Source organism: Apium graveolens, chromosome 10 (assembly GCF_009905375.1).
Source record: "Apium graveolens cultivar Ventura chromosome 10, ASM990537v1, whole genome shotgun sequence".
Lineage (NCBI taxonomy): Eukaryota > Viridiplantae > Streptophyta > Magnoliopsida > Apiales > Apiaceae > Apium > Apium graveolens.
The window spans coordinates 66,235,643-66,307,731 of record NC_133656.1 but is presented as its reverse complement, the minus strand read 5'-3'; the positions used below and the strand labels follow the sequence as shown (position 1 = coordinate 66,307,731).

The following is a 72,089-nucleotide window of genomic DNA, read 5'->3' as shown; positions in this document are numbered from 1 at the left end:
ATGGTGTAGCTTTACTTAGAAATAAGTCTAGTGTTGTAGCATATTTCAGTCTCTGTATTTAAGATGTAATTCTTAGAAGTTGAGAGAAACTATGAGTCATGTTGACTACTAGAAGATATGCAGATAGGAAGGCCAATTGTAAATATTTCATGCCTTGTAATTTTGTATAAATGAAGTGGTATCAACGGATGACTTAAAGACCTTCAACGGATGAGAAGCTAAGCTTCAACGGATGTCTCTAAAGCTTCAACGGATAACATCCTTCAACGGATGAGTGCATCAACGGATGAAAGCTTCAACGGATGTTCTGTTGATTAACCGTTGATAAGTGGTAGTTGTACCTACAAATAGAGGCACGTGGGTGAACAGAGATAACTGAAATGTGGCAGCCTAATTTCAGGAACATCAGAAAAAGCAGCCGTTCTACTCTAGTATAAAGAGACATTAAGTCAACAAAGTACTGGAGTGAACTGGAGAAGAAACAAGTGGAGATCTTACTTTATTATTTTATATATCCTTGTCTTCACTTGTAAACTTGGTAATATATAAACCAAGTAGTAGCTAGTAATTAGATAAGAATTTTTCCAGAGCTGTTTAGAAAAATCTTGAGAGAAAAATTATCTAGTTTGTACTAGGATGCAGCTGTGATCAAATTCTTAGATCACAGAATTTCTGAAATACCATCTCTGGTGGAACAACAAATCCACCAGAAAAGTTTTTAAAGGTTTATTGTGTTCTTTACATTTGTGTTTGAATATATATCTGTCTGTATCAGCTTAAAGCAATTCACACACTTGTTCATCTTGAACACACAGTCTTTATAAACTGCTCAAAACTTGAAAAAGTTTTGAGATTTACATTCAACCCCCCTTCTGTAAATCTCATTGTTAGTTCTCTAGAAATAACAATTGGTATCAGAGCAGGCTCTTGACAAACAAAGAGTTTAAAGATCTTGGAATCTAACAAAGATGAGTAAGAAGGATATTGGAGTAAAAATCCCAGTTCTTGACAGAGACAGTTATCACCACTGGAAGGTGAAAATGCACCTTCATCTACTCTCCCAAGATGAAGGTTATGTAAACTGTATTGAGAATGGTCCTCACATTCCCCACAAAGTAGCCACAGTTGCTACGGCCACAATTGCTGTTGGTCAATCCATTCCAAAACCTAGAGCAGAATGGACAATGGAAGACACAGAAGAAGTCCACAAGGATAAGAAGGCTATGAACATTTTGTTTAATGGTCTTGACAAGGATATGTTTGATAATGTGATAAATTGCTCAACTGCCAAAGAGGTTTGGGACACAGTTTAGCTGCTGTGTGAAGGTACAGAACAAGTAAAAGAGAACAAGATGCAGCTTCTCATTCAACAGTATGAGTATTTTCATTTTGAAGAAAATGAATCTTTAAATGACACATTTAACAGATTCCAAAAGCTGTTGAATGGATTGAAGCTGTATGGTAGAGTGTACCAGGTGAAGGATTCAAATCTTAAATTCTTAAGATCCTTGCCAAAGGAATGGAAACCCATGACTGTCTCCTTAAGAAACTCTCAGGATTATAAGGACTTCACTCTTGAAAGATTATATGGAATCTTGAAGACTTATGAACTAGAGTTGGAACAGGATGAGGTATTGGAGAAGGGGAGAAAGAAAGGAAGTTCAGTTGCATTGGTAGCTGAAAATGAGAGGGAATGCAAACAAGAAACTGTGAGATCTACATCAAACTCCAAAGATGGTACAAGATATCAGGAATCAAGCAAAGAAAAAGAGCAAGTTGCTGAGAATGAAGACAACTCCAGTCAAGATGACTCTGATAGTGTTGATGAGCATCTTGCATTTCTGTCCAGGAGATTTGCAAAGATGAAGTTTAAGAAAAACACTAGAGCCACTAAACCTCATAAGAACATGGTGGACAAATCAAAGTTCAAGTGTTTCAATTGTGGTATAAGTGGACACTTTGCAAGTGAGTGCAGAAAGCCAACTTCTGAAAAGAAGAAATTTGACCAAGTAGATTACAAGAAGAAATATTTTGATCTGCTCAAGCAAAAGGAAAGGGCTTTCATTACTCAAGAAAAAGATTGGGCAGCTGATGGAGAGGAAGAGAATGAAGATGTGGAGTATGTCAACTTAGCTCTCATGGCTGATTCTGAGGAAAATGAAGTTAGTTCATCAAGCAATCAGGTAACAACTCAGGTAATCACTACTGATGTAACACAACTTACTAAAGAAGAGTGCAATGATGCTTTTAATGACATGTCTACTGAATTGTATCATTTGCGTGTGTCTCTTAAATCTATTGCTAAAGAAAATAGTAGGATTAAAGAGAACAATCTGTTTTTAAGTAATAGAAATGCTATGTTAGAAGATAAGTTGATTGACCTAGAGAAAACCAAGCTGCATTGTATATCTGTTGAGAATGAACTAGCTGAATCTATTAAGAAAGTAGAAATACTTTCTAATCAATTAAAGAGAGAGCAAGAGGTGATTAAAGCCTGGAAAACATCTAGGGATGTTAGTGCTCAAATTGCCAAGGTCCAAGGAATTGAATCATTCTGTGAAACTGCCTGGGATAAAAACAAAAAGAAACTGGAATTAATTGATGGGCTGTCAACGGATGTGGAATCAACGGATGATGAAGGTTATCCGTTGAAGGAAGAAAATGAGCATCCGTTGAAGGTTCTTCAATTAAAACAGGCAGATGTTTCTAATAGTGAAAATCTAAAGAAACTCAACAAAAAGTTTGGTTCAACTTCCAAGAACTTTATTAAAGAAGAAGCAAGCACATCCAAAGATGTCAGTAAGGTGAATATAGGGCACATGACCTTAGAACAGTTAAATAATAGGCTCAAGATGGTTGAGGATAAAAAGGAAACTAAAAGAAAATCTAACAGAAATGGGAAGGTAGGTGTTAACAAACATAACAATTACACACCTGATAGGTATGCTCCTAGAAAAAGCTGTGTGCATTGTAGTAGTGTTAATCATCTATCTGCTAATTGCAAATCTATTAAGAAAACCCCCATAACTGTACCCTCTTCCATGCCTAACATGTCTGCATCATCTCTACATGCTATGCCTACTATGTCTCAACAGAATCCTTATGCACATTTTGCAAACATGCCATATTTTAACAATCCTTATCTTGCTGCATTTAGTATGCCTCAAATGCCATACAATATGCCTATGTGGAATAACATGTATGCACAATCCATGCCTTATCATATTCCAAATGTGCTAAATGATTCTGTGACTAACCCTACACCTCAACCAACTACATCCAAGACCAAGGTTGACTCAAAGTTACCTAAGTCTGGAGATGCAGGAGGAATGAAGTCTAGGAGAAAGGCTAACAAGAATGGACCCAAGGAAACTTGGGTACCAAAATCAAATTGATTGATTTTATGGTGTGCAGGGAAATAGAAGAAATCTATGGTACTTGGACAGTGGCTGTTCAAGATACATGACAGGAGATTTCTCCCTGCTCACAGAGTTTAAGGAAAGAGCTGGCCCTAGCATAACCTTTGGAGATGATAGCAAAGGGTTTACTATGGGATATGGCTTGATTTCAACAAGGAATGTCATCATTGATGAAGTTGCATTAGTTGATGGTCTCAAACATAACTTACTGAGCATCAGTCAACTATGTGATAAAGGGAATACAGTTTCCTTCAATTCTGAAGCCTGTGTTGTCACTAGTAAGAAAGACAACAAAGTGGTTCTAACTGGAGTTAGAAAAGGAAATGTGTACTTAGCTGACTTCAACTCTGTAAATGCAGAATCTATTACTTGTCTCTTCAGCAAAGCAAGTTCAGTTGAGAGTTGGCTATGGCACAAGAAGCTATCCCATTTGAATTTCAAGACAATGAATGATCTAGTCAAAAAGGACCTAGTAAGAGGAATTCCTCTTGTTGAATTCTCAAGGGATGGTTTGTGTGATGCTTGTCAGAAAGGCAAACAAAGGAAAGCATCATTCAAAAAGAAGCTTGAAATAACAATTGATGAACCATTACAGCTGCTACATATGGATTTGTTTGGACCAGTCAATGTATTGTCAATTGCAAGAAAAAGATATTACTTAGTGATTGTAGATGATTTCTCAAAGTTTTCATGGGTCTATTTTCTTGGATCAAAGAATGAAGCAAGTGAAATCATTATCAATCACATCAGGCAAGTCAATAATCATCCTGACCTGAAGGTTAGGAATATCAGGAGTGACAATGGAACTGAGTTCAAGAATTTATCAATGAGGCTGTTCTGTGAAGAAAATGGAATCATGCATGAGTTCTCAGCTCCAAGAACACCTCAGCAAAATGGGGTAGTTGAAAGAAAGAACAGATCTTTAATTGAGGCTGCCAGAACAATGCTTGAAGAATCAAAGTTACCAACATATTTCTGGGCTGAAGCTGTTAATTGTGCCTGTTTCACTCAAAATATCTCTTTGATCAATCAAGCTAAAGGCATGACTCCTTATCAGTTGTTCAAGAGAAGAAAACCAACTCTAAACTTTCTTCATGTCTTTGGATGTAAATGCTTTATACTAAGGAATCAATCTGACCATAAAGGGAAGTTTGATGCAAAGGCTGATGAAGGGATATTTGTTGGTTATTCAGCTGGAAAATCTTATAGGGTCTACAATCTAAGAACCAACATTGTTATGGAATCTGTGCATGTTGTGTTTGATGATAAAAAGATTGATGGACTAACAGATGAGGGACAATATGAGAGACTCAAATTTGACAACATTAAGATATATTGTGATGATAGTGAAGAGGAGACTGATGGAGATAACACTTCAAAAGGGATTCAAAACATGCCCTTGGATAATGCACAAAATTCTGCATCCGTTGATAGAGGCAATGCAGTATCCGTTGAAAGACATGGTGTATCATCCGTTGAAGTACTAAATGAAGCATCCGTTGATCATAGTTTATCAACGGATAATCGATTTACATCATCAGTTGATAGAACTCCAAGTTCCCTGCAAAGGACCAACAACTCAGGGGGAGTTTCAACTAGTCAACACTCTGTCTCACATCATGACAATACTGAGGCCACCTCATCTAGAGCACATCTTCCACTTCAAAGGAAATGGACCAAGAATCATCCCTTTGAACTGATCATTGGTGATGCATCATCTAAAGTGCAAACAAGAAGAGCTACTCAAGATGAATGTCTGTATAGTAGTTTTCTATCTCAGGAGGAACCTAAGAAAGTGGAAGAAGCCTTATTGGATCCAGATTGGATATTAGCTATGCAGGAAGAGCTAAACCAATTTGAGAGAAACCAAGTTTGGAAGCTGGTACCCAAACCAAAGAACAAGAGTCCTATTGACACAAAATGGGTATTCAGAAACAAGATGGATGAAAATGGCATTATCATAAGGAATAAAGCCAGATTGGTTGCTAAAGGCTATTCTCAGTAAGAGGGAATAGATTTTGATGAGACATATGCTCCTGTTGCAAGACTTGAAGCCATCAGAATTTTTCTAGCCTATGCAGCTCATGCCAATTTCAAAGTCTATCAAATGGATGTCAAGAGTGCATTTCTAAATGGGAAATTAGAGGAAGAAGTCTATGTAAGTCAACCTCCAGGATTTGAAGATCCAAATTTTCCAGACTATGTATATTATCTGTTGAAAGCACTCTATGGACTGAAGCAAGCACCTAGAGCCTGGTATGAAACCTTATCAAAATTTCTTTTGGAGAATCACTTCACTAGAGGTACTGTTGATAAAACTCTCTTCTTTAGGAATGTTAATGGCTCTAGTATACTTGTTCAAATTTATGTAGACGACATAATATTTGGTTCTAAAGATGATAAACTTTGTAAAAAGTTTGCTAAGCTAATGCAAAGTAATTATGAAATGAGCCTTATGGGAGAACTAACCTATTTTCTTGGTTTACAAATTAAACAAGTTAGTAATGGAATTTTCATTAGTCAAACTAAATATATTCATGATCTTTTAAAGAAGTTTGACTTAATGGAATGTTCATCTGCAAAAACTCCCATGGCCACTGCCACCAAACTTGAATTAAATAAGACTGAAAGGTCTGTGGACATTACAAGTTATAGAGGCATGGTTGGTTCACTTTTATATTTAACTGCTAGCAGACCAGATATAATGTTTGCTACATGTCTGTGTGCTAGATTTCAAGCTGATCCTAGGGAGTCTCACTTAATAGCTATCAAAAGGATTTTCAGATATCTCAAGGGTACACCAAATTTAGGTATTTGGTATCCTAGAGAATCTGGCTTTGATCTAATTGGTTATTCAGATGCAGACTATGCAGGTTGCAAAATAGACAGGAAAAGTACAACAGGCTCCTGCCAATTCCTGGGAAACAAGCTTGTATCATGGTTTAGCAAAAAGCAAAATTCAGTCTCTACTTCTACAGCTGAGGCTGAATACATTGCTGCTGGAAGTTGCTGCTCTCAAGTGTTATGGATGAGAAATCAACTCCTTGACTATGGACTTCATGTTGATAGAATTCCTATCTTTTGTGACAACACAAGTGCCATAGCCATAACAGAGAATCCTGTACAGCACTCAAGAACCAAGCACATTGATATCAAGTACCACTTCATTAGGGAGCATGTCATGAATGGTACAGTGGAACTACATTTTGTTCCAAGTGAACAACAAATTGCAGACATATTTACCAAGCCACTTGATGAATCAACATTCACAAGATTAGTAAGTGAGCTAGGTATGCTTAATTACTCTTAAAATTCATGTCCTTATTGCAATTTGAATTGAAGCCTGAAATATATTAGTTGCTAGAACAAATTTGACTTTTAACAAAGTTTATACCATCAACGGATGTTTCCTATCCGTTAAAAGTCAAAATTGCTCTATCAACGGATATTCATTATCCGTTGAAAGACAAATACATTTCTGGAATTTTTATCCGTCAACGGATAAAATTGAAGTACCTTTCAACGGATGACAATTTGCCTTATCCGTTGAAATGTCACATCAGTCGATTCAGGTGTTTCACAGCCGTTGATTCTATTTTCTTAACCGTTGATACTCATACATACATCTGTATGTATTGGTTTTAAAGGTAGTTGTTAGAATACTTACAGTTTATTCTTAAACGGCTGAAATTCACTAACATATACTTATTGATTAATCTTTTACTAATTTTTTTTTTGAAAGCATATAAGCCCTTCTGATTTTTCATTTTTACTTTACGCTTTCTTAAAATTTCAAGCATTTACCATTTTCTCTCTGCAAAACCTTCAAGTTATTCTCTGCAATTTCTACTCACAACAATGGCACCAGTCGTGAAAATTATGTCTCAATCTGGGTTCATCTATGAGAAGAACAATTTCATTGCTTTGGTAGAAAAGAATGAAGCCCATTCAGACTATCACAAAATGATGGACTTCATCAAAAACTGTAAACTTAGCTATGCAATGCTGGAAGCCCCAACGATTTACTGTGAAGTAGTTGAGGAGATTTGGACAACTGCTGAGTTCAACTCCATAGATATGACTATCTCCTTCACTCTCAAAGGTAAAAATCACTGTATTAACTGTGATGATTTACAAGCATGTTTTAAATTACCTGAGAACAATGCCATGACACCACACACTGATAATGATGTATCCAGCATGTTAGATTCCATAGGTTATTCTCTTAACTCTGCTAGTTTAGGGAGTATTAGAAGAAAAGGCCTTAGGAAAGAATGGAGTTTTCTTGGGGATGCCTTTATAAAGGTTTTCTCTGGGAAAATTAGTAATTTTGATGCCTTAACTTCATCTCTTGTTAATATGCTCTATATGCTTGTTTCTGATAGGTATTTTAACCTTAGCAACTATGTGATGCTAGAATTGGGTACTAGATTAGGTAACAAAGCTAATAGACCTAATAACATCTATTATGCTAGATTCTTTATGTTATTGGCTAACCATGTTGCTGAAGGTTTGGTCATAATCAATGAGAATAATAAACTCAAGTGCTGGGCACAAGAGAAAAGAGTTCTTGCAGATTTATTGAGAATGGATCTCAACAGCAGTGTGCCATTGGTATATTTACCAATCATGAATGCACCTCAGGTAGGTGAGGTAATTGCTTCTACAACTCCTACTTCTTCCAACCCCTCTATTTCTTTATCTTCTAGTGTGGCCATGAAATCTGTGACAATGCCCCAACAGATTTCTACCAAGGTCACCAAAACTAAACTTTCAAAATCAAAGACAAAGAAAACCACCTCTGTTGTTTCTCAAAAGACAACAGTTGTAACACCAACCATTAACCCTGAGGGGAGTGAACAGGGTGTGAGTGGTGAGGGGAGGGGTGAACATCAAAGAAACCCCCAGGATAAGGAAGGAGAGTTAAGTGCTTCCCAAGCTAGCCAAGCCACAGTTTCTCAAAAAGCTGTGGTGGTTGAAAAGGTATCTAGCACATCCTTAGTTGCATCCTCCCAAAAGGATGTTACTATTGAAAATAGTTCCCAACCAGGAACACAGAACAAACGAGGGAGGGACACTGAAGCCAAACACTCACCAACAAAAGCTTTTATTAGAAGAAAGAAGGCTAGAACCCAATCTTCTACACAGGGTGCACACACTGCACAGATACATCCATCTGTATCTATGCCTTCTCAAACTCAGTTTGATGTGGCTCCAATAAATGTGGAGTCACAGCCCCATTCTCTCACAATAATCACACATCAATCACCAAACACTTCATTACCATCTCTGGATGTGGATATGTTATTCCCATCAATTCCTGATTCTCCCTCTTTACAACTCAGGGAGGAGCCCCACTCAAATACAGGTGATCATCATCTCTTAGATGATTTGTTGGATCACCCGCAAATTCTTTCAGATATAATTGAAGGATCTGTGTCACCACATCTCAAATCAATCTACACAGATTCAACAGTTATATCACTTTCAATTTCAACTTCTTTTCCTTCTTCAACGGATATCACTCATCCGTTGACAAGTGGTTGCTCTTCAACGGATAAGCTTAACAGCAGTTATCCGTTGATAACATCAGTTTCACCTTCAACGGATATTCCACATCCGTTGATAGTCTCTCCACACATAACTGAATCAATTCCAAGTGTAGAAGACATGAATACTGTGCAATCACTCTTAGGATTGAGGGAAGGGAGTGAAAATTTGAGTGAGAGGCTGGGTTGCTCCCAGGCAAAAGGAGAGATTGAGAGCTCAAAAATGCATGCTATTTCATCCAGCATGGCAAAAGTAAGTGAGAGGAGTACCACCTTAGTAGGTGAAGGTGAGGGAGTGAGTTGTGTGAGCCAGGGGGAGCCCCTGATGCAAGAAAATAGAGAAAAAGAGAGAAAGGCAGGTACAGTAGATATAAGGGTGGAACCAGCCATTGCTAGTGAGTCAATGATTGTGGATGATGCTGAAAAGGAAAGACAATTTCAGCAACATTACAAAGCTGTAATTGATAACATTTCCTTGGATGCTGACACTTTTACTCATCCTGTGTCAGCCTATCAAATGTTGGCTGCTCAGGGCAATGAGGAGGCAGAAAAGACACTACATCTAGTACACACAACAGAATCTCTTCAAAGGGATAAAGCTGCTATTAACAAGATGCCTTCTACAGCTGGTGAGCCATCTGAGGAATTTGGAGTAAATTCTGATGATGATGACTCTGTTTCTTTTGATGGAAGCATGAACTTAGGGGGAGATGAAGGCCCTAGTTCAATTCCAAATCTACCTGAATGAGCTTTGACAAAGGAGTATAGATCAGGGGAATTCAATGTCTCCTTAGTCAAACAAATCAACACTATTCAACAGGCCATTCAGAACACTTCACATGCAAGTATCAAGGCTATCCTTCAAGCTCACCTGGACTCACTGCATCTCATGAAGTTGCAGCAAGTAAAGCAGAATCTGAGTATGGATGATCTCAGGAAGGATATTGCTGACTTGAAATCCTACAGTTCTGAAAAATTGGATTCAGTCATGCCCTATGGTACATTGCAGGACTTGGTTTTGAGATTGAAAAAGGAATCAGTTACTGAGAAAAGGCTGGCCAAGTTGGAAGACAGAGTTCAAGTTATTGAAGATTCTATGGCCACCATTCTTCACAACCAACAATCTCAAACCAGTCTCCTAATGCAGCTGGCAAAAGCACAAGGCTTGACCCCTCTCCTTGATGATAACAAAAAGGGGGAGAGTAAAAGGGAAGGGGAAGGAGAGCCATCTACAAAAATCAAAATATCTAAAGTGCTAGTTCCTGCCATCACTACTTCTCCAATCATTCAAATCAAAGGAAAGCCTGATGGAATTGATTTGATTCAGCTAGCAGCAGCTGAAATTCAAGTGAAAGAGCAAAGGAGGAGAATTGATGAAAGGTTGCAACTGTTGTTTGGCTCTACACAAGATAAATCAACATCTGTGAAATATAGCACAAAGATTGAACCAATCAACATGGAGTTCAAGCCAGTAGGGAGACATAAGGATGGAGAAGCTTCTTCCAAAGAACTACAAGCTATAATTCTCAAGCCCAATAAAAGATCCAATAAGGACTCTACAAAGAATCCTTTAAAAGAAGTGGACTTTCCTCCTCCAAAAGCTGATGAGAACAAGCTTTTAGGTAGGAGTATTGCTTATCTCAAAGAGACCATGGATGAGGCTGTAAGGAGAAATAGGGCTATTATCTCTAGAGAGGGAAAGAGCATATGTGTGATGCAAGGACATCCCAAATTCTCAATAGCCAAGAAGGAAGAAGTCAAGCAACTAAAGGCTGACAAAAGAGCACAAGCAAAGCTTGAACAACAGCTAAAGTCAAGTCAAGTTGAAGAAGAGAAAGGAATTGAAGTCAGGGGTGAAGACAAGATTGCAAACCTAGATGAGGTTTTTGGGAGTATATTTGGTGAGAGTATGGAAGAAAGGAAGGAATGGCAGAAGGGAAACAGAAGAAAGGCCAAGGCACATAGAAGGAGTGAAGATAATACTGAAGTAACCAAATCTATATCTAAACCACTACCTTCCATACCTGAACCTCTTGTTGCTAATCCCACTATAAACATCCATGGTGAACCAATCATTCCAAAAGAGGAACCTATTGATTGGGACACCATCAAATTGCCTACCTTTCTAACCACTCTTCCACTACCAAAGAAACAGAAAAGAAAACCCAAATCTACACCTCCCATAACCTCTAAGAAATTCACTCAAAAACAAAAGCCTAAGCCTAAGCCATCCATTTCTAAAGATGATTATGTTCACATCTGTGACATAAAAGAAATTTCAGACATTGAACTCTATCTGGATGAGCTGGAGGATGTAAGAGGAATAGCTGCTTACAGACAGCTACCAGAGAGATTAGTGTTCAGATACAAAGGAGCTGGGGAAAGAACATGGCCTCTCCACAGGATTCTGAATGAAGGCTACTCTACCTTGATTAGAGTCTTTTCAGCTATACAAAAGGATTCTGGCTTTACCAGAACTGCCAAGACTGAAATTCTCAACAAGATTGCCAATATAAGGAAAACTTGGAGGGAGCCCAATGCTTTACCCAGGACTTTACTCATTCAAGAAAGGGGAATTACAATTCACAAATCACCTCATTGGTTGATGGAATTTAGAGATGATAAAGGAGTCAGAAGATTTTTCAGACTTGAAGACCAACTCAAGATTGCCAGCAATGAAACTCTCAAGGAAATGCAATCTAAGTTGGATATCAGTGTTGAAGATGAAGCTGAATTCTTCAGACAACTCCAACTCCAAATTGAGGAAAATGACAAAGGGCTAGGAAAGAAAACCAGGGAACAAAGAAGAAAAAGATGATTTGCTCAGGCTAAAGGAGTATCCTTGGAAATACTGTAAATCTTCAATTTCCTCCTAGTACATACATTTTTGCAGCATTTTCAAATTTCTACTTAGTTTCAATTCATATATCTGTTAAGTGTTTTGTTATCATCAAGTTAACCCTGAATTTATGCCTACAATTCTTATAGACATAAATAGGGGGAGATTGTTAGGAATATATGTGCATTAGTTTGATGATATGTTTAACAAAACACTTAAGTAGAAATTCAGTGTCTGTAGCCTCAACGGATAAGACCACTTTGGCTATCCGTTGATGGTATAGCTTTACTTAGAAATAAGTCTAGTGTTGTAGCATATTTCAGTCTCTGTATTTAAGATGTAATTCTTAGAAGTTGAGAGAAACTATGAGTCATGTTGACTACTAGAAGATATGCAGATAGGAAGGCCAATTGTAAATATTTCATGCCTTGTAATTTTGTATAAATGAAGTGGTATCAACGGATGACTTAAAGACCTTCAACGGATGAAAAGCTAAGCTTCAACGGATGTCTCTAAAGCTTCAACGGATAACATCCTTCAACGGATGAGTGCATCAACGGATGAAAGCTTCAACGGATGTTCTGTTGATTAACCGTTGATAAGTGGTAGTTGTACCTACAAACAGAGGCACGTGGGTGAACAGAGATAACTGAAATGTGGCAGCCTAATTTCAGGAACATCAGAAAAAGCAGTCGTTCTACTCTAGTATAAAGAGACATTAAGTCAACAAAGTACTGGAGTGAACTGGAGAAGAAACAAGTGGAGATCTTACTTTATTATTTTATATATCCTTGTCTTCACTTGTAAACTTGGTAATATATAAACCAAGTAGTAGCTAGTAATTAGATAAGAATTTTTCCAGAGCTGTTTAGAAAAATCTTGAGAGAAAAATTATCTAGTTTGTACTAGGATGCAGCTGTGATCAAATTCTTAGATCACAGAATTTCTGAAATACCATCTCTGGTGGAACAACAAATCCACCAGAAAAGTTTTTAAAGGTTTATTGTGTTCTTTACATTTGTGTTTGAATATATATATGTCTGTATCAGCTTAAAGCAATTCACACACTTGTTCATCTTGAACACACAGTCTTTATAAACTGCTCAAAACTTGAAAAAGTTTTGAGATTTACATTCAACCCCCCTTCTGTAAATCTCATTGTTAGTTCTCTAGAAATAACAAATGTAACATCGGGTTTTTGGCTAAGGTAACATAAAAAATATAATGTTACATTAGAGCATCAATAGCATAGCTAAGGTAACATATTCGGGTAACATTTCTTGAGAGGGGGTTGCGATAGGTCATATATGGTGTAGTGCCACTGAGACCAACTCATCATTATTCTCCAAAAAAAGCAACTTTCGGTGGAAGAGGAATCATACTCAAAATCCTGTGAAGAAAGTAGTCTCCCACTCAGGAAAGCAGCCCCTCCACTAAGAAAAAGATGACCTCCCACTCAAGTCAAGTTGTCCACTCAGGAAAGCAAAACTCCACTACAAGAAAAAGAATGATGTTGTTTCAAGAAAGTAGACTTCTCATCCTTCTATAAATAAGAAGAAGAAGAAGAGAGTAATAAACACACTTGAAATTAGAGAGTAGATAATATACACATCCTGTACCAGTTATAGCAGTTCATATTTCCGAAGTTTATTCTCAAGTTTTCTCAAACTGTACACAAAGACTAGTAGATTGCTTTCAGTTATATAATCAAAAGCGTTTCCTAGTAATTTCAAATCCTATTCTTGTTCATATCATGTTTTAATATTTTGCGTTAATTCTTATATTTTACCATGACTTAGTTATATATAATATGCATACCATGTCTTAGTCTTACTATATTACTCTCCCTACTGTTTGTATTAATATTTGTTGGTCCTATAACGTCCTTTTGGTATCAGAGCCATAAGGGAGTTGTAATATTGTTGCCTACTGTTTCTCTGTTCTTAGTTCTTAACTTTTGTAGCTAAGCCCTTGCTGAGTCGTTTTGCCTAGTTTATCGGTTATAAGTCCATAGGAGGCAGTAAACCCGTTTTCTCTAGGATTGTAAGCAAAAGCTTAGCCTACGTCTTTTTTGAACCTAAAACATGGATTCTGTATTCTGCAGAACTACATCTCTTTCAAACTCAAGAAATATTACACATAGTGAGGAAACCAACGTCGAAAACCTCCAAAAAGCAATAGAGCGTTGGGACATCCCAAAAATCCCAAAAAGCCAAGTTTATGATACAAAATAGTATATTTCAAGTTCTTCTATCAAAATCGAAGAAAGGGATATACACCTATCAAAATCATTCGAAACAATTCACCTTCTCACCAAAAGTTTCCTAGAAAAACTAGCAAAATTATACAATTACATCCTTATAGGTCTAGTCCAAGTAGGAATTAAGCCCTTAACCAAAGAAGGATTAGACACCTCAATATTAGCGATTTTAAGAGATGCTATATTCCTTGAGTTCAATGACTCTCTGTTAAGTTCCATAGAATCAAGTCTATGTAACAGACCCATCTCTTTTAGTCGCTATCCAAATTTTTTTCCGTAGGTTGTTTGGTGTTGTACCGCAGGTAGTCCGAATAAGCTGGATTGGTTTTCAGTTATTTTTAGTTCGGCTTATTTATAAGTATGACTTATGTAAGGTAATAAACAAGAAATGTATATTTGGCCGACGGACTAGCCTTACTTAAAGGTTACTCCCCGGTAAGACTTAATTACTTTTGGGTTGTAATAATTATCACTTTATGTTTCGGTTTACTCTAGTTATGAATGGTTCATTTCCAAGACAATAACCTATAAGTGTGTGTGTGTATGATAAGTGTGGGGTCGTAAAGTGTGAGTATTTTATATTATGGTGTGAGGTATGTGGTTTGTAGTGGTTTAGATGGTGTGGCCTCCGAGATTCCTGACCCCGGATTTTGGGGCACCACAACCTTAGATCTACATTGTTAGCTTAAATCATGGTCAATTGTTGTTTGAACACTTGAGACAATGATAAGAGCAGGAAAGAGTACAGCCGGGAGACCCTCTGCGAGCACCCAGGTCCAGGACCAGGACCACTCACAGGCACAGGTCCCGGGAGCCAACCGAGACACCCTCCATGAGCAACCATCAACCTATACCCCGGTCATGGAGAGGGTAGTACCACCCCGGGATGCTAGAAATTTAATCAAGCTAAACCAGTACAAGTACACCAATGTTCCAGTGGCGGTGGAGTATATGGCCAACCTAACTAGTGATGACTTTGCTGAAATAATCTGGTTCTACAGGGAAGAGCGGGCCCGGGATCTGTAAGAAGCTGAACAAGATGACAATCCGGAAGAGTCTGATGACTCTCAACAATCCTGACCCTCTATTTTGACCGAATCGGGGCCAAATTGAAGAAGAATAAAAAAGCCCAAAGTAATAAAAAAGAGACAGAAGGAACCAGGTAGAAGAGGTTGGAAGAAGTGAGAGAGTAGATCAGAAGAGAGGAGGCAAAGCTTGAGCTCAAGATTGGAAAAAGAATGTAGTTAGAAGAAGAGAAACTAATGTCCAAGTCCAGGACCAAGAGAACCCGGAGGGAACCCACCTCCGAGGTCATTTTTGATGATGATGAGGAGGGACAGAAGGACCTTAAAGATATGATTTATGAACTTCAAAAAAAGATGGAGAAGGACTTCGGAATGGAGTTTTGGGAAACTCTAACACCCTTCATCCATTCCTTAGAGGATTCCCCGAAAAAGAGGCCTCGAGCATTATAACTTTGATTCATTTGACGGACTGGGAGATCTGGAAGAACACTTAAATTATTTTGAGCAAATTTCTCAGATATACTATTATAATGACTTGGCCAAGTCCATATTTTTCGCATCAACTCTCAGGGGGGGTCAGAGGTGGTTCATCCAGATCTTCTCCCGAATCATCCACATCTGGAAAGACTTCCATGGAGCCTTCCTCCGAAGGTTCCGAGCCAACAAGACATATGAGATGCACATATGCCATCTGGAAACTATCTGCCAATATGACAATAAATCTTTCTCAACCTACATGAGGCGTTTCCAAGAAGCAATAAATAAGATCTCCAACTTGGATGAGCGGGAAGTCCTAAGCATTTCCGGAGGAACTTGGACCCGGAACATAACAAAAGGTACATTGTAGAATGACACTCCAAGTTAAAACTCACAACTATAAAATGTTAGAAGGATTAATTCCGGTTGCTTTAATCTTTCGAATTCATTACAAAGCAATAATGTCCATTGGTGATGATGGGCATAAAAATGCTTTCGTCAAAGGAGAAACCGTCCTTCTTCAAACTGACCTTTCAAGGTCTAACACGGTTATTCCTCGATCCATAAAATGGCATGACATTTACCTTCCCACTGAATAGGTTTTAGAAGGGGTAGCTCACCTTAGATTACAGGAAAGATTAGAACCAAACACACAAATACACCAAGTTCACCAAGATGACAATGGAAGAGTCACTCTTGCTTTTGATCGATCATCCCGAGCCCCTTTTATTAGTTCTCGATATTCTGATGCTTCCTCAAGAACCTTAAATTTAGGAAGGATTTCTCAAATCCCTTCTGTTATTAACACTTCCTCAAGACCAAGATACTCTACATCAGATATACCCAATACCTCCTGGCTGTGGTTCTCATGGTAGACATCTTGATTTACTGTTGTGTTGTGTCAATTTAAGAAAACAAGTGTGAGCTATAATGCCCAGCATAATAATGTACAGTATGAAAATGACTGTATGATAAACTCACGTAAAACATCATATATGATAATTATGCTTTATTTGAAAATAGTTTTCCTTGGTGATACACACCTTCTTATGAAAATAATCCTTTAGTGGATTTTATTATCCTGCGAATACCTTAATAGTAAACCCAGCACCTAGGCTTGGGTTACGGTATTGCATCATAATTCCAATTGGAAGAATAGGACATTCATTGGAGCCACCGCATTCGATGATCAGTCATAATACGATAATAGTAACCTTTTCAATCAGTAGAAGGACGACACCTTCGTATCCCGGTTATCACCCTTGCCGCATTCGGGCTACGTGTCCCATTTTTGGGTATACACTTACTTCACAAGTTCCTGAGTACACAGAGTACCTTTGCCTGCGGTACCTTTGGTAGTCCATCTAACATACATAGTACAAGAGTCTACCCCTCCCTTGTCCTTTTAAAAGAATTCTATCATATCTCGAGAATTCGAACCACATCGAAGTTCCTCAAGCATTTTGCTTGTTGATAGAAACAGCTTATCTTACTAGGATATATATATATACGTACTTCCGAAATTTTCGGAGGAAGTACTAAGGATGTGAGTTGACCGTTGTCAACAGATAATTAAATAAGGGGGGAAAGTTTCTCCTTGAAACTATATTCAAAATATTAAAATAAGTCAGGATAATATTCTCCAACGATCTGAAATGATTCGAATGATTTTCGAAAATCAGAAAGTATTTTAAATCTGGTTCTATAATTTTTAAATCATAAATAAACCCTTTAATAAATAATAAATAATTAAATGATAATCGATAAATAATTAAACCTTGAAGGAGTTTACTTTTAAAAGAATAAAAATAATATTCCTCAACTAATTTATGTTTAATAATTTAATGAATTTTAATATTTAATCGAGACTGAAGTAAATATTTACTGGAGAATACTTCTCCCTGATAAATGAATAGTAAGTAAATATTTCTTGTCCAAACGATAAAGTATAGTTGAGGGAATACGATCTTTGGAAATCGTTTTAATAAAAGTTCGAGGTGTTTAATATTTTGTACGTGGACGTTGAGTCCCTTTAAAACATACTACTATGGACTTGTAATCATCCTATGATATCACCGGAATGATTCTCGGGTTTTAATCTTGAAATCCCGACCGACTCTCGGTCTTATTATAATACGTCACGCTTATAGTGGAATTAAACATTTCACGATATATACTTATCGTACAACATCGCTACATTATGCGAAAAATTTAATTATTGCGTATTATGGCATGTGACGGCCTCAACCCCGTGGTCAAGAGTTAACGTCATCAACAATCACCATAACAAACATAATATAATTAATTCCAGGATAGAATATAAATACGACCCCTTTTTCCAAGATCTTTTCCAGGTTTAAGTATGATTTAAGTTACGACTGTTACAACACCAACTTACACAAGTCATTCTGACACAACTATCTTAATAGAGCAACTCAATAGACCATCTTTGGTCCAACACAACTACCTCAGAGGAGCCTGACGTGAAAGAAACTGGAACTCTGCCCTGACTACCGCGGAAGAATCTCCTAGGCATCTGCAATACATATATAAAACATTCTGCAAGGGTGAGCAATCATTTGCTCAGCAGTACCACTATATGAATAACAAGTAAAATAATTTAAAGTAAAGCAGTTATAGGAACAGAATTCATAACTCGTTAGAAAACAAGTAACCATTCATAAACTGGATATTCAAAACTAGCATGCTCTGTAAAATAAAATCAACTGTCGTGTGCTGCGCATAAACACCAGATATCAATTTTAGCATGCTATTTTCATTTTCAAACCTTCCGTTCCATTACAGGAACCATAAAACCATTTGTCCCGTTATGGGGACCCAAAACCATTTGTTCCGTTACTGGAACCACAAAATCACAATCAGATATGTATTGGATGTTATCTAGGGACGGCTGATCAGGCCTCCACATAAATTATCTAGGATAGTTGGCCGGGCAATCTCACAAAATGTCTAGGAAAGCTGATCGGGCTTTCACACAAAATCACCGGATCCGCAGAGACTAGCTAGGTCTCTAATTAACTATGTTGGACTAATCGGTTATGTAATGCGTGCAACCGAATTAGCCACTTACGCAATGTTATCCAATATCTGATTCGTTTTATCCAGTTTTAAAATCACTTTTACCTATCTCTTGTTAAAAATCAACTCTGTCACAGCACACTATTCCAAACCTCTTTTTTATTTTTAATCATATTTTAGAGATAGGTACTTTCAGAAGTTACTTCTCCCCAAAACATATATTTAACAACATTCCCGAACACAGGGCATACATAAATTAAAACATTTATGCTCATGTTCAAAAATAAAATATTTAGCTATTCATACGTACTGAACCATAAAAGAATGGTCAGGGGTACTTTCCTTGCAGAGCTTTACCACTATTACCGATTGACCTTGGACTAACTTGGACAGTCGGTTTTATCGCCTTACTATCAGACTATCCTGGATCCGACTTCAATGTTCAGGTCCTTCCCTTGGAACCTCGCTACGCTTATCGACTGATCACTAGGCTCTCCTTAGTTTGACTTCACTTCTGGAGTCCTTCAACTAGAACCTACAGAGCTAAAATACCCTACGTTAGACGTCTAGGTATGCTTGACATATCCTCAATAACACATATACCCATTCGATATCAAATCCTGACTCGTACATATACATTTATAATAACACACACAATAATTAGAGTTCACGTTCTCACAAATCAGTTCGGTGTTCATTTTCATAAAATACGCATACTCGTCCTTTTACAAAATTAGGGTTATTGGGTTTTGGAAAAATATTCACCACAACATACAATCAAGTTCCGCACAAAATATATGTATATACATAATTATACTCGTTCGACGTTCCGACCATCATAGGGTATGTCCTGAATTTCCGAATTTAATTTCCAAAAATTCGGGCCACCTCCTTTGCTTATCGGCCTACCCGTCGAACAACTTGACGTCAAATCACAACAAGAAACCCACAATTAATCTAAATACAATTCCCAACCTCCGATTCAACCCAATCATAACAATCAAAATTCCACACATTCCCAAGTTTCAACTTAATTACGATTATTAATTATTATTCGTATTTTATATTTATTTATTTTAAAATATTAGGACTCAGAATAAATCATCACAGTCCATCGTCCGCTCGTCAAAATTCATCGCGGACGGAGGTAAAATTTATTGGTGCCCAAAAATATTCGGGTATCCAAATAAATTCTGCCGATTATTAAAACTATTTTCCGAGAAAAATGAATTTAATATCATGAAATATTAATCAATAATCCTACATGAAATCAAAAAAAATAGTTAAATAGTATAAAGAAACCCAAAAGCAATTGCGTGCAATCACGCGCACCAACACCACAGTACAAACGGAAGCACAGGGACGATCGGAGAACAACACAGCCATACAGACTGAATACAGACACAAGAACTAAACACACACACACACACAACACATATGCATACGCATAACACACACATCCACGCGGATCGCACGCGCAACAGCAACCCCTCGCTGGAAAGCCAGGGATGGCGGCGACCGGAAACGCAAGAGAACAGGCGTCACAGGCTTATCAGAAACACAAGGGCACAAGAAGAATGGAATAAGGAGAAGCACAGACACAGAGAGAAAAACCGAGGGGGTGAAGGGAATAAAGAGAGAGACGAGAGAGATGAGAGAGAGAGGACTCTTTTATATTTTGTTTTGCTGCGAAATCTCCAACTCAGGCCACGTGTAAAACTGATCGCGGAGAAACGAAGACGTAGCAACAAAATCCCTGAAACTCAGACACGTATAAGAGAATTGTTAAGAACTTCCCCTATAGCTTGGTTTCTGGTTCGAAATTTCATTTTTAACGAACCAAAACGCAGATAAAAATAATCCTAAAAAATTTTAAATTAATTTTAAATTTTATAAAAATCCCGAAATTAATAAAATAAAATTTTCAAAATTTTTAAAGCATTTTTGAAACGCAACTCGTACCCGTGTTTCACAATTACCGAACCGTGCTGCACTTAATATAATTTCAGAAAATTATAAAATTAGTCTTAAAATGTTATAAATATCCCGAAGTTTATAAAAACATAAATTTCGTAATTTTACAATAATTTCCGAAACACAATTTATACCCGCTTTTATTAATAAAATGAACCAACGCGCGGATGATATTAATCTCAAAAATCCCCAAAATAATTTTAAAATTCACAGAATATTCCCAACTCAATAAAATATGAATTTCATAATTTTGAAGAATTCTAGAATTAAATACAGATTTTACAAATAAATACAATCAGAAAATCATACAGGGCTAAATAATTGATGAAATATTGATTTAAAACTTTATAAAATCCCAAAAATAATTATTGTAATTATAAAATCATAAGAACAATTTTATAGACATTCCAAATATTTATGCAAATAAATTTGCACTAAATTCACTTTTAAAAGTGAGAATGATTTAGTACAACTCAATAATTAGTTACACGAACAACCCAGTACACCCTAAATCACACATAAACAATAATAGAGCAACACATAGCAGTCAAAACCAATACACATATTTATTTAATTAAATATTTAATAATAACACCTTTAAACAATAATATAAAAGTATACGAGTCATTACATTCTTCCCCTCTTAAAAAGATTCTGTCCTCAGAATCTGATCTAACTATACATGAGGATATTTGTCATGCATATCTGACTCTAACTCTCAAGTAAACTCTTCGACTCAAGAATTTATTCAGAGCATACTCAACATGGATATAAACTCTTTCCTAAGGACTCATTCTTAACGATCCAGGATTTGGATCGATTATTCCACGCAGAACAAATTTGGATGAGAGCCCATTGGCTCCTAATCAATGACTTGGTTCGAATCAGGTACATATCGCCTTAACATTGACACGTATAACATATTATTTATATATATATACTGCAACTGTGGCGGTAACACCGACTCATAGACAACTTTACTTATATTTCTTCATACCTCGAAAGGTTCAATACATTCAGGACTCTACTTGTTCCTTCTATTCAAACTTAATCAATCTCTTTCAAGGTAAAACTTTTGCCTATACCACGATCCTCATTCTATATATTCATATTCTTTCGATGCAAATCCGCTTTCTCTCTTTGTCTATCCAGGGTTGTTTCAACTCTTTTCCGAGTCAACACCACCACACTCCTGATGTACTGAATTAATACAAGGCTTCAACACTTCACAAAGTAGTATTCTCTTACTAACAGGGTAACTATTATCATAGAAAACTCAATCCATGGTAGGTGATTAACGCAGTTCACTTTTTAAACCCATCATATATATACTCTCCACATATCTTATATTGTCCGAATCATCTTCTCACTTTGACCCTCTGTCTAAGGATGATAGGTAATACTGATTTTCAATTTAATTTCCAACATCTGATCGCTTCTTACTCATTTCCATCAGTTAAGGCTGGGAAATAATCTTATATACTAACTTCTCATCACCTTCAGATACTCAACTTCAATTCCCACAGTTCCCAATTCCTTTACTGATTCCTTAACAATCTTAACCACATTTAATCATTTTTCTCTACACGAGACATAAACTACTACACTGGCTTTGCTTAGATGGTTGTTAGTGAAATACTCAAAATCTTTTGTTATTTTCAACCAAAATTTATACTTCAAAACTTAGCGTAACTAATTATTTCGTTCCACTGGCCTCCAGAGACTCCAGGGCATTTATTTATTACCCAAAATTCCTCCAGCTTTAGTATTCTCTTCTTCGTATCTTTACAGATGGTGGATCTACCTTATGTCCTTAACTTATTACTTCTTTTCTCGCATGATTGGAAGAATTCCTTATATTACTTCTGCATCCAGAAACTTACCTTACTATTGGCTTCTATACACTTTATACTTCACTTCTTCTAAAACCACTCCTTGCCATAACACAGGACAACCAACTCAATCCTAAAATCACATCAAACCCCTCTAACTCGGAGGGTGTCAGATCAGGTGCAACTACGTCCAAATTCTAAATGCTCGATCTCTTGGTCCTTTTAGAAGTTCTGCCTCTAGCTGTGCTGGATGTTGGCCTTTGGGATGTAGTATCTTAAGTAACCGTTCTACAACTTCTTGCAATATGCCCAACTTTTCCACAATTATAACACGTAACTCCTGGATTTTCTAGATTACATTCTGATGCATAATGACCCTTATGTCCACACTTAAAACATTGCACATTCTTTTTGCATGAACCACTGTGACTCCTGTCACAGGACTTACAATTCACTGCTGACTTAACTGACTGGGCTGGAGTGTAAGCAATTGAAGTAGCACTAGACCTAGCCTGAAATAAACTCTGTCTCCGGAATACCTTACTCCTGTTTCGGGCAAACCGATTCTCAAATTTCTGACTGGATTCTCCTTGGTCTACCTTGTCCATAACACCTTCCGACTTCCTTTTCTTATCACTTTCTTCCTTAACAACCAACTTCTGGTCACTCTTCATTACCAGGGCGGCCTGAACTATAGAGGAGTATGTCTTGAGTTGCAATGCCACAACTCCTCAGCGAATCTCAGGCTTCAACCCTTGCTGAAACCTCCTTGCTTTCTGAATCTCCGTACTTACACACTCAGGAACTAATCGGGCCAATTCTGTAAAATTGGCCTCATACTCCAACACACTTCTTTCACCTTATTTCAGTTCTAGAAACTCGACTTCCAACTGATTCCTTAAACCATCGGGAAAATACTTCTCCAAGAATAATTCTGTAAATCTTGTCCAAGAAACAGGGCCTTGTCCTTCCAACGCTCGAGTGGATTCCCACCAATAATTTGCTTCATTCTTAAGAAAGTAACTCGCATAATAAGTCTTAAGATCATCACTTACTTGTGTGAGGGTAAATGCCTTTTCCATTTCCTTCAGCCAATTTTTGGCAACAACAGGATCCACTTCGCCTTTGAACTCTGGGGGATTAACAGACTGAAAGGATTTAAAACTGGTAGTTTGGTTTAGCTCTCCTTGTTGATGTTATTGCTGCTGAATCTGTTGGATTAACTGCAACTGTTGTTATTGTTGCTGGCGCAACAAGTCTAGAATTTCATTTATAACTGGAACCTCCGCCAAACTACTACTATTTTCTTTAGACTGGGTAGCTTTCTTGGGTGGCATCTTCCTGAGATATATAAATGAGTTTATTCAAAACATAACAAAAATATTTGACAGAAGATATCACTGTTTAAACGGTGCACCTGTATCAGGAAAATGCTGCCCAATCACAGTACCCACGTCTTTTATATTAGGGTCCATTTATAAAAGAAATCTAGTTTAACAACACTAGCAATCATGGCAACAATGACAGGAGCAGAATCAACAACAGTTCAGAAAACTAAAATACAAGGAACTAACACCGTAGCATGACTCATCAATACAATAGCAAATGACCAACTTCCCGTCATTACTCTATTATCACATTAACACTAATCTGATACACTACGAGACTTATCTGGATATATCAACCGCCAATTACATTGAACAAGCTGGTAAATTAGGTCAACTTAAGGAACACTTGACTCTTCTAGGCAACATAGTCCAAATTTCAACCAATTTTTTTTCCAAGGATGATTTCTTATCACCCTCAAGTGATTCATCAATCACTAAATTACCTTTCCTTACCAAGGTGGCTTCTTATCTCCTACCATTAACCTATCTTTCACAAGGTTAACTTTTCTAACACCGCAACCTTCAATATCGAATCATGAATCCTCTCTACTATTTTCATTTCTAAAGTAGCAACCCGATGAAAGATTTATATTCTTCCAGACAGTCAACTCTTGTTTACTTTCAATAACTAGGACTGTCTAATTACAAAAGCTACTGACAATTCACTGCCTCGGGACTTCAAATGAAATTTCAAAGTCAAAGAATCAATAATACAAGGAGTACAAGAGAAGAAAACATAAGTATGACTGAGAGCAACCATACAAGTACATAAGATGGCCAGTCTTAGTACCGCATAACTCACAATACATACTTCGGTGGCATCCCACCAGACCCTTTTTGCCACACAGACAAATGGTCAATTCATATGCATTATTTTCCCCAATCAATCGAAAAAATCACTGAGGAAAGAAACAATGTTTAGATAAGGAATTCACAAATAGAGAAGAAAGAATCTGATTGGTAATGAGGTCAACAGAACTTTAAGTTGCTTACTTCGCGCTCCTAACTTGCTCACAGGATGAATAAGCAACTTATGGAATAGTAAACAATTATTCCAGAAACAAAATTATACCTCAAGAAAGAAGTATAGGGTTCAAGATATAAACCACCGTACTAATCTCCATTCATTACGAGACTTGGCTGTCATAACAGCCACGGACTATTAGCATTCCATTTGAATTCACCGAGGTCGCACACTTGATTCTTCAACATTCCTTGACGTCGAAAATGCTATATTTAGGGATAATATGGGTGTCTCTATAGCTGACACACCAAGATCCCCTCAAAAGATGAGCTCTCGTAATCAGACTTATATTTCTCGAAAGACAACCTAGAAATCTCTATCGAACATTACTAATAATACATATGCGAAGGAATCGTACTCTATGTTAGGGCAGTTCCAGTCAATCCTCAATAAATGTCAGGGTTACACCTCCGAAACCCTTGACTGAACTCCTAGACTCGCTCCTCTGATTGAGTTGCTAACTCACATATATATATAAACCTTCCTGTACTCTTTTGACTCTACTCCTAACCTAAATCAGCCTCAACCCCTGGGTCAAGAGTTGACGTCATCAACAATCACCATAACAAACATAATATAATTTATTCCAGGATAGAATATAAATAAGACCCCTTTTTCCAAGATCTTTTCCAGGTTTAAGTATGATTTAGGTTACGACTGTTACAACACCAACTTACACAAGTCATTCCGACACAACTATCTTAATACAGCAACTCAATAGACCATCTTTGGTCCAACACAACTACCTCAGAGGAGCCTGACGTGAAGGAAACTGGAACTCTGCCCTGACTACCGCAGAAGAATCTCCTAGGCATCTGCAATACATATATAAAACATTCTGCAAGGGTGAGCAATCATTTGCTCAGCAGTACCACTATATGAATAACAAGTAAAACAATTTAAAGTAAAGCAGTTATAGGAACAGAATTCATAACTCGTTAGAAAACAAGTAACCATTCATAAACTGGATATTCAAAACTAGCATGCTTTGTAAAACAAAATCAACTGTCGTGTGTTGCGCATAAATACCAGAGATCAATTTTAGCATGCTATTTTCATTTTCAAACCTTCCGTTCCATTACAGGAACCATAAAACCATTTGTCCCGTTAGGGGGACCCAAAACCATTTGTTCTGTTACTGGAACCTTAAAATCACAATCAGATATGTAATGGAACGGAAGGTTTGAAAATGAAAATGATCAGGCCTCCACACAAATTATCTAGGATAGTTGGTCGGGCTATCACACAAAATGTCTAGGAAAGCTAATCGGGCTTTCACGCAAAATCACCAGATCCGCAGAGACAAGCTAGGTCTCTGATTAACTATACTGGACTAATCAGTTATGTAATGCGTGCAACCGAATTAGCCACTTACGCAACGTTATCCAATATATGATTCATTTTATCCAGTTTCAAAATCACTTTTACCTATGTCTTGTTAAACATCAATTATGTCACAGCACACTATTCCAAACCTCTTTTTCATTTTTAATTATATTTTAGAGATAGGTATTTTCAGAAGTTACTTCTCCCCAAAACATATATTTAATAACATTTCCGAACACATGGGATACATAACTTAAAACGTTTCTGTTCCTGTTCGAAAATAAAACATTTAGCTATTCATACGTACTGAACCATAAAAGAATGGTCAGGGGTACTTGCCTCGGAGAGTTTTACCACTATTACCGATCGACCTTGGACTAACTTGGACACTCGGCTTTATCGCCTTACTATCAGACTATCCTGGATCCGACTTCAACGTTCAGGTCCTTCGCTTGGAACCTCGCTACGCTTGTCGACTGATCACTAGGTTATCCTTAGCTCGACTTCACTTCTAGAGTCCTTCAACTAGAACCTACAGAACCGAAATACCCTACGTTAGACGTCTAGGTATGCTTGACATATCCTCAATAACACATCTACCCATTCGATATCAAATCCCGACTCGTACATATACATATTATAATAACACACACAACAATTAGAGTTCACGTTCTCACAAATCGGTTCGGTGTTCATTTTCAGAAAATACGCATACTCGTCCTTTTACAAAATTAGGGTTATTGGGTTTTGGAAAAATATTCACTACAACATACAATCAAGTTCCGCACAAAATATATGTATATACTTATTTATACTTGCTCGACGTTCCGACCATTACAGGGCATGTCCCGAATTTCCGAATTTAATTTCCAAAAATTCGAGCAGCACCTCCTCTACTTATCGGCCTACCCGTCGAACAACTCGACGTCAAATCACAACAAGAAACCCACAATTAATCCAAATACAATTCCCAACCTCCGATTCAACCCAATCATAACAATCAAAATTCCACACATTCCCAAGTTTCAACTTAATTACAATTATTAATTATTATTCATATTTTATATTTATTTATTTTAAAATATTAGGACTCAGTATAAATCATCACAGTCCATCGTCCGCTCGTCGAAATTCATCGCAGACGGCGGTAAAATTTATTGGTGCCCGAAAATATTCGGGTATCCAAATAAATTCTGGCGATTATTGAAACTATTTTCCGAGCAAAATTAATTTAATATCACGAAATATTAATCAATAATCCTGCATGAAATCAGAAAAATAGTTAAATAGTATAAAGAAACCCAAAAATAATTGCGTGAAATCACGCGCACCAACACCACAGTACAAACGGAAGCACAGGGACGATCGGAGAATAACACAGCCACACAGACTGAATACAGACACAAGAACTTAACACACACACACACACAACATATATGCATATGCAAAACACACACATCCACGCGGATCGCACGCGCCACAGCAACCCCTCGCCGGAAAGCCAGGGATAGCGGCGACCGGAAACGCAAGAGAACAGGCGTCACGGGCTTACCAGAAACACAAGGGCACAAGAAGAATGGAATAAGAGGAAGCACAAACACAGAGAGAAAAACCGAGGGGGTGAAGGGAATAAAGAGAGAGACGAGAGGGATGAGATGAGAGGAGGATTGTTTTATATTTTGTTTTGCTGCGAAACCTCCAACTCAGGCCACGTGTAAAACTGATCGCGGAGAAACGAACACGTAGCAACAAAATCCCTGAAACTCAGACACGTATAAGAGAATTGATAAGAACTTCCCCTACAGCTTGGTTTCTGGTTCGAAATTTCATTTTTAACGAACCAAAACGCGGATAAAAATAATCCCGAAAAATTTCAAACTAATTTTAAAATTTTATAAAAATCCCGAAATTAATAAAAAAAAATTATAATTTTTAAAGCATTTTTGAAACGCAACTCGTACCCGTGTTTCACAATTACCGAACTGTGTTGCACTTAAAATAATTTCAGAAAATTATAAAATTAGTCTTAAAATGTTATAAATATCCTGAAGTTTATAAAAACATAAATTTCATAATTTTACAATAATTTTCGAAACATAGTTTATACCCGCTTTTATTAATAAAATGAACCAACGCGCGGGTGAAATTAGTCTCAAAAATCCCCAAAATAATTTTAAAATTCCCAGAATATTCCCAACTCAATAAAATATGAATTTCATAATTTTTGAAGAATTCTAGAATTAAATACAGATTTTACAAATAAATACAATCAGAAAATCATACAGGGCTAAATAATTGATAAAATATTGATTTCTAAACTTTATAAAATCCCAAAAATAATTTTTTTAATTATAAAATCATAAAAACAATTTTAGAGACATTCCAAATATTTATGCAAATAAATTTGGACAAAATTCACTTTTAAAAGTGAGAACGATTCAGTACAACTCAATAATTAGTTACACGAACAACCCAGTACACCCTAAATCACACATAAACAATAATAGAGCAACACATAGCAGTCAAAACCAATAAACATATTTATTTAATTAAATATTTAATAATAACACCTTTAAATAATAATTTAAAAGTATATGAGTCGTTACATGGCAAGCATGGTATTTATGCAATGATAACAAAACAATCCTTTCACAACACAACAGTAAATGGAGTTGGTTCATAAACTTGCCTGGGTATCTCGAGGTGGAGGATGCTCTAGATTCCGTTCAGAAATCTATATTCATAAACACAAGTCGTTTCGTTAGGTCTCGTTCTAATTTACGGCTACCTGACTCATGCGCTAATTATTATGCACCCTCTCAACTTATATTACCCTTATTATTTATTTAAGTCCTTATTCACATTATGGTCACTTCCTTTTTCAAAGTATCTTAAGTTCATTTTCATTTTCATCGTCGGCTCCGCTTATAGATTCTACGGTTTCTAATCGCGCGATCTCGGCTCCGATATTTTTATAAAATTGAAAAATCATTATTTTCACTTGAAATTTTTATATAAGTTAGGAAACTAAATATACTACTTTCTGTAAAATTTCATGATTTATGAACATTCTTAAGTCGAACCTTTATATTTTCAAAGTTCGTAACTCGTAGCAGTTTTTTGTCGCGTAAATCACTTTTAGTAAAACGGTCATAACTTTTGATCCGTAAATCGGAATCAAGCGATTCAAGCGCCTAAACGATCCTTATAACATTGTCAATCATAATCAAGGGTTATTTTTCAAGAAACTACAGTTTAAATCTTCGGGACTTACTGCAGAAACTTAAAGTTATGTTTTGTTCATTTTAACGAGATTACAGTTACGATCGGAGTTTTGTTTATGCCTTAAATCTTTATACTACCACCAACAATCAACAGATCATCATCAATACACTAACTCCTCTCAAGAACATCATATTCTTGAGGCAACAACAATAACCTTAAATCTATTTAGCTAAACATCAAAATTACACCAATACTCCCAACAAAACTATGTTTACAACTACATACTAAAAGAATCTTGAACTTAAATCTTAAATCAAGTTGGGTCAAAGATTTTTACATTTATCGAGAGTCTTGAGATGTTTTCTTGATGATGGTGAAGTCTTGGGAGTGCTTAGTATGGTTTTTGGAACCTAAAACAACCATTGAAATCAATAAACCAAAGAAAAGTTACTATTCACACTATTTATTATCAAATTTCTTAATTTTATTTCACCCATCAAACCTTGATAAAAAGAGCTCAAAGATTTATCTTACCTTATTTTGGTTGTTAGGAAGCTTGAGAATTAATGGGAGGATTTATCCATGACTAGAGCTTGAAGATTTGAAATTGGTTTCTTGGCTTTTGAAGAAATAGCCGAATAGAGCTAATGAAGAATGGGGAGAGAGTTTTTGTGTTTATTTCTTGGTTGCTTCTTGGAATGATGCAAGTGATAGCTTGTGATATCTTATATAGATTTTTTATTCTCTAGTTTAGATCCTAGGATTTTATTCTTGTTGCAAATCTTGGGGACAAATCTAACTAGGCTTCCTAGTTTACAAGCTAAGCCACTTGTTTAGCCCTTTAGCTCACTATTTGCTTAGCCTTGGTTGATCATCCTATACCTTAGCTCACTATTTGATAAAGTAACCATGGTTACTTTCTTACCATGTTTAGTTAGTGCGTTACGTTTATTTAATCGTTTACGCGTTCGCTCGGTCGCTTAAACATTTTCGTAATACTTTCTCGTAAATGGTTCGCGACGTAATTCTTTTCGTATTTATTTCTTATGTTTTGAATTACCATACTTTGATATAAATTCTTAGGGTTTTAAATTCGTAATTATATTGTGATTCCTGTAATCCTCGATGATTCGTAAATATGGTCGTTTTTCAAAGTTCATTTTCTTCGAAAACTAATAGCGTTTACATACACTCATTTGGTACGTATAATCATAATATCAACTCTGAAACTCATTTTCTCATGCACTACATAGTGTGGGCTAAAAGGTTTTCCCCGTCCGTCAGGGTTACTATTCATTAAACGTTTTACAAGGTCTCAAAAATTCGAGTTATTACAAAGGTAGCTTTTCAATAATAACAAAAATTACCCAGAACAGCAATAAACAAACTATCTGGATTTGGTTAATCAATATTGTTGAATAACTATAACAGGGTTTAAACCGCAAAGGTAATATGAAAAATGAAGCAGATCTGGGTTCTAAAACAATCAAGACTATCTATAGCGCACATAAACGTCACTTAAATAAACAAAACAGGGCTCACCCAAACATGGCCTAAAACGATGAGCACACACAAACGTGACTTAAATAAAAGGCATTCATAGTTATGACAGAGCTAGGTTGCTTGGGTTCTTACAGATTGAAGAAATGGACTCTTTCAAGAGATTGTTGATAAATGTGAGTCCATGGGTACTGAGACCCAATGACGGAGAGCCCCTCCTTCTAGTGCCAAATGATAGCTCTGGTGTGTAGGGCTGCTCCTTCCGCTGTCGCGCTTGGACCCTTCTCGCGGTTTTGGTGTAGCTGTTGTGGGGTGTTTGCAAAACAACACTGGGGGGTTTGAGCTTTGCGGCGCCTCCGGTGTGAAAATAAGAACTCGCTTTGGGAAGATGAAGATAGGTAGGAAAGTAAGGTGGCTGTGTGTGTGTATATTTGTGTGTAAGAGAGCATAACCCCTAAATCCCTTCCCTTTGGGGTATATATAGCCCAAGTGTAGGGTTTAGGGTTTGGTACCTTTAGATCATGACAGTTGGTTGCTGAGGGCGGAGGATGTCTGGCTCGGATGGATTTTGTACACATGTCTAGGTAAGGACCGCCTTTAGGATGCACCAAAGTTGTGCTGATACCTGTCATCTTTGTCTCAATTGCTGGTTGTTAATAACTGTCATTGTCACGAGTTCACGTACCCCCTTGGTGGATTGTGGGGTAGGCTTGTGTCTGAGTTCGGCTTGGCTTGAGACCTCCTTGAGCCTGACTCATCTTTTAGAGGGGTTGAACCCTAGCTGGGAGGTGACTCCGCTCCTAGATTGGGCTTTGGTCAGGGTCGAGGGGGTCCTGGCTCACCCTAGAACATGGTTATATATTAGGGGATGCTCATACCATATCAGTTACGATAACGATTAACTAAAATATAAAATAACTAAATTTGATTGAAAGGGTTATGAGCTCCAAATCCGCTCATTCCACCAAATACTCGCCCCTAGCGATCACATAATTAAAGCATCTGGACAGGACCTGACAAAAAAAGTAAGTATACGGACGGGGCAACTTGTTCTTCATTCCAAAACTTTATGCAAAAACCATTCACTAAAATAATGGACTCGCAGATAGCATACAACTTGACCAGGATCCCCCCGGAACAACACACCATTTTAAAATTATTAGGAAATATCTTTTTTAATTCGATGTTTTAGTTAAAATCAAGTGATAAGGTTATTTAAATTCCTTTTAACTTCAAAAAGTTGACCATTGCCTAGTATTATTTTACTTTTACTAATTAAACACACGTCGCAGATCTTATTTTATTTTTTTGTTATATTTTGGACTCTTCGATATTCTGTAAACAAGATATGTTATGTATTGTTAGAACGCAAGAAACATGAGAAGCAAATACAAATATACTAAATTGTCATAACCGAAATAAGTTATAATTTTGGTTCAATCTTCATTTTAATTATCCCGTTTTTCATGATCATCACATTTTCTTAATCAAATGATTAAAACTGTTAAATATTAAAATAATATCCTAATCAAACTCACTGGTTTGAATGTCATCAATAATAAATATTATTCAAAAATTAAAATAATACACTACTCATGCTACAAGGTTCGAATCCCTCCAAGACAAGTATAAAAATATAATTAACAACAATCATGTTATTATTTATTAAATCACAAATAAAGTTAATAGTTCAACTCTCAACCGTATAGTATTATATATAGTATTTGATCTGATCTTAAAATTATACACATTCAAATTATAATAATAATTATAAAATCATTTATTTAATTATATTAGATTTTCAACAATATTATATATAATACAACTAAAAATTTAATAAACAAAGCTACTAAATTTTAATTACGAAATACGTGTCTAGTAGGTCGATACAATTTCAAAAACCTTGCTATATTTTTACCGATAAGAAGCAAACCACACGCCAAACAAGTTTTGAATACTGATATGACATCTACCAATAGGATAGACTTGGAGACACTCTGTTGACGGTCAACGCAAAATGCTTAAATGTGTTGCATACGGCGGGCTGGCGTTACTCGGAAAAAACCGGCCGGCGCGTGTTGTTTTACTTTTCCTATCTATAGACTTTTCATGAACCAACGGGTTCTCTTTCCCGCTTCTTTCTCTTCATCTTCCACGACCCTACATGTATATGTATGTACCTATCTATATAAATCAATAACCACTCTCCAATTTCTACATATCATCTTCTTGCTCACTTCGTATCTAGTGCACACAATTCCCGCATATATAGGAAAGGAGGGAGATCCCTTGCATAACTCTTATTTCTTGTTAAGTTATTACAAATCTCTGAGACCATTTACTTATGGAGCAATCTTATTCGCTTGAAATCACAATCATCTCCTGCGAAGGTTTACGCATCAACAGGCAAAAATCGGTTAAAAAGAACACATTTGTGACTGTTCAAACCGATTCACAGAATGTTAACACAACACAATTAGACGTCGAAGGAGGAAGTTACCCTGTATGGAACGAAAAACTTTACGTCCAAATGCCCATGCATGTACGTTTTCTCAACATCGATGTGCAATGCAAAGTCTCTTCTTTCGCTAATAAATTTATCGGCAGGGCGAAAATCCCGGTCTCTGATTTTACAGGACCATATTTTCCCGAAAATTATTTGCATATTTTGAGTTATAGGTTAAGGGATGATAATATGGAACGGAACGGAATTATAAATTTTTCCATTAGAATGAAGGCAATTGGCGGTCATCATAATGTTTTGAGTTACAGTAATTATCAGCTGCCGCCGAGAATTACTCCGATGGCCGGAAAAGTTTCTAGTTATGGGATGGTCACCGGTTTGCCAGTTTGGAATAGCTAAGGATCAAGTGTACATATGCCTGTTTTCTGAAAAATTCTTTTGTTAAGTGTTGAATTTGTGCGTGTGTTAATAGGTTGTGATGTAAATAGCATTTGTTCCGTCTCCTAGAAATGACTAGAGGGGGGGATAAACAAAGTGAAAAAATCCTATTTTAAAGCTGTTTCCCAATATTAAACCAAATTTTTAACTTCACTCTTACATGGACATGAAGTCGAATACTCGAGACCAAATCTTGTGAATAAAAGAACTCATTTGAAAAACCGTCACCAATTTACTATTGCATTTTGTCTTCGTTACAGTTTCATTCCACCGTCACATAAACTGCAATGAACTTTCAGCAAGTAATTTACCCTGACCAAAAATGGTGCGCACATAGGTTGCAAAACTTATGTGTTCTTCACTTTCGGGGGTAAGACATTTGCGAAACTATTCAACATTTTTTGTAATTTACCCTGACCAAAAATGGTGCGCACATAAGTTTTCAAGTCAAAATTTAATAAGAGAAAATCAAAATACATAATTCGCATCAATCTGTCACTAACCACATGACCAGATACGATCAAATAGACAAAGTCTTTACTATAATTCTACAACAAACATTCACATGCTATGTTCCAGCTCTCATCTACAATTCTAAATCTACACTAAAAAATTAATCACATTCAAAGAAATACAATGTTTTACAACAAATGCTATTTGCCAGGTAGATAACCGAGTACAATTCTGTGGAGATTACAACACAATTTACAAAGAAGATAAAGGAATATAGCCCATTGGTGGTCTACCTAATATGTCATGTTATTTCCGTAGTTTCGTCATTTAACAGGCTGTTGCTCATAAAAAGCTTGTACCAAGGGCAAGATCATTCAAATTTGACACAATCTGTGAACGTGTTGTCCCTATATGATTAGCAATCTCATGCTGCTGCTCCAATACAAGCATTTCAAACCTGCAAAATTGAGAAATAGATATTGCTCAAACTAGTTACGAAATATTTTCATCTCGTAAATAAAAAAAATTAACATGAACGACCCCGTAATTTTGAGTTTACTAGATGTATTGATCTATAACACAATCCAAAAATATGAGCCTAACCCAATTCAATCGACAGCATTTACAGAAATAAAACTGTAATTGAATATTAAAATAACAATCTAACCCAAATTTTAATAATTTATTATTCCTTTTAGTATATAAAATCATTTTTACCAAATTTTAATAAGTTCTAAAATAACATAAAACTGACATTTTTAAAAACCTAAAATTGCCACCCCTAACTTGTTGATTAACAGCACCCATGACTGCAGCAAAGTCTTTCACATTGTCATACTGGGTCTTAAACTTGAACATTCACTCAAGAAGTGTAACATCCAAAACTACCAAAGGGTACTAGTATCTAAAAAAATTGTCTATACTCCAAAGGAAATATTAAATCTACAAGTACGCAAGTTTAAACTGGAAGAAGTCGAATTACCTTGCAGATGTCTGAACAAATCATAATGGAGGGAATAGAAGTACTTACTGACAAAGAAGCTCACAGTCAACTATGCTATCTGGACCAGGCCGGTGAGCCTTTCCTTTCGAATGGAACTGACGGAAAGACCTTGGATTCAGCCCGGCAACATGCGGAACAGATTCAACAAGTTTCTTCTGCAAGGACTGAAGTCTACGAAATGTTAGTTCATCTAGAGGTGCAATACATCCGATGCTGCCATCCAGAGTCCCAAATAGTAGAGCAAAACGATTTGTCTTATCAGGAGTAGGAGCAGCATTGGTTCGATCAGGAGTTGGAAGCATCGGCAACCTCAGAAACTTGGTCACATGGGCACCAACATGAAACTCAGCTCGAGAAAGAAGCTTCTGTCCTTTCCAACTCTCTGACATCTTGGGTGCATAATAGAATATCTGTTTTTTCATTCAAGGCATCCAAATACATTAACTGGAATGTTAGATGAGAATACTTCAAAATTTCACTACTCTAAAAGTAAGATGAAGATTTTGTGAATTTTTGAAAAGATGTTAATAAATTAAACACAAATTTGTTTTCAGTATTTGGGTTCCTGTTACTGTTAATTGTTGTCAATATCATTACTTTGTAATTTTATATGTTTACTAAATATGTTTGTGTAGTATGCTTCTCTTTGAGTGGGTGCTTTCCTTGGCACTCAAGACCTGGAAGCTCAGTATTATCATTTTATAAATTTATCACTGCTAGGTTTTGTCACAGTACACATAGGTAATGAAATAAACAATCCCACGAGTCACCAAATCATATCCCTAGCATTGTAACCTAGTAAATGACCCTGTTCACTTGGAAACAAGAGATCAGGGGTAAAAGACAGTAAACTAATTTAAACAATTAACAGCAAAGTAAGTTTCCTATAACATCACGATTACTCGTATACTTATCTGTACTAACCTGTACATTCTTTTGATCATCTGAAACTGTTAGGCTCAAAGTACTCCCGTCGATTAGAAATTCTGTTGCAAAACAGTCAAGTGAGCCAAAATCCTTGGCCAATAAAGTAAGTTGAGCTCCCTGTTCTTTCCAACTAAGAAAGTAAATACTCTTGTGAATATCCCCAAGGAGAATGAAATTCTTCACCTATTATATTTCATAACAAAGATAGAGAACATGAGTTTACATGCACAACAAAATCTACATGAGGAGTTCCTATATCTAGATGTGCGCAAGTGCAAAGAAGCTATTAAATCGGTAATTATTGTGGTGTAAAGAACATTAAACTCTCTTTAAAACTGGAAATGCAGCATCCTGGAAACAAAGTAGAAATTATATCAAGTATTTAAGTTTGAATATTACTGGCAGTCAATAAAGGCAACTAAGAGAAAAATAGCAACAAGCTACGTTTGCATATACAGGTAACTGACGAAGAAAAAATAAAATCCAGCCTCTCCTATTGTTCTGTTGCTGATCAATGTATAAAAGGGACGTTGCTTGTCATGATCCTTGCAGAAAATGTGAATGTCAAATGAATGAAACAACTCAAAGTGGTAACAATAAGAAACAATAGTCCTTACAGTTACATGAAGAAACTTATAGGCTAAATTCAACAAATAGAATTATACATATATTGGCAAATGATGAAATATAAACTAAACTTAAAATAGAAACTAGAAACTAATCTAGGCCATTAGATCAATCTAATCTAATGGTCCCACTAAAAGCACCACACCCAACTAATTTGCACCATCCCACACACAATTTCAGCTTTTTCCCTCTGTTTTTAATTTGATTTTTTCCGTCAAACTGCAAGTTTTTTTTTAAATCTAAATTCACTGTATTTTTCTCCATCTCTCAACGATCGATTTGCATACCATGTGTTATATTTCGAAGTAATTTAAAAAAACAAATTATTTGGTTTCTAGTTTCTATATTAAAATTGGTTTCTATTGGAGTAGCGTGTGTGTATATATATATAGTGTTAGTAACATATAGTGTCAGTTTATTCATTCTGTTAATGTGCTTCATTCTATTATTATTGTATTCCGGGTTTCATACATTATTGGCACTAATCATTTTTTGGTAGATCGAATGTCTAGTCTTTTTTGAACAGGGAGTTATTTGATTTACAAAGTAGAAGTTCTGCGAGTGTTCTTAAGCAATATTGGGTTGAAGATATCAAAAGTGTTTTTATGTGGGATAAAAGTGACTACAAACAGTCACTATTCGGTATTGTGTATTATATTTTTTATAGTTATATTCCATATTTACCCATGTTCACACACAAGCGGGGGGTCTTTTGGGAAACGGCCTCTTCATTCTTTGGAATGAGGGGAAGGCTGCGTACATCATACCCTTCCTAGTCCCTGCTTTTGCTGGATATACTGGGTACGTTTGGTTTGGTTTATATTAACTTCTAGTTCTTCGCGGTAGCATCTCTTGACAGGGAATCAATAATCTTACACAATTTTAGAAAATGTATCTTAGATACCCTAACAAGTGTTTTTAAATAAAATATAATATGAAAGATACAATTATTGAGTTCCATGAACATCGTGCTTGCCAATTTTCCAAGTGCTAAAACCTGGAAAATTTCAATGCTACATCACAATGACTTAAAACCCCGTATACAACAAGATAATAAATTGTATGAAGGCTGGGCTAGAGACAATAATTTTTATCCTAAAATAATATTGTGCCTCGTGTATTAGGTTTAGACTTAAAAATAATAGCTTATATAAATAGTCACTTTACTTAAGGGCTCATGCATCCCCAATGTATTGTGTCATGGTTTACTTGTGTTTTTAGAGGTTTTTTGTAATTTTTGGTATTTTCTGATTTATAAGTGCAAAAATGAAGATATTAAAGCTAGAACTAGAGATTACAGAACAGATGAGAGAGAGATTAGGAGAGAAACAGAGAGATTCAGTTGAGAATTGAGAGAGAGACAGAGTTTTGAGAAAGATTGAGATAGAAACCCTAGAGAGAGAAAGTAGTAATAGAGAGAGAAAGAGACTGATGGAAATAGATTCCTTTTCATCTATCACATAATGACTAAACACAGCAGCATACAAGTATTATAGGCACATACAAAGTATAACTAACTGAAGTAAAAGACTTATCTACCCTTACTTACAACACACCACTACTAGTCTTAAAAGTACGGTAATATTAATACTGTCAACCATATTAACACAGTAAGTACTAATACAGTCCTAATCATGACATATTGACTTTAGGCCTAGGGTATGCTACTATTAGAATGAGTTTCTCAAACACATATACCCATCTGGTGTCCTCAAAATTGGAATCAACAAGCAAAAGGAGCAGGAGAAACAAATGGTACTTACAATATTTAAGCTAACAACATAGAGAGGAGGAGCATCATAGAAGGCAACCCCAGTCAGATCAGAACCAGTCCACTTGTGTAGGATAACCTTTGGACCTGAAGCTATTAACAAATGACCTTGAAGTGAAGCTACAGCAGATATAGCACCTTTCAACTCCTTGGAATAAACCTCGGAAATCTGGAAGAATATGCAAATACGATATATAATCAAATAATAATGTCAATGCAGAGTGACTGTAAATCAGAAAGTGTGAAACAGAAAACCAAACTCATCCCACACACCCAAAAGATAATAATAACAGCAATCAATAACTTATAGAAACTTCTCTGTAAGTAAAATTAACTCGGGATGTATTGTAGGAAATGTATATATCTTTGAAATAAACATATATGTACAAATTGGAGCATGCACAAGAAGAGTTTGTAACTAAAAGTCCACAACATTTACCGAAGTCTGAGAACTCTCAGCATTTCGCTCTACAGAAAACAAAAGTACACGCCCTCGTCCAGCAACATCTTCCCCTTGTACATAGGCAGTCCCAACGGCCAAAAGTGTTTCATTTTCTCTAGTCGTCGTATTCTGTTATATAGACAATAGGAAACAATACGACAAATGAGAATGGTACTTAATACACATTCTGATTCACATCTATATTCCAGCAGAATTGTTCAAGAAAAGAAACTTGGTGTATTAAAACAAATAAATAAATGTGATGTTAAAGGTAAGACTTACAAATAGTGTAACCACGCGAACAGTTAACGCATTTTCAGAGCTTTGCATGGGAATCGTACCCCTGATTTGCCAAGGACCACCAGATTTCTCAGGTTCCAGGATCCGAACCTCAAATTCTTCTACAGTGTAAGTTCCATCCGAAGAGAAATTATCATGTTCAATCTGATGACCAGCTTCTTGATCAACCAAAGATGATAAGACTTGATTTAAAGGCTTGATAACCTGCAAAGACAATTTCATAAAAAACTTAAGAGATGGCACAATGGTTTCGAGTAGGAATTAGAACTCTGCATGTATATGCAGCCTCATTTCTAAGGGTCAGAAGATGGTTTTTTCTAGTTTAAAGTTATAACAACATTTTTTGATACAGTGAGAGCAATGTAAGCACAGGATGACAAGAGATTGAAGGAAGCAAACAAATTCAAAAAGCAAATAATAGTAGTACACAAATAATAAAATGACATATAGAAGCAATGAGAAAAAGTAAAAGCAACAAGTTAAACAGAACTTTGAAGAGCAATATATGTTACTCTTTTGAACTTAATGATAAAGATTTAGGGATCTGTTCTTTTACCGATAATGGACCAAATGTAGAGGATGTACTTACTGAAACTGATACAATAAGTGGGTACAAATTCTTTTCAGCAAAGTAAGTTACTTGGTGGGGAGTGCCCTTTAATGGAATCTGAACAGATAAATCAATGTTAAATAGGATAGATAATCAATATTAAGAAACTTGGTTGTAATTAACAACTATACAAGTCCAATTGACAAATAATCAAAATTTTAGATGAAGCCCCACCTTTTGTACTGGCCAATAGTTGTCATAGCATAACAAAGATGGAAGTTGACAAATTTTCAATGTACCCTGCCAAGGAAAAACGAGTGGATTAAGAAAGATCATTATGAATGAGCATAGAAAAGAAGAATTGGAATATCATACCTGTTGTGTAACATATATGATTCCATGATTACAGTAAACATTGTGTAGAACGGTGAAGGCAGCAATAGGCCCATCACAAAGCTGTCAAAAAAAAGGTGAAGCTAAATGAGAACTTGTAAACGCATCATCATAGTGATAATATTTGCAGTTCACATGAAAAAGCAAGAGAAACAGTAAGTAGCTATATTCATAACTTTACAAGGGATCTACCGGAGAAGCAACATACAGTAATAGGTATTAAACAATTTAGTGTGATTTTTGAACGAAAATGGACAAGTGAATTAAAGTACAAACACTGCAAATCAGGACAAGAAAAAGAAGAAATGTCCTTCCTTTGAATTAAGAGTTCAAGTATATACATTCCTACAAAAAAATAAAGAAACTCGCAGCAAATTGTATTATGATAATGTACTATATTAAAGAAATAATAATTAAGTATCAGGCCAAGGTGCCATAATTACTGTGGCAAATTACCTTAAATTAAAATCCATCGTTTCCCTTGGTCAAAAGTTCTTTGCAACTCAATATTTGGTCACAATTTTAAAACAGTGACATCTTTATGTATTATTAATTTCACACCAATGACATCTACAGCAATAACCCAGGCAACTATTACTTCAAAGTATACTAATAGAGTCCAAATGTCTAATGATGTCCAACTACATATTAAGAGCCAAGTGCATAGACATTATTCGTCACACATGAATTCATTATTAGGCGTCAAGGGTATATTATAACAAAATTTCACACATCATTTATCATCACACATGAATTCATTATTAGTCTTTAATTTGGCAACTAATTTAAACACTTGCTAAATCCAATTCTTAAAAAGAAAAAAATCATTTACTGAAAATTACATTTACAGAATCTACAATTTCATATGGAAAACTTTGAATATTTTGCAATGATATATCCGTAGTTAGTTAGAGTGACAAATTTATCAATCTTATATGTCAAAAAACAATAGCACAACAAAAATTGTCTGTTTTATTTCCTGTAGTATGTCAACCTTTGCTCCTCCATAATCTTTTCTTTTGGAGAGCACAAGTATACCTAAGATCAACCAAAAAATCCAAAAACTAATTAAATTATACGCATAATGTTCACACACAGTCAGAGACACACCTGTGGATGAATCCTAAGTCGCTCTCTGAATAACATAAACCACATCGGCCTCGACCCTGCTACGAACAATCCTGGGAACCCACCAACATTCTTAAAAGTTGTAATTCTTGGGTATGGAGTTTCAGGCGAAATCTCTTCCTTTATATATGTATCTAATGGGACACGGACAAATCTCAAATTCTTTAATCTAGAACTACTTGTACTGTTAAGGTTAACAGAATCATGACTGGGAACAATTTCCTCAACTTTAATATTACTTTCTGAACCTTCATACAAGTAACCTTGGTAACAAAGAACAGTCCCATCGGCCAGGATCCCAAACAAAAAAGGACGACTATATTGCCCCGACCATCTATGCATGGCTAGTTCTACAACCTTCATCCTCTGGTTATTCTCTTTCCTACCATTCTCAGTCTCTTCAGATTTCTTTCTCAAATACTTTTCAGAATCATTGGATGATTCCTTAATAAAAGTATCACCAAGGTAGGCCTTCCCAGATTCAAAGTTATCCACCGAGAACACACAACTAAAGTTAGGTACATCAAATACTTCAAGGATACCACTTTCATAACAAACAACACAGTATACATCCCCTTGATCAAGTGCACTATCAGAGCCATCAATTGCTTCTCCTATGCCACTTGAAAGCCATGCATCTGTACTAGTTTTTCGAAGCCATGGCTCTGGACCTCTATCGTGATAGAGTGTACACGATGCTATTGGATTTTTTGAGTTTTCAAACACCGCTTGGAAACTGGTAGAGACAGTGCAAGTCGAAGGATCTGCATTGTCAAGCAAAATGAAGTAAAATATAAATAAGAGATGCACAATTACATGACCATTAAGCATTGGCTATTACCCTCATATAAGTTTTTAAGATAAGACTGTGCAACGAATTGTGTGTCTTTGAATAATTGAAAGTATAGTAGAGGGGAGTTTTAAAAAAATTTATTCTCACGGATGCAAGGTATTGATTTCACTGAAATAGTATCATGAAGGGTCATTAAAATGTCATATATGAAAATTCTTTTTGTGCCTGAGAAACAATGGGGGTCAAAAACTTTTCCTTTGAGATTTTTGAAGAGAGGAAAGTGGCTCCTTTTACGAAGTAATTTGGATAAGAAATTGGATTTGGGACTGCAAACGTTTGGACTTCTATGAGGAAAAAAAAAGTTGTAGGCAAAGAAGACATAACAGCATTAAAAATCTGTCTAACACCATCATAGATTGTATCTATTCAAGATCATATTTATGCATTCTTAATACTGTAAATTAAGTATGACAAGGCAAATTAAGCTTTAAAAGTAGAACAATGCAATTAGATACCCCCAACAATGAGCTGAACACTTCCATCACTCATCCTCAAAAGCACATAAGGATCGGCTATAGAAACCGATGATACTGTTGGAATCTCAGATCCTGAGGCAGATTCAGAGTTTAAAGTCTTAAAGATCAGCTCCTGAGTCATAAAAGCGCCATCAAGAATTCGAGCACCACGAGCATAGATTTGTATCACTCTAAGCCTGTAAAAAGCTGGAGTTAAAAGTCCGGAATACCCTTTTAACTATACATAAGAAAACCAGGAACATTCCCCTAAAGCTAAAGGTGGTAGCTTTTGGTCTACATTGTTTAAACGAGACGTGATTATTGCTACGGAAATGTATTAAAGTAACAATACAATGACACCTACTAGTCAGAACTGACAACATAAGCTTCTGCAGGCTCATAAAATGATAGACTATAATTTACCAACCCAAGAGTTAATTTTTTTATATAATCATCTCAATGACACTATGCGGTCTATTCTGTTACCTGTGCTCTCATTCCATGTTCAAGTCTACTTTGACTATATGGTTATTGATATGCTGCACAAATAATCATATAGTCAAAGTTAATCTTCCTGATTTTTGGGCGATCTAGCAAGAACAGGATAGCATTTAGGTCAAAATTAATAGAACAAGGTGCTATTTTGCAGCTTACTTTATTTTTCCTAACAGGTATTGCAAGGCTAGACTGTGCATCAAAAACATATTTTGAAAATCGTCGTATGAACATGATTATTACGGTGCCAAGTTGAGCCTTGACGCCCAAGAACCTTCAAGAAGAGTAGTCAGACAAATTGCCAGACTAAATGTAAGAAGTCGACAAAGTGTTCATTGTACATATACTTACTAGATTTAATATAGAATACATATAATTAAAAGCATCAATTCCATGATTTAAATCAAAAGTAATAGAATAATATGTTAAGGCATCAAACGTAATCTCATCTCATTATGGAGAAGCTTTTTGGTTTATAAAAAACAAGTTACAAGATTATAGGGTCAAATATCATTTTGGTCAACTCAAGCAACTTCAACATCTCTCTCTAACTTCTTAAATCTACACTAATTCTTCTACTATCACCAAATACCTTACCTAATCATGTGTTTTACCTACTTAATTCGGATCTACTGTTTCTCAGTTCCTGTCAAATGTAATAACAATAAGTGCATACATGAGTGTCCAACACCTTAAATTATCAAAAACTATTAAATGAAACAATCAAATTTTTTTGGGGCAGGAGATAATATGAATAGTTATAGGAATTTAGATAGAATAATAATATATATCTCATAGGTCATTAACATCGCCCTTAAATGCATCAGGGAAGGAATAAAAATTAAGGTAAAAGGACGGAAAATAAAGCATGGTTACCGTCCGAAAAGATTTCCGGCAGCAACTGTACTTCCTTGCACATAATAATCAACATTTTCAGTAACCTCCTCTAGATTGTTGACTGTTTGTAGTACCTATAGATTACATTATTGTTATTTAAAAGGTTCAGCAGCCAGCAAATGTAAATAATAAATTCATCAAGAATGATAATTAACACAAGCCGCCAGCTAATACATATCATATTAAGTCCCGGAATATTACAAATCACATACAATTTTAGCATGTTGCTTAAATTCTATAATATTATAGACCCCTTTACACGATGATATAGTATATATTTTATAATAAGTCATCCACTGACCACTAAAATATTTCCGCAGTCAGCACAAGCTAGATGCAGTTACTTTAGAGAACCAAACTGAGAAAAGCATCCAACTTGTTTACTGAAAAATTTATTCACAAGGAAAAAAACAGCCTTCCCCCCCCCATCCAAAAAAAAAGGCATGTGTTTGGTTTATGGTTGAAGGGAACTTGCACATAGATATCCACACTTGTTAAAGGACCATAAAAATAACAAGCAAACTCCATCACCCCTTCCTCCACACCCCAAAAAAAGAGCACATCAATCAATATATTATTACCGGGCACTAAACTTGCAAAAAAAGGTATATCGCTAATATTAAAACAAAACAATTTTTAACCTCTAAACCATACAAAACTAATATCCTTGGGTCAAACTGCATACAAATTACAAATAATGCTGCATTTTTTCATATTACTATTTAAAAACAGCAAGCTTATGTCGTGGAACCCATAGGACGCAGCTTGGAATACATAGCAGCTTATAGCTTCAGATACAAAACCAACATTATAACTCATTTCTAACAGCAAATGAGCAAATATATGGTTTATTAGTTTAAAGTTCAATTCAATACCCAGGAGGGCCAAAACAAGCATTTTCTTAATACACTTCATGCACAGTGGTGCGTATGAGCCAAAAAGTTACAATTATCGACTTGTAAAACTTTGAAGAGGCCTTTTTAAATAAGTGGACCCTATGCACCAAATTGACAGTTTGATGCAACAACAAAGAAACCAAATACAAGATGGCAGAAACACTCAAATTGAAAGAAAAAGACGAAGAATTGCTCTAAAATTCATCCCTCCTAAAATATTTTCCACATATATCTGTATTCTTCAATTCAACATATAAACAATTAATATGAGCAAGAACCTATAAACAACAATAATCATAGGTTACAGGTACAAATCAAACTACAGCAAGCAGATAAGTATATTGATAATTTTACCATTGTCCGACTCTCCAGACTAATGATCAAGTATGCATGATACTCATCATCATCAGATGTCATCTTGGAAGAATCAATAGTATGACTGCGCGAGGTCTTGTGATAAACAGTCCATAGCCCCTTGCAACCAGGTATAGGTTCCTTCAAAAAAACAAAACATTTTTAAAAAAAAAATTTAACAATTCTAGAAATATATTCCGGCTGATGTATACAAACCGCAATGATGTGTACAAGTCTAATACTCCACAAAGGCAGAGAAAACAAAATATTCAAAACAAAAGGAAAGAAAATATATGTAAAGGAAGGCATGAAAACACACTGCAACAGATTTCACTTTTTCCAACATACTTGAGTAATTACTTCAGGTCGAATTGACTGTTGAAGCACACAGAGAGCACCATTCTTTCCATGGCCAGAACAGCATACCTGGAAAATTTTGCATCTAAAAAAAGTTACTTTTATTTCTCAACCATTTATGCATATCTAAGCTTCAAGAAAGCTAATTAAGGATAAATCATAATTTACTGAAACAAAAGCCATAGAAGTAAATGGATATACAAGACAAATATAGGTTAAGTAACTGTACTTTTGAACCAGCCTACATGAATATAAAATATAATGTTATAGTCTTCGGACGATAAATTCAAGCTTACTCGCAAAACTAACCAGTTCATAATTACTTTGTTTAGCAATGCCAGTTGCATTGTGGTCAGCATTTATTCGTAAACCATACGAAAAATCTTTCAGAGGGCCAACATTGATCAGAGAATCTCGCACGGTAAATGAGAAAGTTTTCTGCACAAACCAGGAAAGTTAATCACTAAAACAGTACATGCATTTGTACAAGGCATATAATGAACTCCCGAAAACTAGAGTTCTAATCAGAAAATGACAAACCTGGGTTGACTCTGCATTATTTGGACCTGAACCATACAACGAAAGCTCATCGCCATTGACCATGTCTTGCAAAGCATCAGAAGAGGACCTTCTTATTCGCTTTGCTAGGTGAACATCTCCATCAATATCTCCAACCTGTAAGTTTATATCTCCTAAGTATATTATAGACTAAATTAAAATTAAGGGATAAATATTAAACATATCAATATTTCTAGAAAAATCTTCCATTTCAATATTCATACACACTCCAAAAACATGAACGCTGGAGCCAAACAACGGATATACATAGTCAAAACTCAAAAGAAAAGATATAATAGGCCATTATAAAATCATTTAAGTCACAGAGGACCACGGACACTAAAATCATACAGATTTAGACGCACCTCTTCTTTCATACCAGGAGGTAATGTGGATGCACCAACACCAGAGGTGAACTGCACAAGCAAACTATCTCCCAGCCGACTAGCCAAAAAAAATAATGAATTTCCTATGGTTGTAATACCCTGAAAAATTAAAATACATAATGAGTACAGATACACTCACCGGTCCTACCTACATAACATAATTGTTTGAGGATATGATGCTCACCGACGTAAGTACTGAAGCTTTAGACTTGGACAAATCAAGTCTTAGTACAACCCTGTGAAATAAAGAACTTAAAAAGTAAGACACTCGTTTTTTTTTTAAAAAAAGAACAAATAACTTGTTATCTGAATTCATTTATTTCTATACATATCCTAAATTTCAAAAGTTACACTTGCCTGTTTATGTTATAAGTTTTATGTAAACTTAATATGTAAGTCTTAAACTTTCATCACTTACGTTGTCTAATATTCAAAATTTGGCTTGATATAAAAAAACTGAACATCTCAAAAGTAACTACCAATGCCAGAGTCTATACACATAAACCTTAGATGGTATCCATACTTCAGGAACGGCAAATACAAATATGGTGTTTATCAACTAACAGAATCTCCACGGAAAAAAATCAATGTAAACTGAACCTAAACAAATGAACAGTCCCTATGGAAGGTTTAGTAAAGACAGGTGGTGGTCAGTGTTACAGAAAAGTGAGAAAATTTCTTTAGGGTCATAGGATAGGTAATTTGCCAAAAGTAAAGTGAGGAAAATTAAGGGTCACATACCGTCCATCATAAACAAGTTTTAGCAGAAGCAATTCCCCTGTTTTTGTTGAAAGCATGGCCACGTCATTTGATAACCAAGTCGCATTTGCAGCATCCAGCTCCAGACAAAAATTTGATCTTGTCGTCTCTTGACTGGCAAGATAAAAGGCATTACTGGATGTTAGATTTAAGTCTAGTGTTCTATAGCATGCCTATGTAATAAGTAATGATCTTGATCACTAATATGACAGCAATTAACAATGTAAATCACAAGATAGGCCCTTAAAAGTAATATTATTACAAAGAGTGACTGAGATGTTGAAACTAAATAAATAAAAACTCAAGTAAATACTTGCTACAATGTCAGAAATTAAAATATACTAAGTTTGAATTAATTCAAAAATACTATAATGTCCCTCTTCAAATTTAAAGTTTAAAGTAGCATTCGACTCCTCTTCAATTCTTAATGAAACATCCATAAGCTTACTGGATATGTAAATAAACAGAGGTGACAAGTGGCCCACTCTACAAACCTAGAGTTAAGAGAAACGTAAATAATTAAAATTGAACACCTTCCAAACATTAAAGGTGAAACAAAAATATGTCTACAATAGGCTAAATTTTGTTACATCTTTCTATCACAAGTGAGGAGTCCTTTCATTTATTGGCTGTTTACAGAGTGGCATCTCCACCGAAACTTATTTGAGGCCTATTCGACTAACAACTTTAGGTCAAAAACCATTATCAGTCCAAATTAACATAATTGCTAAGTTTAAATTGGTAAAATATCAAAATCCCAACAAAGGGTTGGTGCAGTGGTCGTGCTCTTGTCCCCCTTGCGAGAGGTCAAGAGTTCGACTCCTGGTGTGTGCGTATGTAAACTAGCAAAAAAAAATCAATATCTTACTCGGCACATATGACCTCAAGTTTTCTTTAGTTAATTAATATTTCCTCTAATCTTATAGAGCGTCAATTGAACAATCTTGTAACTTAAGCACCAAGCAACTCTTTATAAGGTACGCAAAAAAGCTGTTAGTGAATGATGTTGACCAGATTTTTAAAAGTAATTTGATAAACTATACTTAATACATTAAATATACTTTAGCAAAAAAACACAGTTCTCAACTAAAATAGCACAAAAACTATCTTATTCTGAAACAGTACAACTGAAGTAGAAGAATGGTGATGTGATTCCAAAACTGATGATAAACTCAAAACTGTTAAACTCGTGAGAAATGGAAGAAGAGATAAGACAGGAGAAAGGAACTACAAGGAGTCTGAAATCTGACCTGCCATCAACAGACACTGCAAAATTGTTTAAAGCCAAAATACATGATGCTGACTGGTCAAGTGAAATGATAGTTTAGAAGAAGAAAAGAATAGAGAACGCAATTAGGTTAAAAGAAAAGTGGAAATGAACATATTTTAAGTTTCTAGAGTATGAACAAACAAATTACCTGGCTATGATAATGAATAGTATTTGTGCTAATTACAATAACTCCACCAATCGGAGAGGGCACGGCAAGGAGCTTATATGCTTCATGAGGAAGATTCTTAAAACAAAAAAAAATTAGTCAATATAAATTGCTACAAATCACCATCTATTCAAGAATGCTAGTATAACCAGAGAAAAGAAATACAAACAATATATATGGATCATAGATTTCTACTTTAAGACCTTGTTTTCTCAGCAATAGATTACATAACATTAATAAGAAAACAATAAAACACAAATAAGATAATTTTCTATAGAATTAAACATGGACCCTAAAACTTGAGCTACCTGATCAAATGAATAACAAGTAAAAGGCGTGGCAAAAAAATAACAAGTAAAAGGAAACATTTTTGAAAGACATTGTTCATATTCTTCTCCAGGACTAACATTAAGATATAAAACAGTTCATATGCATTATTTTACAGCATCATAGAGCCTTGATCTCAAATTTATTGGCTCCGGTATAACATGTAGGGGTGAGCAGAAAAAACCGAACAAAAAAAAACCGATAAACCAAACCTAAAAAAACCAAACCGCTAAAAAACCCGAAGAAAACCGAACCGACAAAAACCGAATTAGCGGTGCAGTTTCGGTTCAGGTTTTCAATCAAAACCGAACCGAAATTAACCGCACCGCTATATTATATATATATATATATATATTATGTATATATACATGTATATATTTTCATAACCCGGTTCTAATATTTTGTTAATTAAATATTTACTTAACATTAGTATGATAAATTGTATAATATAATACCATAAATTAATTAAGATTATGTAAATACTCTTAAATCATAATTTTTTAAATATGTATATAATCAATTTTATCATATGTTTTGATATATACTCTTTTTTTCATTTTTGTGAACATATATTTTTATCATATTTCATATCTATTATTTAAGATAATATGAACTATACATTCAAAAAATAACTTTATGAAATATATCAATTTTATTTAACGAATTTTAAAGTGACAAATCTTTGGTGATTAATGTAATATTATCTTTTAACTTGATGTTATTTTTTATCCAACACATTACCAACAAAAAATTGTACAATAAAAAATGTATAAAAAACCGAATAAAAACTGAAACCGATGAATGGTTAACCGAAACCGAAAAACTGTTTTAAGCGGTTTGGTGGCGGTTAATAGCAATTAACCGAACCGAACCGCATGTATTGGTTTGGCTACGGTTAATGCTAAAAACCGCACCAAACCGCACCATGCACACCCCTAATAACATGGAAACAAGTTACAAATGAAATGTCATTTGATAAAATTTCTCAGTTGGGGCTAACATATTAAAATCAAGATAAAACAACTGCAAGGAAATTTTCAATTATGTAACACATCTTTTTGTAATAGCTAGTTTACCACTGCATTTGAGATCGTATCACAAGATGCCAAGCATATGTCAGAATTAGAAGAAACATACACTTGCTGACCATATTAATGGATGCTGCTTCAAACTCGTGCTAATACTAAGTGCCGAAATGCCGCAAGTATGATGCTTCCAGGAGACCCTGCCAGCCCAAGTAAGCTCATGTTCATGTAGAATAACCAATACAGGTTCAATATAACCTATATAAAATGAGAAGTTCAAAGTCAATTGTATAATAAACTTTGGTTAAAAATCAACAAATTCCATATAAGGTAGTATATAGCTAGGAGGCACAATTATAACAGCATGCCTTGACAGCTTTTCACTTCTACACAAGCTATTGAAGCTCTGTTAGCATCAGATTAAGGGCCAAAAGCTAGAAGGATGGCCCGCAATAGAAGCCAAAAGCACCTCCTAACGTAGTTCCCTATTCAGTTATTCAATTTTTAAAGTCTCCTAGGCCGGAAAAATATATATATTACTAAAATGCAATCACTTATATGAATTTCTTCTCATTTCATTTAATTCTGAATCCTTGTTCATCATTCAACCGCACATAATATCTTAGTTTTTTTGGAATACAACTTCAAGTGTCTACATATTAAAATTAATTTTAAAAAATTATTTAGCATTTATTTATGACCTACTCTTGATTTATAAAGTATACTAATATTATATATGAAAATTTTAAAAATGTAAGGTGACTGCTGAATTATGATATCATTTATTAGCTACAGGACCGAGTTCAGATTAAAAAAAGAGAGAGAATGCCGGAAATCTTACAAGATTACACGCTGTCATTATTTACAATGTGCAAAAAAAATTTAAACAAAGTTTTGACATGTGTTTCCTACTTTCTTTTCTTTTCCTACCTTATGTTGGTACAGTATCAGATAATTTCAAATATGGAAACCTTTGTTTAGGACAAGAAAAAGGACCAAATAGCTCAAATCAACAATTAATTAACCCGATAATACAAAAAAAACAGTGACAGAAAGCTAGCACAAGTAGTCTCACCATTTATAAAAACAAAATCCTTTACATGTTTCATATCTAGATCTCTGAGGCTGATTATGTACGATGACTCAACACGAGCACAGCATGCACCTCCAGTACCAAGTGTGCTGTCATCGCCAACAAAACCACCAGCCTAAAAGCAAACATTTAAGAATTTTGATTACGACCAAATACAAAATATTGTGAACCCTAAAATTTCCAGAGTAGAATCTAGGTAAAATAAAATTTAGAAACATGATTCAAAAGTAACTTGCCAAAGCCATCCTTTAGCACCACATGTAAATGACTTTTAATACTGCATGACGTGCACAAACATAGCAATATTGATTTCATAATTTAACTCTTTACACTTTCTTTTTCAAATTTAAGCACCCTGTGCAATTATAGATATTACAACACTTGATTGTGCGAGTTTCAGAGGCTTCAGTGCATCTCAAAGGTTTCTACATATCTCTAGTCAAATTGTGGCATATTAGGGTCCTCGAGTTCTTTCATATTCAGCCTTAATTGGTCGCGAATTTAAAAGCCAAGTCATTCTCTCGTTACCGATTGTGACCTTGAACGACCAAACATGAAACAGCACATTTACAGTTCCTTTAGAGCATTTACAAACGCTCTCAATAGGATATGGTCTGACCAATTTGCAAGTTGTCACTAGCCAAGTTCATTTATGCTAATTCTCAATAGCACTCTAGTATTAAGCTAGTCTATATCATGCAACAGAGGTGTTCGTAAATTATAAAACCTGCAAGACCTGGTTAGGACTATTTATGGTTGAAAATCAAATCCCTAAATAACACTATTTAATGACTTGACCAATAAATGGAGTTCCAGAATTTGAGTTAAAGATTCAATAGTAAGTACAATACTTGACCCAACCTCAGAACATAGTTTAAAAGCCTAAGTATAACAATGCCCAAGAAATCTCTAACCAAATAATTTAAAGTGTTAAACAAACTAAAAGAAATGTAAAAACTAAGAGAAACCTGAGCAGCCTTGAGTACTATCATTTGTAAGCCATAAACAAGCACCCCGGCACATCGTCCTTGGGGATCAACCTTAACCAATGGTCCTGTAGGAAAAGTTTCTCTACCTCTTTTCAGATGAAGCCACTCTAGACCCTCAAAACAATGCATCGAGCTGAAAAAGAATTTTTTTAAAAAACAATACTAAATTAGAATTGATGTTGGGCGAGGAACTAATGGGATAATTAGTATTTATAATTTTATTTTAAAAAATTACTTAGGAAAATTTTATTATAATTTTTATGAAGCTTATTTAAATTATTATTTACTACACTTTTGGGCGATGGCAGTAAAGTAAAAAAAGGAGTTGCTTTCTTTATTTATTATGTTCATAAATCAGTATAGAGTAAAAATTAATTAGACTAGTTTCTTCATTATCAGGATTTTACTTGATTACATTTTAGGCTTGAACTCCTACCTAACTTTTCTTATTTTTAAAATTCAAATATTGAAACTGGGATTGCTCTCTAGTTACTGGTGGTGACCCAAATACATGCTCTCTTTTTTTTGCGGTCGAGTCACCTTGCGGCAAGTCGATTTCATAGGTTTAATTTCACCCCAACTAGTTTTTTCAATGTTTTTTCTATTTCAGTCTTGCCTTAAATAATTATTAACGTAATAATTACAATTTATATAGCAATCAGAGCAAAAGGACAAATACACTGGAACCTAGATTAACTAATATACAACTGAATTACCTTGTGTGCAATCCATGGACTGAATCATCAAATTCTAATACCGATATCTTTGCATCATCAAACGTAAGTATTATAGAATCCCTCCTCCTGCCATCACCACCCCCACAAGGCAATATAGCCATAGAATAGATATTGCCATGTAATCTGCAAAATAACTCAATGATTTCAAAAGGCACTTAACCCACAGTTGCACGAAACAAATATTAGACGAGTAAACCCTTTCAGTTAAAAATAACAAGCTCAGTCTACAGCTTAGGTTCGATTACAAACTTTTACAACACGGTGGAATTTAATGACTAACTACATAAATAAAAGAGAAAATCGTCACGGTTCTGCAATCAGATTTAGGACTGATTATTCTGTAAGTTAAACGTGAAAGGCTCAGTCTATAGCCTAGCCCCAATTACCACATCCTAATATACTCTCAATCTATAGCTTAGCTTCAAGTCTTGCTTTTAGAGATACTGGTTACATCCATTTCAATTACAAAATTTAATTAAAGTCACTGCGCCGCAAAACAAAGATCGGATCAGTTAAATCACAAATGCCATACCCTCAGCCTAAGCTTTGCTCAGAGTACCAATTGTTGCAACACTGCTTATTTCCACAAAAAAAAAGATACATATACATAAAAATATAGCCATAGGATTACCTTTAAACACATACCATTTGCACCTACAGTCTCTGCATAACAGTAAATCTTATATGTTTTATCACTAATTTTAATCCATAGTTGTCAAGGCGTCATGTTAAGGCAGTTAAAAATAAATAGGCATCCAGGCCCCCTCATTTTAACACATAGGGTAGGTGAATTAGGTGTCATCTAAGCAAGTTAGACAGCACCAAGGTGTACACTAGGCCAATTACGGGTTCAACTACACACACACACACACACACACACACACACATATATATATATATTATTTTTTGTAATATATAATTTGACTTCGCTTATTTTTATATTAAGTGGTAAATTTATAACCATCAAGATAGAACCGAACCTTTATACTCACAACAGTCTCCAAATTAAACTTTCAAAAGTTAATAAAATCTGTTTAGTATAATAATTATTAAAAACAATCAAATATATATGTATATAATATCTAACATATATGCCTAAATTTAGCAGTGGCCTAATTCATCTATTGGACGCCTAAGCTTTGAACGTCTAATTGATGCCTAGGGGCTAGGCGGGTTCCTTAACGCCTAGGCATCCAGGCCGTTCGCACATGCACTAATAGTCTACTACCGAATTTCACTTTAAGTTGAGTGTCATATTTGAATCATAAATTTTTTTCTTATATCTAGGTTCTATGGCATAACAGTATTACTCACGTGTCACCCCGTCCAATTTTATGTCTCTAAAACAAACCCAATATGTATTCTAATGTATTATATTTATCATACCCATGACTAGTGAATTCTACCTCTAACTTACCTAATCTCACACAATGTACATTCTAATCTACATCCTTTACAATACACACAACATTACGTATCCGAACCACACAGGTATCTAGTTTTTATATTTGTAATAAAAAACATATCTTCAAATTCTATATTATCTCAGTCGTACTTCTACAGTTGCTACAACGTCTACACGCAATGTACATTGCAATCTACATAAAACAGCTTCTGGATCGCAAGTTTAGTAGTTTACCTGTAATGACAAACAAGCTCAAGCAACGCACCGAACACAACATCCATAATTCACATCTAATTAACCGAATATTGCATCATCAACTATATTTTCGTATTTAAATTATATCAAAACCTTATTCTTACAACTACTGTAACGTGTACACACAACACATGTCACATCTATAGATAAGTAATTTAACACATTACAGACCACAAGTTTACCAATAAAGACAAACAAGCTCAACTGAAAACACAAACACAAATCGTAAATTTTGCTTCTAATTAACCGAATTTCACATTGGCAACAAAACCTAAATCTTCATATCTAATAAAATCTATAAATAACACATTACGACTGAGAATTATACCGGTAATGAGAAACGAGCTCGAGAGAAGCACCGGAAACGCCGTCCATAATGCCACCGCGCTTAGCCTCACCACAACTCCCCTTACTATCTTCACTAACTCTAACAACATAAACTTCGAGAACATTGGCGGCAGTGACAACTAAATTAGGAATGGAAGTGGGAACATTGGGCTTAATCGAAAGCCAATCGGAGTCTTCGGTTTGAATAGCAGGGAGTTTAGGGACGCTATTAGAGTGAGTGATGTAACCTGATGCGCAGTTCTCAATTGCGGTAGGTGAGTGCATCATTTTGAACGCTGCGTAGCTCATCGTCAAGTTTGATTCGAATTGTAGTGTTTGATTGGGGGGAAGTTAAACCCTAGAGCGGGATGTGTGTGTTTGTATACAGTTTGTATTGCTTGAACCGCCGAGCAACAATTTGGGTCTGGGAGATGGTGGAATATAATGGATTTTACCACCGAGTTTTTATTCATTTTCATTCATTATTCATTTTTAATTTCAACTTACTTTTATTTTATTTTTTTTCCACCAAAAGTAAAGATTTTATAAATGGGGTAAATCTTTACAAAGGATAAATTCAAATTCCGGGTGAACATTCTCACCCCGACATTCGCGATCAGCTATTGAATCACTATATTTCGCTAGATAGTGAGCTACAGCATTCGCAGAACATTTTACAAATCTTAACATAGTGTTTTGATCTTTCATTTAGAGGTCCTTATAACTTTTAATCACCCTTCCCAAGTAAGAATAGCTCATATAAAAGCTATGTATAACTGGACCACCTCCAAGCAATCCGTCTGCACTATAACATTCAGGAATTTGATGTTCTTAATCCATTTAAAGGCTTCGCGGACTCCTACTGCTTCAGCAAACTCAAGGTCAACTGAGCCTCGAAGGCAGGTAGATTTAGCTTGAACTAGATTACCATTATGATCTCTCACAATTATAGCATGACTATAACGTTTTGGATTGTCGAAAAGAACTGCATCGGTGTTGACCTTAATTCTGTGCTCTATAGGAAAGTGCCACTGTTCGAGACCATCTTCTGGGAGCATATAGTCCAGAAAATTGTCAACAGACCGCCTTTGATTAAGGGTAGATAATGCCAAATTTACTATTTCACAAGAAACCATACCACGCTGATTTCATACTACATTATTGCGATTTTTCCAAAGCATCCAACATACCATACTCTTAGCTTGTATGCTAGTCTGGTTCATCTGGTTAATGGATCTCCTTGGCGAAGACTGCGAGTAGGAGTGATGGAGCCAAATTTTCTACCTGAATGGGCTATCTGATAATTCACTGAGGAAAGACATTACAAAAATAGATGAATTACTTGATTTAAAAAACCCATTTTCTTTGGCATTGCTTCAAGAAAACCCCATTCTACTCCATCATATGCCTTACTCATATCGAGTTTTAAGGCCATCCATCCTTGCTTTCCTGTTGTTTTCCGCTTCATAAAATGCATAAGCTCATATGCCACCATAATATTGTCAGTTATCAGCCTCCCGGGAATAAAAGCGCTTTGAATATCTGAAATTAAAGAATCAATGATCATCTTTACTCTATTTGCAAGAACCTTTGAAATAATTCTATATATTACATTGCAAAGAGAGATAAGCCTTAAGTCTTTCATATTCATCGGATTTTTTTTAGGGATGAGAGCAATATTAGTACAACGAAGCTGAGAATCAATATGGCCTGACTAAAAAACAATATTGAAAATATTAACAGACCAACAATGTGCCAAAATTTCTGGTAAAATCTCGGGCTCATGCCATTGGGGTCGGGGGATTTATCCGGATGCATATAAAATAAGGCGCTCTTTACTTCTTCGACCTCGACCTCTGCAAGCAATAATCTGTTGTAATTTTCAGAAACTTTTGGTTGAACACAATTTATAACTACATCATAATCTGTATGAGAGGCTGCAAATAAATCAGAGAAGTAACTTATCATTGTAGTTTCCAGCCTTGATCCCCATTCGACTTCATGGTCATCTTTATTTTTGAGAGATCTAATATGATTAGCAGCTTGCCTATTTTTTGCAGAGGCGTGAAAAAACTTAGAGTTTTGATCACCTTCTATTAGCCATAGAGTTTTAGACCTTTGCCTCCAGAAGACTTCTTGCTGAGCGTAAATCTCTGCAAGCTCTTTTTGATTTTATTTCAACCTGTTAACTGAAGGAGCATCTCTACGACCCTTGAGGATTTTAATAGCTTTTTTACACTGATAAATCCTTCTTTTAAAACTCCCCGTGACTTCTTGCCCCTAAGTATAAATAACATCTGTACACTCATAAAGCTTGATGAAAAAAGAACGATTATGATTTTTGCTCCAGACATCTTCCACCAACTGCTTGCACATGGGCTCTCGGAGCCAGGCGTTTTCAAAATGAAACGTTCAAGGTTGAGTGAATTGAATATGCTTGAAAGGTTCTAAAAACAAAGGGTTGTGATCCGAAGTTGAGACCTCCAGATTAGTAAGAATTGCATCCTTGAAAGTATTCATGAACTTTGTTGTGACGAAAGTTCTATCCAACCGGACCTCGATCCAATCATTAGTACCAACCCCTCTTTCCCAAGTAAATTGGTGCCCTTTTAGTACCATGTCCATCAAGCTGCAATCTTCCAACACATCTTGAAACCCTTGAATAAGATGATAAGGGTATAAATTCCCTCTTTTTTTATCTTCTTGAGAACAAACATTGTTCATGTCGCCTAATAAACACCATGGTAGATTATTAGCAATAGATACTGTACATATGAGTTGCCATGTTTCTTTGGGCTTACTTCAATTTGGTTCACCATATATTCCAGTTAACCTAAACATATTGCCATCCTTAGGTTTTATTTTGACATCGATGTGGTTCTTACTATATGTACATAGAGAAACTTCATCATTATATCTCCAAAGAAAAACCACTCCACCACTTCGACCTTGTGACTCGACAACAACCATGCCTTCAAAACCAATATCTTGCTGTAACTTCTCTACTGTCAGATGCTTGCATATAATCTCACGCAAAAATATAAAGTCGGGATGCTTCTGGAGAGTAATCTTCTTAAGGAATTGAAAAGCCCATGGGGTCCCAAGACCATGTCAATTCCAACTAAGGATACTCATAATGTCAGGCGAGCACCCCCAGAGTACTCACCCCAAATCCATTTTTTGGATCCATATTGTTTTCTGATTCAGTTACTGCCTCTTTCTCTAGGCCCATGATAACATATTTGTTCAGACCCATACTTGAAATATTAGTTGTCGGTCCATCACCCGTTTTCCATTTTTTTAACTCTATCACCACAGTGCTTTCCTTATTTTTCTCCAACGAAGATATTGCTGATTTTGAATGTAGATCGCTAATTTCTGGCTCCATCACTTTATTCGAATTTTGAATTATCAAAGCACATTAATTCCCTCCACGAGTACCAGTTTCCTTAACTTTAGGCGTAAAAAATAGGATCTTGATTACAGTGTTCCTCCTCAGGCTGTTTGCTTTGATCTCCATGCATCAAACTGGAAACTCTATCCTCCATTCCATTATGAAGCCACTTTGCCCTTATTGGTTTAACTTGACGTCTCAGAGGAGCCCTCATTCATACACCATAGGGCTTCATTTTCTAATTTTTCAAATAATTGACTGCAAAATTTCTCCGAGGGGCCAATGATGCCACAGATGAAACAAAAAATTGGAACATTTTCGTATTTTAAATTGACCCAAAAGTAACTATCACTCGCCATCTTTATCTTCATACGCCGTTTCAAAGGTTTAGACAAATTGATAGTGACTCAGATTCTCATATACTCTCTCCATAAACCAACAAAATTGCTTGAACAACTTTCGATGTACTGACCGATATAATTTGCTATATGTTAGATAATTAATCACAAACAGAGGGGGGCGGTGTGTGTTTATGTTTTTCTACTTTTCTTGAGTTATTTTTTATGGTGAATAAAGTAAATTAAAATCTTGTAGTAAAATATGTTAATATAGAATTTAGACAAATAAAATAGTGAACACATATCTTTCCAAACTCACTTAATTTTATATTAAAATTAAGAATGTTTTGCTACAAATTTCTAGGCTCTTTGTGGATAAGGAGCTTAGCTTCTTCCTTGAGAAAATACAATATTTTTCTGATCTAAATTGTTACTTCTCACAAAGCATCCAGTTTTTACTTTATAGAACAATAAACACTGGTAATTACATAGCATGTAACAACATGTACTACACCCTATTTTTAGATAATCAAATCTTTCTATTTCCAGCTTAGTGTATCTTTGCTAATCTTGCACGCCTGTGACTTTACTTTGCCAGTTAATCTTGGCTTTTGATCTTGCACTCTTCAAGATGCTTTTTGTAGACTTGTCAATCCAACTGATTGGATTGTATGTTGATTGTTAATCTTGGATATTGAACTGATCTGCACTTTGTACTTTGAATTTACCTCGAGATCTCTAGTTTGGAATATAGAGAACTTGACATCTCGATAAGTATATTGACTTATCGAAATCTCTAATCACTCTATAGTTATTTTGACTTATCGAAGTTTCTGAGTTCTCTATAAGAGAATTTGGCTTGTCGAGATCTCTTATCTTCATGTCTTCACTTTGGCTTGTCGATATCTCTGAGTTCTCTAGTGGCAAATAGACTTATCGATATCTTAGAGATCTCTAGTGATATTTTGACTTGTCGATATCTCAGAGATCTCTAGTGATATTTTGACTTGTCGATATCTCAGAGATCTCTAGTGATATTTTGACTTTTCGATATCTCAGAGATCTCTAGTGATATTTTGACTTATCGATATCTCTAGAGTTCTCTAGTGAAGAAAAGACTTGTCGATATCTCCAATCTTCATGTCTTCAATTTGGTTTGTCGATATCTCTGAGTTCTCTAGTAGCTATTCTGACTTCTCGATAAGTCATTCTGGAGTTCTCGAATGACTTCTCTATAACACTTAATCTGTAACTTGTAGAGATCTTGGCTTAGAATATTTCTCCCAAAACAGATTTATTCAACTCCAAGCTTCTTCATAATTCTTCTGAGGCATGATCTTCTTGATCTTCTTCCAGATATAATTCTTAGGCTTGATACCGTTTACAGAAAAAGACTCCAGTCTTCCCTTGAACATTTTTACAGACTTAAGTGGTGCAATACAAAATGCAAACTTTAGATTACAATATAACTTACTTAGGGTTGTCAATTTGACTTAGTCTTGTTATTGTAAGGCATGTCTTGTACAACAATCTCCCCCAATTTGTAAGAAGATTACTTATCACAAATGCATGCCTATTAACAAGACTAACCCCAAGCTATAATGGAAAATAAGACTAATACATAAAAATTGACACAATTACAATATTTATACATTAGGTGATTTCTTGAGTTTAAATAGTTACAAGCATCAGACAAAGACTGGGACTTTTGATTCTTCTCTAATGAGGTCCTTTAGATATATAAGAATTTCAAGTTCCTCTATGATTGGTGTCCCTGTTAGAGCTTCTACAAGTTTGAGTATGTTTTGCTTTGGATAACCATCTAACATCTCAATCCTAAACTTTGTGAATGAGCCAGCTTTTATATTTAGAAATCTTCCATCTTTGAAAATTCTGCTCATCCCTTTTTCTTTGAGTTCTTCTGATTTTTTGATATACATTTCAATCTCCTCATCATACTTCATCTTCTTCTCCTCATATTCAGCTTTATTCCTTGCTCTGATTTCCTCCCTTGTATTTAACCATTCAGCTAAAACAGATCTCCATGCTCTTGTAGTTGTATCCTTATTCTTTAGTAAGCTTATCACTCTTTTAATTTATGTGGGAGAGAAAGTGTCCATTAAGTTGCTGCTAAGAAATATGAAGGACCCATCTTCATAGTAGATTCCAACTTCCCTTAGAGTTACAATCTAGACTCTAACTATTTCCTCAGCTAGTTGTTGAAAATAATCTTCATCTGAGATGCACCAATTTAGAGGTAGAAAATCACTTTGCTTGAAACAGTTCCAGATGGCCCTTTCAGTAACTTGCACTTTTTCATTATGCTTGGCTTTCTTAGGTTTCCTCATAACATACTTGTAGTTGACTCTGAGTGATGGCTTTACAGAAGGTAGGTTTGTGATTTTCTTGAGAAATGTTTGGCTTGAGGTGATTGGTATTTTTAGAAAGGTGTTAGCAGTTTGTTCGTATAGGAATTTAGGCTTAGATATTTGAGGTGGTTTGATGTTTGAGTTTGTTGGCATAGAGGGTTGAGCTTGGTTAATTTGGATTTTTAGGGTTTGTTGGTGTGGTTCTGAGCCATCTTGCCTTTTCTTGCTTCTCCTCTCCTCTCCTCTTTTCTTGTCACCATCGTTTTTCTCATCCTTATTCTCATCCTTGCTACCGGATGCTCTTGAAGATTGACTTGGATTTAAGCCAGAAGGTTTTTGTTCATCATGCTTCTGCTCATCATCATCCTTATCATTTCTTAGATTAAACTGAGTGGATGGCAACATGGTGCCAACATTTCTGAGATACCTTTCAAGAATCATGATCATTTCTTCATCTTCAATTTTCTTGGTCTTTTTATACTTCAAATCAGATTGAAGAGTCATGATCAGCCTCATATTCCCTCTCACACAGTTCTTGGGAACAAGGAAATGTTTGCATTTCTTGGTTGTTGGACAGATGTAGACTACCCCTTTGTTTGGATATAGATAGGCTTCAGGAAAAGCTACCATCTGTGCATTTTTTAGCTCATGAAGAAGTGGGGTGTCTTCTGGAATAACTGGATTTACTCTGTCAATCATTACATCCAATTCAGATACTCTCAAGGTTTTAAGATTTGGAAGAGACACCTGAAGACATATGTCCACACCACCATCATTAATTTTCACAACAATTCTTTTCTCCAAGAAATTATCAATTTTTACAACTGCTACCCTGATGAAATTGATGTTTTTGGCCAAAGCTTTCTTGTAGGTCATGTAATTGTTTTGAAGAGAGATTCTTAGTACTACAAGAAGTTCACTGAATTACTGGTCTTGATTAGGTCCTTATGCAGCCTTTAGAAGTCTTTTTTTTCCAATATCAACTTGAGCACTTGAAGAGCTTTGACCAACCTATATAGACTCTTTAGACTTAGCTTTAACATCCCTGGATTGTTGACTCCTAGCCTCAATCTCCCCCTTAGTCTTGGTGACAGGCATGAGCAGGGGGTTGGTAATTCTGGCCTTATTTCTTCAGGTAGTGAGAGCAGTGGCATGTTTAGCTTCCTCGTGATGTCCCCCAAAGCAACAGAATTCTACATTTGGAGATGTTTGTGAGAGTCCACCAGGGTTTTGATATCTGATTATTGACTTTTTACTAGAGGAGTCAAAGCCTGAACTTGAGCATTGAGGCATTTGAAGTCTCTAGAGAAGCAACATGTGCCTTGAGATCTTGAATATCTTGATTAGAGGAGCCTGCAGTAGAGGTTGAGGTAGGTGGTCCAAATGAAGCTTGCACATGCTCCTGAATTTCATCAATGACCAAAGGGGAAGGAGTGTATTTTGCAGTGTGCATTTGATCCAGCTTCCACCTTGTGTCATTGGAGTTTGTGATGTGATCTTGAACTACCTTGTGCAAGGCTACAAAGGATTTCTTGAGCTGTGTGACACTCTTATCCACCCCACTTAGATCGTACCTTGACATTTGTTTTGAAAAGGTTTTGAATTGATTCTTGATCTCCACCTGTGAGGGGATTATTTTATCCATCTTCCTTCTCACCATTCCCATTATTTTGTCTTCATGACCAGTCAACTTGATGGCTAGAGCTTTTCCAAAGAGATGGAAAGCTTTGAGTTGAGCTTTGGAGACTTCATTTATTGCATCATAAACCTCACCAGGAGTCAGGGCTTTGGCATTGCTTCCCAAAATGGTTAGATAATCTTCCCTGAATTTAGCCAAAACATCCCCCATTTCCAGACTATAGTACTTGTTCAGCCAAGCATCACAGTTTCCATCATGTTCAGCTTCATTAACAATTTTATCTTGTTGTTCTTGGACATCTGTTTGATATAAGAGCATAATGGCTTGGTAATCCTGGTTAGACATATTTGAGGTTAACAGTTGTTAGGATATTTGTGCAAGGCTCCAAGCTAATCAACTCTAAGATCTTCAATAGTTGAGGGTTGATCTACTATTTCTTGGAGCCATTAGGAGATTAGGTGTGGTTGTTAGGTTGAGAGGTAGAGGGTTGAGGGTCATAACCACTTGTGACAGAAGTCACAATTTGACTCACAAATTTCTCTGTGTTTGTGATAAGTTGTTGTTTAAGGTTGCACATCGGTTCATTTTGAAGTGTGATCAATGCCAGCGTGTGGGTAATATGTCCAAGAGGAATGGGATGCCTCTTAATGCGCTTCTCAAGGTTGAGGTCTTCGATGTTTGGGGAATTGACTTCATGGGGCCATTTGTCACATCTTGCAATAATCAGTATATCTTATTTGCGGTTGATTATGTGTCAAAATGGGTGGAAGTCAAGGCTTTGCCAACGAATGATGCAAGGGTAGTGCTTAATTTTCTTCATAAGCAGATATTCACAAGATTCGGGACTCCAAGAGTCGTAATCAGTTATGAGGGATCACATTTCTGCAATTGCAAGTTCACTGCTATGATGCAACGATATAATGTGAATCATCGCATTGCTACAACCTACCATCCTCGGACTAGTGGTCAAGCTGAGGTATCTAACAGAGAGATCAAGCGTATTCTATAGAAAGTTGTGTATCCATCATGAAAGGATTGGTCTTTGAAGCTGGATGAAGCTGTGTGGGCGTATCGAACAACATACAAGACTCCGCTAGGCATATCTCTATTTCAGTTGGTTTATGGTAAGGGATGTCATTTGCTTGTGGAGCTAGAACATAAAGCGTATTGGGCTTTGAAGAAGTTGAACCTTGATTTGGATGCAGCTGGACAACAAGTTCTCTTGTTCAACTCTCGTCTCCGTCTTTTTCCTGGAATTGAAGTCAAGATGGTCAGGGCCGTTTGTTATCAAAATTGTATTTCCACATGGAGCGGTGGAGATTTTTGAGAATGATCCAGGCCAAGCTTTTAAGGTGAATGGACAAAGGTTAAAACATTACTATGAGAATACGGCAAACTGTGAGGTGGTTAATGTCATTTTATTGTCCACTTGATCTCGGGATTCTACGTCAAGCTAGCGACTTAAAACAAGCGCTTCTTGGGTGGCAACCCAAGCTTGTTGTACACTAGTAGGAGTTAGAAGAAAGAAAAAGCGAGAAAAAAACACAAAAAAATCAGAAAAGCTGAAAAAACGGGGCAGTTTTGGCAGAATTACAGTGCGCCCGCGCTGGAAGCGGGGCGGCTGCGCTGAAAGTCCAGAGAGTGCGCATGCTCGCGCTGGTATGCGGGGAGGCCACACTGGTTTAACAGTAGCACGGCGCGCCTGCGCTGCCAGGCAGGGCGACCGCGCTAGGTCCCTGTAACCGAATTTTTTTAAAAAAGCAGAAAAATACACACAAACACAAAATCACCCGGATTTTGTTCTTCTACTACCTTAATTCTACTCCAACTAAATTTCTAAACCTACCCATTACCCTCACTAACCCACAATCACAAACCACTTCTAATTCTAAACCCTAATCTCTATATACACACACACACACAATTACATACAACCATCTCCACCACTTTTCAATTCTCAAAAATCTAAATCTATGTTACACACATATTTTCTCTCCAACTTATTTGAATTCAATGGAACCCAAGAGACAAAGAACCCAAGTTAGTAGCAGCACCACCGGTTCTTCTAGTGTTTGGGGTGTGAGGCCCAGGTTTGCAACTCCGGAGGCTGAGGCGGAGTATACAAGGCTGCTATTGAAGCCCTTAGCCAAGCATCGAGGTTTTCTGCCATCAAGGAGGGATGGTAAGTTGCTTGAGATGATTATGGAGATAGGTTGGGTGGCTTTTTGTGAGGCACCAGCTGTTGTGCCCATGAGTGTGGTTCGCGAGTTTTACACGAATGCGAAGGCGGATAAGAATGGGTATTCTGTGGTTAGGGGATTAACGGTGGATTATACTATGGATGCGATTCGGAGGGTGATTAACAGCCCGAGAGACAGTCGGGTCAGGATGATTGGGTGACGAAGATGGGGGAAGATTTTGACTTGGCCATGATTGTTGCTACTCTCTGCGTTCCCGACACTCACTGAAAGTTTAATAAGGGGTCAAACGAGTATGCTACTTTCACTGCCTCGTGCATGAACATGTATGCCCGTGCATGGAACTCGTTTATTTGTGCTAACATTATGCCTTCATCATATGTGCATGATGTTACGGTGGACCGGGCAAAGCTGTTGTGGAATTTCTGCAGGGTGACTATGTAGACTTGGGGTCCATTATTTTTCAGGGGATTTTGAGGTTTCTGTGAGGGAGCACTACGGATTCTATTCTGTATGCGTCGATTGTGATGACGCTGTGTGTCGCAGTTGGAATTCATTGGCCTGCACACGAGCAGCTGCAGATGCCTAGTGCCCCGATTGATAGTTCGATGATAGCAGTGATGCAGGAGTGGTATGGTGGAAAGGCTGATGAGAAGGGGCTCAGTTACTCCTATGATCACTTGCCGGGTGGACGGCCAGCTGATCAGACATATGTTGGTGGTTCCGCTCAGGCTAGTAGAGCAGCATGGAGTCATCAGATGGGGGAGGCCGGTTCTACGCAGCAGCAGTAGCAACAGGATGTTGAGGGTAGTGATGGTTTGAGTTCAGCGTAGTATAGGCGCTTGATGAGGAGGATAGATGCGATGCATGACATCCATAGCAGGTTTGTGCATGACCTTACCCAGACGTTGTGGACTGCATTCAGAACCACATGAGTTGATATCCAGTGGCCAGTATTTGGTGAGGACTCTGTGTACCCGCCGCCTGACACTCTTGACACTACACCCGTTGAGGGTGATGATCCTAATTTTGAGTAGGTATGCCTGATTCCTTACTATTACCTTTACCGAGGACAATGAATATTTTAAATTTGGGTGTGGTAGTTAAGGAATATATGTTTAGGTGTGTCCATTTAGCTATATATTCATGATAGTTTAGTTCATATAGTTGCATGAATATATGTTTGTGTGTGTCCATTTAGTTGCATATTCATGTTAGTTTAGTTTATATAGTTGCATAGTTGCCATGTAGTAGTTTTTTATTTTACATGTTAGTATGTTGCATATAGTTGCATTTGCATTTTATCATGATCCCTTAAGTTTACTTTTCCAATTGATTTGTGATATTGATATTAGTGTAGTGATGTCGTATAGAGGGATGTTAAGTCTTATCGAGTTGATTTGTATGCTGGAAGCAATAAAAATTTCACTAAGTCTTATAGGTTGCTTGAGTGCTAGATCATGATTATGTTTGTTTGTTTGTTAAGGTTTAATCACTTGTTTATATCTAGAATGTATGATATTCTCTTAGTGGCAAAATAACATGGATATTTAAAAAATTGGAGAAAAATATTGGATTTTATTTCTAGTTGTTGTGGCTAGATGTCAAATGGCTAGTAGCCGACTTATATTTATATGATTAGTCTAGGGTTGAACGAGATGGAGTGAAACGCACTCGTTCAGAAATCATGTGAAAAAAAGAAAAAGAAAAAAAAATGGATTATTCATAATTGATCACGGGTGGGCTCTTTAATACTCGAGTTATTAAGTTCTTAGGGGACTTTAAGCCTAGTGACCTAAGGCTTTTATAGTTTGGGATCCACTAACCTAATGTTCGCTACATGGGTATTGTTGTATAAGTCTTTTGTGGACCTCACTCATTGTATGGTCAAATAAGCATATTTGTGTTGTTATGTGTTATGAATAAAAAGCATGAATCCATGTAATAACTTCGATGAAAGAATTGAAGTGTTGTCAGTCATTTTGAGTTTAGCGTTTATTCTATTTATAACCTTGTGATTGCCTTGATGAGTAGTGAGTCATGATAATTGATCTAGTTACAATAGTATATATGCTAAGCATCTACACACACACGTTTCTAGCTTGTAAGTTGAATTGTGGGATTTGATTGATCTTTGTGCGAATAATTGCATTTGTTGAGATGTTGCTCATTGGTTGATTTAGTTAATCTGAGGGGATCGTTGCATTTATATAGCTTGCATTCATGCATTTTTATTTCTTGTTCTTTGAGTCTGTTTATGCTTGAGGACAAGCATTGGTTCAAGTTTGGGGGTGTGTTAAGTGGCATTTATGTTTACTTAGAACGTCCTATAAAGGCTCAAATTGGTGTTTTGTACTCAAGTTTTTTGTGTATTTGATGTGTTTTTGTAGAGTTTTTGCATTTCAGGCATAGTTAAGAGATCGAGAAGATTTAGCATTGCTTTGGTGCTAACATGGTGTTAGAAAGGTGTCGTGAATAAATGCTCATTGAAAGCCATCAAGAATTAGCAAAGAAAATTGAAAGAAGAAGATTTTCCAGAATGTCAGCGTGCCCGCGGTGTGATAGCGCGCGGCCGCGCCAGAACAACAGAAGGACAGCATGCCCGTGCTGGGACAGCGCGCGGCCGTGCCAGGTCGGGTTTTCAGAATTCTGTTTCTACTTGGATTTTGAGAGTTTGAATCCCGGGATTATTCTATAGCATATATAAAGCCTAAATAAGATGTTTTTCATAAGAGAGACTAAGGACAGACAACGAGAAGACCTAGGAGCACAAATACAACAAAGGAGAAGAAAAGCTTGTTTAAACTTGTGATTCTTTAATTGAGTTGTAATCTTGGATGCTAGTTTTCTTGTCTTGTTGAACCTATTACTCTTGTTTAATGTACTTTGATTTTTATTCAGTTTATTAAGATTTAGTTTATTATACCATAGTGTGTGGTGATTGTATGATATCCTAGTATTGGTTGTGCTTATTCGTCTTATGAGCGTCACGAACTTATAAGATAGCGTGTTAATCTCTATTGAAGCGAAAGTGAATATAGGGGTTTAGAACTTGCCATGCTAGCATAGGTTCATGTATTTGATCGTAGGTAATTTTAACCATCTTACTTGCCCTATATAATCATGATAGATAACTTGCACATTAAACCGTTATGTTGTCAAATTCTATAGACATATAGGGTCTCAATATAATTGGTGTCCATTCAGCTTCTATCTCTTTTGTGGATGTCTAGTAGTAGGGTATTCGTACAATGAAAGTTGGCGTTTACTATTTTCGTGTTATCTGATTAGTTGTCATTACCATTGTTTGCTAAGGTTAAGAACAATAAGGCTATTGAATGAAGTATTTAATGAAGTTAGAATCCCATGTTTGTGTCATATAAGTAAATCAACCTTAATTCTTTTAGTTAATATTAATTAGTATAATCTCGTAGTTATAAACAATCTCAACTTGTTATCATCTTAGCATTGAATAATAACCATACAATTGTTGCATAAGTGCATAAATTGAAGTTAATCTTAAAAGAGTCTTTGTGGGAATGATGTAGAAATAATTTTATATTACTTGCGAACGCGTATACTTGCGTGTAATTTTAGCGCGTGTTTTTGCCCTAACAGAAGTCCAAGAAAGTAACTAAATTCCCCCATCATACTCATTTCATATTCACTCTGCATAAGCTTAGAAAATCTTTGACAGAGCTTTTCATTAGTAGAACAAAAAATGATATCATCCACATAAATCTGAACTAGGATCATATCACCACCATGCAGCTTGTAGAAGAGTGTCTTATCTATTGTTCCTCTAGTGAAACCATGTTTAAGTAGAAAATTTGTCAGTTTGTCATACCAAGCTCTAGGTGCCAGCTTTATTCCATATAGAGCCTTGAGTAGCTTGTACACAAAATCTGGAAATTCTGGATCTTCAAAGCCAGGTGGCTGTTGCACATAAACTTCTTCTAATTCACCATTTAGGAAGGCACTTTTGACATCCATTTGATACACTTTAAAGTTTGAATGTGCAGCAAATGCTAGAAAAATCCTTATTGCTTTAAGTCTTGCAACTGGAGAAAAAGTTTCATCATAATCAATTCCTTCTTCTTGTGAGTAGCCTTTTGTAACCAACCTTGCCTTGTTTTTGGTAACTATACCATTCTCATCCATCTTGTTCCTGAACACACATTTTATTCCAATTACACTTCTGTTCTTAGGTGCATGAACTAACTCCCAACTTTATTTCTTTCAAAATGATTAAGCTCTTCTTGCATGGCAGATATCCAATCAGGATCCATAAGAGCTTCTTCAATTTTCTTGGGTTCTACTTGAGATAGAAAGCATGCATGTAGGCACTCATTAGCAGTTGCACTTATAGTCCTTACACCAGCATTATGATCACCAATTATTGCATTTTGATTGTGACTCCTATCCCATTTTCTGGTGTGAGTTTGTTGATTGTTGCCTTCATCATTTTGTTCATTATTTGTATGACTGATAGATTCTTCTTCTCTTTCTCCCCCTGAGTTTGTGCTATCAAATTCAGGTGTATGAGATGAATTTCTATTTTCATGATTTTCATGTTCAGTAGTCTCTTCATTCATCATCTGTTGTGCATTGCCTTCATCCTCTTCATCATAATCACTATTAATGTTGAGATTCTCAAATGCAAGGGCTTTAGATTCATTTTCATCAATACATTCCAAGCATGGACACTTGTTATCATCAAAAGTCATATCTGTGCTTTCCATGATTTTCTTTTGATCAATTACATAGACCTTGTAGGTAGTTCTCTCCAATGAAAATCCAGAAAAATTGCTTCAAAAACCTTTGAGTCAAATTTTCCCACATATTCAGAGTTGTCTTTTAAAATGTAACACTTGCTTCCAAACACATGAAGATGCTTTATAGTAGGCTTTCTCTTATACATGATTGAGTAAGGTGATTTTCCATGAACCTTGTTAGTGAGGTATCTGTTTTGAGTGTAGCAGGTTGTATTTACAGCTTCTTCCCAAAAACTAGTTGGCAGATTGGCATCTTACAACATTGTCCTTGCATCTTCTACTAATGTTTTGTTCTTTCTTTCAACTACCCTATTTTGTTGAGGTGTTCTAGCAGTAGAGAACTCTTGAACAATGCCTTTGTTTTTGCAGAATTCATTTAATGTTACATTTCTGAATTCTGTTCCATTATCACTTCTCAATCTCTTTACACAGTTTTGATCTTCAGCCCAGTTCTCTATCTTCTTTATGTGCTCAATTATGATGTGTGGATTTTCATCTTTAGAATGCATAAATTCTACCCATGTGTTTCTTGAGTAGTCATCCACCATCACAAGTGCATATTTGTTCCTTAAAATTGATAAGACATTCACTTGCCCAAACAAGTCCATGTTAATAAGTTGCAAGGGTGCACTTATGGAATTTACAGTTTTTTACTTGTGACTTGATCTTTACATTTTTCCTTTCTGACAGGCTTCACAGACTTCAATTGATCAAACTCTAATTTTGGCATGTCTCTCATCAACTCTTTCTTGACCAGAGTGTTGATTGCCTTGTAATTTGGATGTGAGAGTTTCTTATGCTATAACTTGCTTTGCTCAAGACCAGCTAGAAATGCTACATCATCAATGACAATATTCCTAGAAACAATCTTTCCATATCCCATTATGAATCCTTTGTTGTTGTCTCCAAAGGTCACGAAAGGGCCAGCCTTCTCCTTAAATTGTGATAGCAGGGCCTTATCACCTGTCATATGCCTGTAGCATCCACTTTCTATGATCCATATGACCTTCTTCATTTTGCCCTGCACACAATGAGTTTTAAGTGTGTTTAGCAACCCAAGCAGTATTGGGTACTTTCTTCTTGTGAACTGATTTAGCAGAAGTAGAGTTAGAAGTCTCATAAAGAATATCATTCATAGATATTTGTGCATTTTCCCTTGTAGCTGTAGATCCAATACTGACTTCTTTAAGATCTATTCTCAGCTTATGGCAACTTTTCATTACTTTTAAGTTACAGGGAATACAGTCAAACTTATCACAAAATGAATAGGGGTCATTTGCCTTGGCTTCATTATACTTGCAGGCTCCTTCAGATGGCTTGCTAATAACCTTTTTACAAAGGTGAGTTAGGTGATTCACAGAGCCACACTTTTCATATTTCTTCTTTGGAGCATCTGCAACATAAACAAAATTATTGCTTTTGTTTATCCCAATCTTCCCATTTATATTCTTCTTCTTCTTTCTTGCATCTTCAGTTTTTGTTTCCTTGACAGGTGTCTTGGAATCTTGGTTATCCATAAGCTTCTTTTCAACTTTTGAAGTTTGAGCTGTTTCTGCATTTTTTTTCTCATTGTCTTCATCAACAATTTCTTGCTTTACGATCAACTCCTCTTCACTGAAATCTACTTCACATGCTTTGAACATAGGTGAGCTAACCTTTTTCAGCATAGCTGGAACATCTTCATTTTTATTTGCTTTCCCTTTTTCACCTACAGCTTTCTTCTTGTTGTTCAAGGCATCATAGTCAAGACCAATAGCAATATTTGCACATGGCTTGTTCTTCTCATGGTATTGTCCAACCAACTCAGATGCATTCCTGAAAGATTTCAACTTGACTTCTTCTTTTCTAACTTCTCCCTTAACACAGCTTCATCTCATTTGCACACTTGAGCTTATTCTGTAGATATGCATTTTTTATTTCACAGTTTTGAGTTCTACGAGCAACAACTCAGTTTCTTGTTTCTTAGTTTCAAGCTTCTCATTTATCTTTGTCAGTCTGCTAACCTCTTCATTAGCAGCAACCATACTTTTATGAATGTGAAACATTTATGTGCTCATCTTTTCTATAGTTTCCTTATATTGACTCACATTTAAATCAATGGTGGTAAGAGTTGGTATATGTGTTTTTGATGAGGATGACTCTCCTTTCTCCAAGGCCATAAATGCATAATTTCCAACTTCCTCATCTTCACCATTATCAGAATCATCCCAACTCTTTCCCTCTGCAATATAGGCTTTGCTTTGCTATTTCTTCGAGAGAGCTTCATACTTTGCTTCCAGTTCAAGATAAGCTTTGTCTTTCTTTGCATTCTTGGGTTTCCTGGAATCTGGTAGCAAAATGGTCTAGCTCATCACAATTATAGCACCTTATCTTTGATCTGTCAACAGATTCAATTTTGT

At 36.0% G+C, this 72,089-nt stretch overlaps 2 protein-coding genes across 2 annotated transcripts; one reads left to right on the top strand and one right to left on the bottom strand.

The window, feature by feature from the left end:
• Positions 1-33,093: 33,093 nt before the first annotated feature.
• Positions 33,094-33,932, top strand: LOC141689132 (BON1-associated protein 2-like). The gene has a single exon (XM_074493320.1). The coding sequence runs from the start codon at positions 33,222-33,224 to the stop codon at positions 33,738-33,740; it is 519 nt and encodes a 172-aa protein (XP_074349421.1). The 5' UTR covers positions 33,094-33,221; the 3' UTR covers positions 33,741-33,932.
• Positions 33,933-34,294: 362 nt separating this feature from the next.
• LOC141689730 (cleavage and polyadenylation specificity factor subunit 1) lies at positions 34,295-55,400 on the bottom strand. The gene is made up of 26 exons (XM_074494088.1): positions 54,979-55,400; positions 52,970-53,113; positions 52,233-52,386; positions 51,247-51,379; positions 50,284-50,429; positions 48,802-48,897; positions 48,634-48,686; positions 47,366-47,497; positions 46,809-46,860; positions 46,604-46,723; positions 46,221-46,355; positions 45,990-46,118; positions 45,672-45,749; positions 45,324-45,464; positions 44,053-44,147; positions 42,682-42,878; positions 41,356-42,137; positions 40,228-40,308; positions 40,087-40,152; positions 39,892-39,969; positions 39,285-39,506; positions 39,000-39,131; positions 38,553-38,729; positions 36,160-36,345; positions 35,263-35,645; positions 34,295-34,689 (listed from the first exon to the last, which is right to left on the bottom strand). Exons 1-26 carry the CDS (start codon positions 55,284-55,286, stop codon positions 34,575-34,577), a joined length of 4,335 nt encoding a protein of 1,444 aa, XP_074350189.1. The 5' UTR covers positions 55,287-55,400; the 3' UTR covers positions 34,295-34,574.
• Between the last annotated feature and the right edge of the window lie 16,689 nt (positions 55,401-72,089).

What these genes read in the sequence shown, in the direction of transcription:
- LOC141689132 (XM_074493320.1), top strand. Translation starts at nt 33,222, where the DNA reads ATGGAGCAATCTTATTCGCTTGAAATCACAATCATCTCCTGCGAAGGT.
- LOC141689730 (XM_074494088.1), bottom strand. Translation starts at nt 55,286, where the DNA reads ATGAGCTACGCAGCGTTCAAAATGATGCACTCACCTACCGCAATTGAG. An exon ending in ACTATTGGCCAGTACAAAAG is followed by an intron (nt 39,970 to 40,086) that starts GTGGGGCTTCAT and finishes TTATCTGTTCAG; the next exon opens with ATTCCATTAAAGGGCACTCC. An exon ending in CTGAGAGTTCTCAGACTTCG is followed by an intron (nt 38,730 to 38,999) that starts GTAAATGTTGTG and finishes ATATTCTTCCAG; the next exon opens with ATTTCCGAGGTTTATTCCAA.